Genomic DNA, 65,459 nt, shown 5'->3' with positions numbered 1-65,459 from the left:
TTAATCCCAAGAGGAGATATTCTGATTTCCGCATATTCCCCCAATTGGGGGGTCAGAGCGCAGGGTCAGCCACGGTACAGCGCCCCCTAGAGCAGGAAGGGTTAAGGGCCTCGCTCAGGGGCCAAACAGTGGCCACATCAGGGTTTGAACCTCTGGCCTTCTGATCAGTTTCAGTGACACACTTAAAATGACAAACACATATTCTTTTGAAGAGTTTTTACAGTAAGAATTAAAAACAAATCTTGAACAAAACTTGTTTTGTTACACTACTTACAGATCCTCTCAAATATCAACCACACAAGACAAAAAACCACTTCAAATACATCAGTTGGCCCTAATTAGACTTAAAAATCACCTCTATTTCCATTCCACACATACAATATGAGGTATATTAGATGTTTACTCTCTCACTCTACTGTACAACGCTCAGTGGACCCTCCACACACACCTCTCCTGCTCTTTCACCTCACCTTGCTGCCATGGCGACGCAGGGCTCAGGTGATCTCAATATCTGAAAGCAGGAAGGCCTCGACAAACCGGTTCTGCTGGCCGAGACACAAAAGATTGACATCCATAGAGCAGCCGAGGAGAAGGAGTGACTAAATACCTCCTCATCTGCTCAGAAAAAAACAAAAATCCCTCTGATATTAGCGAGTCCTTCAGGGATTTATGGTGTTTGTAGAACTCTGGGTGTGTTCTTGTGTGCTGCGGAATATCAACATCACATGAAGCAGGATTAGTGTGTGTAATTTAGCCGTCACAGTATTTGTTTTAGTATTATATTCTCATAAAAAGATGAATGTTTTGAGATGAATATGAATAATAATGACAAGAATAAAGTCTCCAAAACGACACAGCATGAATCTGTTTAAAGAAGGAGGCAGGAAGCTGGAAAATTTAATCACAAAATTAAAAATAATTCGATTAAAAGTGTGAGTCTGTGATTTCACTGCAGCTCACCTGAAACAAGAAGCAGCAGAGACTCGAAATTTTATCCTCACAGATTCACTCCACAGTTAAACCACACGGAGTGAAACACAGGCAGCTTCCGGTTCAGGCTTTTCAAAGTTAGGCTGCTTTCTGTTTCATAAAGAGCAAAGAATACTAGTTTCAGAGATCCAGATTTAAGATTAATTTAAAGTTTACAGTGCCACCACCAACTGAAGAATCGTTTTAGTTAGGTGGTGCTTCTTCACAAACTTCACGTGTTTCTAGAGGATTTTTATTTTAATTTGAATTATTTGGTTCGGTGGCAGGTAGAAACATGAACATAGAGCAGGAAATAATGATTATTGTCATTACTGTTCAATCATTCTGTCTCTAAAACATGAGAAAACAGTGAGAAATTTCCCAAATCCCAACTTTGTGTCCTGTAACATGATGTTCTGCCTGATCAAAAGCCCAGATTCCAGAATATCAGGTGTGTTTTTTTTTGGAAGTGGTCCAGAAATGCTTCCTTTTTCATTTCATTTCATTTCATTTCATTTCATTTCATTTTATTTCATTTCATTTTATTTTATTTTATTTTATTTTATTTTATTTTATTTTATTTTATTTTATTTTATTTTGGTATTAGGGTTAGGGTTATGGTCAGGATTATGTTATTTTATTATATTTGATTTTATTGTATTTTAAAGTTATTCGGGGCACCTTTTATGGTACTGAAAGAATTGTTTTTGATGGTTCTTCATGGAACTTTTGGGGGTTATTTAACAACAGTTAAAAAAAAAAGTGGTTCTTAAAAGGATCTCCAGCTAAAAGTTGAACTTCATCCTCCTCTTTTTCAGGTATCACTTGAGGATTTGGTTTGGTTTTGTTTGTTTTTGCGTACTTATTTTCTCTTTTGCCTTTATGATACTGTGGCATGTCTGGATTAAATCAGATAAATACAATTACTAACAAGATGACTAAAATTACTGTAAAGAGCCAACCTTGGTTCCAGTTAGTACCCTTATTGTTCAGAGTGTCTGTTTTTCACAAATAATCCAAACCTGGAGACAAAATTTTACAATTTAAACCCAAATTTTTGCATCCATCTTCTCATTATTTCTCTGTTTTCTTTCTTTCTTTCATGTGGCTCTGAATGATGCCAGTAAAGAAGCAAACTGCATGTTTATTTTTCACAAACAATAAAATAAATAATATCAAACAAGCCTGAGGTGACGTATTATTTCATTAAATTTTCCTTTAATGCATGCATCGGTTCTGCAGCTCTTATAGTGATGTTTACTGTCATGTATGAAGCAGCTGTAAGACTCGTGGCCTTATTATTTACTCTGGATAAAATAATAAAGGCGCGGTTGGTATCGGTGATGAATCACATACTGTGGGCTGAAAACTGTTGCAGGTCTTTATGGATTTGACTTCTTAAGCCAGTTGCACCTTTAATCACAGTATAATCAGAGATGTCGCAGCAAAACCAGAGCTGTTGATAACCACACGAATAAAAGTACTATACTGACAGTGGTAAATGAGTTTTAAATGCCAGGGGGCTGAAATTATTAGTTTGATAAAAATGGGAAGTGATTTGTCAACTCCTTGTTTCATTTTTAGAATGGTTTTAATCCACATTAGACAGAAAAAATCCTGATGATCTTGGTATCAAAATGATCCTTTCATTGTCTTTAAGTTTTTCTGACCACCCACCTATCACACATACTGATATGAGCCTTGAAAGTTTACCAGAAATGCACCTTTTAAAGGTTTTATCTGATAAATAATCACAAATCAGAAAGCACATCCAGGATACCAGTGCTTGTTTCAATGACTCTGTGTCATAGACGTCAAACTCTGATACATCCCTTAACTTTGATGTTGATCTTGTGTTTAGATTTTGTAAAATTGGTTTAGTTGTAATTTTTAACAGAGTTTAAATGTGTGTATTAGACTTCAAAAATACAAAAAAATAATAAAATTGCAAAAGCTATTCATTTACATGTTAAAAAAAATAAGCAAAACCCCCAGAACAACAACAAAAACAGGCCAAAACTGTAATGTCTACATGAAAAGTCTTTATTGTTATAAATGGTTTTAAAACTGTATTTAAATCAGCAAAAATATGATTATCTTACAGATTTTTATCATTATTAAAAAAATATACACTACCAGTCAAAAGTTATAGAACACCCCAGTTTTCCAGTTTTTTATTGGAATTTATGCATGTTAATGTCTCATTGTTCTCTGAAATGAAAGCATAGAACAAATAATTAAAAGAATTTTTAAAAATCTATTTGGAAACCAAAAGGTATTCTAAATGTTTAAATCATCAAAGTAGCACCTTTGGCAGATATAACAGCTGAACACACTCATTCTTTCCACAATGAAAGTCAAACTTCTTCAGAAAGTTCTTCCAGCTCTGCAGCAGAGGTTCCCATAGATGTGTGGTTCTTGAACGTTCTTTGCTTTCATTCTTCTGTCCAGTTCATCCAAACCAGCTCCATGGGGTTTAAGTCTGGAGACTGTGCTGCCACTCCATGTTCTCAACCATCTGGTTCTTTGTTCCTAAGGTGGTTCTGGCAGAGCTTGGACTGATGTTCTGGATCATTATCTGCTGTAGGATGAACCCCTGACCAACTAGAACATACCAGAGGGTTCTGCATGGAGCTGCAGAATGCTGTGGTAGCCGTTTAGGTTCAGGGTTCCTCTCACTCTGTACAAGAACCGACCCTGGATCCAGCAGAACATCCCCAGACCATCATACTTCCTCCTCCATGTTGGACAGTTGATGTTCCACACTGAGGAACCATCCTGTCTCCTACTGGACGGCTACAAAAATCCTGCTGATGAACCACAGATTTCAAATGTTGATCCATCAGCCCATGATACCTTCTCACAGTCTTCAGTGGTCCATTGGTGGTGTTTCATGGTCCAGGAAGCCTCTTTTTCTGATTCTGACATCTAACAACGGCTTTCTGCTGCAGCTCCACCTGTCAAACCTGCAGCTCCAAGTCTTCTCTTCACAGTTAAACTGAGACTTCTTCCTACCACCACTATGAAGCTGATTGAAGCTGTTGACTGTCAGAAACTTGTCTTCTGGTTCTGTTGTGGCTTTGGTTCTTCCAGACCTCTTCCTGTCAGAGTTTCCTCCAGTTTCTGAGCCTTTTGATAGTGAAGAAAACTGGACTCGCTGACACCTTGACTTTCTTCGTAATTTTTCCTGTGGGAAAGACCTCCATGTTTAAGTGTTCTGATGGTCTGTCTCTCTTCTATTGTTCATTGCCTTTTCCTCTCCATTTTTATAGCAACACGCTACTTGCTGCAGTACAATACTGTTCAAATAATGCTCTGGAGGGTCTGGTGCCACGGTGTGTTCTAACACTACTTTTATGCAGACAGAGGGGCTTGGAAGGAATCTAGAAAAGTGGGGACACCTGTAGGATTTGGTAGCTCCAACTTTCAAGGCTTGATCATCCTCCATTCCTGCAGAACAGCTTTAAGTTGTTAACCCATTTCTGTTCCCTGAAAAAGGCCTTTTTGTATCATTCTGAAATATACATTACTTTTCAGTTTTGAGCAACCTTACCTTATTTTAACCTCTGGCAGTTCAACATTTACCTCTGTGCTTTTTTTAGTTATTCATTGGACTTGAACAACTTGAATTTCAGTGAAAAAATGCAAATATTGGGGCGTTCTAAAACTTTTGACAGTGTATATAAGGACAATATGCATCATCAGTAATTGTAGATTTTTACATAAAGCTGACCCCAGTGCAAACTTTATGCTTTTATTTTCCAGACAGAAGCGCCTCACTTCCGGCGCGGCTGCGGTTTTTGCCGCTGTCTTGCCGCGGCGGCGCCCTGAGCGCATTCCAGATGCGGGGAGCTGTGAGCGGATCACGGACACATTCCTGAGTAGGCGGTGGACTTTCCCGAGCGGCAGGTTGGTTCGCGTGAGCTGGAAGTCTGCTTAAAGTGCGCCTCGGTGTGCGCTAATGACGCTGTTCATGCGCTCCGGAGACAGTAGCTGGTAGTGGCCCGCAGGTGTGGAGGAGGATCCGGGAACCGGAGCAGGAACATGGACCGAGCAGAGCAGCCAGAGGTACCTGCTGGTCCCCGGAGAGTCTGACAGCGAGATCGGAGGTGAGAACTGATTTCTGTTTCTGTCCTTTTGTGTCCACTCAGCAGCAGAGCTGTGCCAAACAGTGCGTAATTGTGCCAAAACAGTGCGTAATTGTGCCAAAACAGTGCGTAACTGTGCCAAAATATAACCAAACTTGATGTTTTTATGCAGGAGGAACAGATTTAAACGACAAATTCAACCCTTAAATTAAGTTCGACACATTTGGGACATACTACAAGAAAAAAAATCACAGTATCTCTTCCCAGATAAACAGCTGTTACTCAGGATTTCAAATTTATTGAGTATTTCACTGGGAAACACTAGTTTCACGCTTCACAATTAGGTTTGTGATTCATCCACAGTAATATTTTGTGAAAATTTCTGCTGTTGGGTATTTTTTTTGACACTTTGAGGCCTATACACACAGTCTGATGAGCAATTTGTGAGCGTTTCTTGCACTTTTTTCTTCACTATTAGCTCATTTTACACAATCATGAAAAAACGATATCCGGATAATAAACAGACTGCACTTTAATAGTCTTTTGTTAAAGTATTTCACTGGTGAAAACAAGTTTCATGTTTCAAAATGAGCTTTATGGTTCACTGCTTGTGAAATTACTGCAGCTTAGTTTTTAAATGTCGCTTTTAAACACTTTGAGTCCCACAAACACAGTCCATCTAGCAGTTTTTGAGCATTTCTTAGCCATTTTTACTCACTGTAGGCCCATTTTTCACAGTCAGATGGCACCTTAATATACTCTCCTTGAAGTATTTCACTGGTGAAAAAATAAAACAAAACAAAAACAGTTTTATGTTTCAAAATGAGGTTTGTGATTCACCTTTAGTTATATTTTGTGAAATTTCTGCTGTGGAGTGTTTAAATGTCAGTTTTGAATACTTTAAGGCCCACAAACACAGTTAAATTTGCAATTTTTGAGCATTTTTTTTTGCACATTTTTCCTCACCGTTGGCTCATTTTTCAGGTTTTACTTTGAAATGACATTTTATTGAAGTATTTCACTGGTTAAAAACAAGTTTCATGCTTCAAAATGAGATTGGCAATTCACATGCAGTAATATTTTGTGACATTTCTGCTGTTGAGTTTTTAAATGTCACTTTTCAGCGCTTTAATGCCCATAAATACAATCTGATGAGCAGTTTTAGACTCTTTCTTGAATATTTTTCCTTACTGTAAACCCATTTTTCACAGCCATGAAGAATCAGTATCTCTTCCCAGATAAATCACTGTTACTCAGGATTTTATTTTGAAATTGCATCTTATTGAAGTATTTCACTGAAAAAACTAGTTTCACTCTTCACATTTAGGTTTGCAACTGCTATTGAGTTTTTAAAAGTCACTTTGAGGTCCCAAAAACACAATTGGAAGGATGATTTTAGCCTCATTTTACACTTCAGAAATCCTGCAATTCTATGGAAACATTTAAAAGTTTAGCTTCCACTCGCTAAAAGTGACTGGATTATTTTTAACGCATCAAAATGACTTGAGTTCAATGTTTAAGGTTATATTTGAATAAATACATCCCATTTGTTTACGTTATATTGATAAAATTCATCCATAAACATGCTAATTACAGTCTAATTTCCAAATATAAATAAATATATTAGACATGATCAACACATGCAGCCTGAAAATCAGAAACAGTACTTTAATTCTGCCTGTAATGGAAATATCAAACCTGACTGCACTATAAACTGCAAACATTTCTTTGGTCTTAGTGTGCCTTCTACCACAAACTAATGTATATTTGCACATTATGACTGTTTGATCCAGATTAATGCAGGTGGAGACGAAGATATTTATTCATTGATCTGTTACAGACATGTGAGAATACCGTAACGGCCAAAAAAATAAAAATAATCACACAAAATTTTTAAGAAAGAAACCAAAAACCTTTAAAGAATGTCTGAAAATGAGCACGATGAAGTTTGGTACATGAACTTCTATCTGCTAACATGTCAGTCTATCTCATATCTTACTGCTTCCTATTTGTTATACATCTTTAGAAAACTCATATTTCTATTTCTCACTTTTCTTTCTACGTTTTTATGAAATTGTTTTATAGCTGTACTCATTTTTTACCCTTGTCACCCAGACCTTATATAATAAATAGTAATTTTTTTTGGCACAACACCGGAGCTTTTGGCACAAATTACTCACTTAATTAAACAAACTGAAGACTGTTGGCTGCATACTGAGCTGTAAAACTATGAAACACTGTTTAACCCTCCTGTTGTTCTCATTTACGGGCACCAAAAAATATTGTTTCCTTGTCTGAAAAAAATCCAAAGAAATCAGCAAAAAAAATTCCCCAAATTTATGAAAATTTGCAAAACCTTCAGGAAGAAAATGCCAATAATTCCTTAAAAGTTTCCCTTAAAATTTTTATTTTAAAAAAATCCCCGAAATTTGACAAGAAAATTCTTCCAAAAAAAAAGTCCTAAAAATATCTAGTGATTCCATATATATCAGTAAAACTTGTAATATTTTCTTTAAGAACATTCACAAAAATATCAACCAAAATCCAGCAAAATTCGCTGGATTTTGGTTGATTTTTTTTATGAATGTTCTTAAGAAACATTTTTAACATTTCTTTTTTTCCACCAAAAAATGTTCAAAAATTTCCCAAAAATGTTGAAAATGCGGACATCAGAAGTTTCACTGCGAAAATATATTTTTTTTCCACATTTTCAAACTTTAAAACAGGTCAATTTGACCCACAGGACGACATGAGGGTTAAAGTTAACACCTGATGTGTCAGAATAAATTCCAACAGGCCTACTATGAAGTAAATCCTAATCAGATAGATTCTCGGTGAGTTTCCTGTCGGTCCAGATCACAGCTGATTGTCCGTCTACAGTCTGATTCCAGAGTTTTTCAGCGATGGCCGGCTGCTGGCTGTGGTGTCGACGCACATGTGTGTGCTGCCTGTCGGAGGAGGACAAGACGACCATCAGCGTGCACAAAGAGATCGAGGACATCCTGAGGCGTGAGAGGAAGAAAAAGAGGCGGGAGATTAAAATCCTGCTGCTGGGTCAGTACCTGCACATCACACTGCTGCACAGGGAAGCTACGGAGCAAATAAAACCGATCAGATAGACATTAGGCGACACCTAAAATCTGACAAGACAGTAGCAGGAACACCTAGTATTCAGATGCAAACTGCCCGGCCTGTTTGGTGGCCTGCAGACAGCTTACAGAACTATGTGAAGCATGTGTCACCAGATGAGTATGTGAAGAATGGTCCAGAGTGGGATCGGTTTGACCTCAAAACTGCAGATCACAGACCTAAAGGCCTGTTTAACAGCTGGTTAGACTACTTGGCAGCGCTTTGCTCTTATTGTTTTGTCATTTCCTTCATTTATTCTGTCATTCCACCTCAATTTACCACATTTTTAAACAAGAAAAGCACTCAGAGAGCCCAGTACTCTGCTAAGGCTGTTCAGACGTATCATTTCCGACGGCTGAAATCTTGAAAAAAAAACGTGGCAGAAATCACAACAACATAGAATGTGTCCAATTAGTATAGATGTATCCACAAACTAAATGACCTGCGCTGAGCATAGGCGTGTGTTCTGCACGTGTACATTATGTAGGGGTACTGAATCACGTGACCTAAATATGTAGTGGGCGTCTGGAATTGATGGAACTCGGAAACACCCCCACAATTTAATCAGTTGTTCCTTGGATCATTTCCAATGAATAAATCCCGATTAGTCTGCAAAGGTGAGTAGAATCGTAATCATGTGATCGTCAGCAGGCAGCTGAGGTAGTGTTCATTTGTAGTCATAGCTACAGTGCCACTATCTTGCAATGATACAGAAATCTTTAACTAATCCGTGGATCCAGACTATGAGCTGCATCACTGACAAAATCTAATCAGGTGGTCCTTGAGTCATTTCTAATCTTTCCTGAAAATTTCATCCCAATCCATCAGTCCATTTTTGAGTAATGTTGCACACAGACAGACGGACAGACGGACAAATGTACGCTGATTGTCACATAAAAAAGTGCACACCTGATCATCTCATATTTACTAGATTTTTTCTCTGCATTTGTATGTTGTTACACATGTGTCATCAGTGACAGTTTTGATATTCAAAATTCTTAAAAAATGTCAATTTTTGCACTATTTTCTTCGTAGCAATCTGTGGAGCAATGTTTAAAGTGCTATAACTTGAGAAATAATGTAGTTAGAGTCCAGACATATTACAGTTTCATTGATATGTACACCTGGTCTTTAATGGTACAACCCTGCTGTGATGGACTAATACAATCCAGTTATATGATGGTGCAAATTTGGTCAAAAAATGTCAAAGTTTCTGTCTACTCCAATATTCCACCAGTGATTAAACCTTTATTTTTCATCCTAATAGTGTGTACTAGATTTCAAACATGCAAAAAAAATTCTAAAATCACAAAAAAGTAATAATTTAGATGTGGAAAAAGGAAACAAACAAACCAAAACTATGGAATAAGGTTGCAACTATGAATTTTTATTCATTGTTTAATAATCTATTGAATATTTCATGTTTTTGGTCCAAGACTGAAAGATATTTAAGTTACAACAAAGTAACGCAAAGAAAAAAGACAAGCTAATTTCCACTTTTTAAAAGATGGTACATTACTTAAACATTCAAAAATTCAGCAGTAGTGCAGCTGATTTGTTTCCTTTTGGCAACTAATCAGTTCCTTGCAGTGTTTTATTGTTTTATTGTGGAAAAACCCCGGTTGTAAATTCAGCTGAAACATTAGAGGAAGTGTTTCACAAAATAAATGTCACATAGTGACTCCACGTTCAGTCCGTTTTCAGTAGACTAAATACAGATGAGTTGTTTCAGGTTTGGAGAGGAAATCCTGCAACGATGCACAGCTCCAGTAAACAATAATATTGAATTATTGCTGTTCTTATTTCCTGTGTCGCTGCATGGAGTTATAGAAAATTACTGTCAGTCTGCGGGAACAGGACTGTCACACTGGAAAAAAATGACCCTCTCAAAACAAGAACTTGTACCTTGAAATAAGTCAAAAATCTGCCAATAGAACAAGTGAAAAATGGCTTGGTAAGATTTCTGGAAATAAGATATGATATTTAGAATCTTGAGATCTTAAAATTATCTGGGAAAACTTATTTTAAGCTCTATTTTACCAGGATTGTCAAGCTTAGGTGTCTTAAAATAAGCCGCACATGCTAAAAAAATAGCAGTTTTTCACTCAAAAACAGATTTTTGCTTTCATGTAATCTTCTAATTTGAGATGTATTAACCCTCCTGCTGTCCTCATTTACAGGCACCAAAATCATTTCCTTGTCTGAAAAAAATCCAAAAAAATCAGCAAAAAAATCCCCCAAATTTCTAAAAATTTGCAAAACATTTAGGAAGAAAATTCCAGTAATTCTTTAAAAATTTCCCTTAAAGGTTTTATTATTATTTTTTTTTAAATCCCCCAAATTTGGCAAGAAATTCTTGTAAATATTTTCAAAAATGAGTTAACATCTTCCAAAAAAAATCCTAAAAATATCTAACGTGATTCCATATATATCAGTAAAACTTCTAATATTTTCTTTAAGAACATTCACAAAAAAAAAAATCAACCAAAATGCAGTGGATTTCACTTAAACTTTTGTCTTGGTTCATTGTAGTTGTCAAATGAACATCCACAGGAATGCTAACATCTCAGGTATCGCAGCAGATAATCAACACTTTCCCTGTCAGTGGTTTTAATGTTGTGGCAGATCACTCAACTTTTTCCTCTTTTGTTTCATCTCCGGCAGAAGCATTTCCCCTCCGTTGACTCTGAAACTGAAGCGCTCAGACAGTCTCAGAGCTCCATCCAGTCGAACAGGATCTGTCAGTTTCTTTGTTCTTGTGCTACGGTTTACCGAATTGCCTTTAAGGGCTTCAAGCTTTTCATCTATATAACAACATAAGTAGCTGAGAAAGGATGCTGTAGCTTCCTGATCCTCTTCGCTAATCACTGAAAGGAATTATTTAGCAGCTCAGTGGAAACAGTTTATTCTGCTGACAGCCGTGGATGTACACTGCAAAAACTCAAAATCCTAGCAAGTCTATTTGTCTTATTTTTAGTCAAAATGTCTCATCCCACTTGATTTAAGATAAATTCATTTAACAAAAGACATTTCAGCAGATGGAGGGACTTGTTTAAAGACAATGCATCTTAAATATCTTGTTAAGTCAAACAATCTTGAAATTATCTTGTTTTGAGTTGAATTTTACAAGAAATTTCGAAATAAGTTTAACCCTTGTGTCGTCCTGTGGGGTAAAATTGACCCATTTTAAATTTTGAAAATGTGGGAAAAATATATTTTCACAGTGAAACTTCTGATGTCCACATTTTCAACATTTTTTGGAAATCTTTGAACATTTTTTGGTGGAAAAAAAGAAATGTTAAAAATGTTTCTTAAGGACATTCACAAATAAATCAACCAAAACCCAACGAATTTCACTGGATTTTGGTTGATTTTTATGTGAATGTTCTTCAGAAAATATTAAAAGTTTTACTGATATATATGGAATCACTTTAGATATTTTTAGGATTTTTTTTGGAAGATTTTTACTCATTTTTTGAAAATATTTACAAGAATTTTCTTGCCAAATTTGGGGGAATTTTTTTTTAAAAATAAAACTTTTAAGGGAAACTTTTAAAGAATTATTGGAATTTTCTTCCTGAAGGTTTTGCAAATTTTCAGAAATTTGGGGAATATTTTTGCTGATTTTTTGGATTTTTTTCAGACAAGGAAACAATATTTTTTGGTGCCCATAAATGAAGACAACAGGAGGGTTAATACATCTCAAATTAGGAGGTTACATGAAAGCAAAAATCAATTTTTGAGTGAAATCCTGCAATTTTTTTTTAGCATATGTGGCTCATTTTAAGACACCTAAGCTTGACAATCCTGGTAAAATACAGCTTAAAATAAGTTTTCCCAGCTAATTTTAAGATCTCAATATTCAAAATATCATATCTTATTTCAAGAAATCTTACCAAGCCATTTTCACTTGTTCTGTTGGCAGCTTTTTTCATTTATTTCAAGGTAAAAGTTCCTTGAAATAAGTTTTTTTTCTTGTTTTGAGAGGAGCATTTTTCCCAGTGTAGGCGTTTGGTTTTTGGGTCATCCATCCTGTTAAGTTCATTTCTCAGGAACAGTAATGATGTTCCTTGGTCACTTTGACCCGGGGCATGTTTAATTATCAAAAAAATCCCAATAAACATTTTTTCTGTCTCATTATTAGCTCCATTAGTAACCATTTCAATCAATATTTAGTGCAGTGGTGTTATTTACGTCTCACAGATCGAGGTTCAATGAGGATTATTCAGTCATTTTTCATTAAAATGCACGTTAAAACTTTATCTCATGCACATTGGAAAGGCCTACATATAAAATACAGTAGTTTTACATGAAATTGATTTTTTTTTTTTTTTTTTAATTTACATTTTGAATTTTTTTCTTTTTATGGAGTGATGTTGATGTGATGAACAGAAGAAGTGTCTTGTGTTAATTACAAGACACTTCTGTTCAGGGTGGGTTTGCAAATACATGACAAGAGCCATTTTAATTTAATATGTTGTGAACACTTACTAAGCCAAGCAGAAGTTTCATACCGAAAAAAAGACTTAACAATTTTCTAAAGATTTTTTCACTTTACAATGGGTCAGTTTGACCCACAACATAACAGGAGGGTTCATCCCATTCTGGAAAACACTTGGAGGGAATTTCCTTCAATTTGGCACCAACACCAGCTAGGACTCAAGGAAGAAGAGATTAGATTTTGGTGGTTAAAATCAAAAGTCACCATGACCCAGAAAACACATTTTTGGCCACAGCTCAAGACCACACAAATGTCCACTAGAATAAAATGAGCAGATGACACCTTCCTTCCCAAAGGTCACTGTGGGACAAATAGACTTGGTAAGATTTTGAGTTTTTGCAGTGCGATTACCTGGTCCTTGTGTCGGACAAACGTAGACCGACCGTCACATAACTGTGCCACATTCCATGGTGGAGTAATTATAATTAAAGTAAAATAAGAAAACAGTAAGACTTAATAATGCTAATGATTCTGAAGTAGTAAAACAGTCGTTTTTTGTCACTTTTCTGTTTTATAAACCTCTAATTCAGTTCACTTAACTCAACTTTCTTGTCTTTGGACTGGAAGAAACCCAAATAGAAGAAGGGTGGACATGAACAACGAAAGGAGAAAAACTGACTGATACTTTATTATTTCTCCCCTTGGTTTCTCAGGAACCGGCGAGAGCGGGAAAACCACCTTCATCCGACAGATGAGGATCATCCACGGCAAAGGTTTCTCCCCGGAGGAGAGGATGACCTTCGCCAAATGCATCTTCCAGAACATCTTCACTGCCATCAAGGCCCTGACAGGAGCCATGAGGATGCTCAGGATCCCCTATTCCAATGCCGAGAACGAGGTAGACGCACAAATCCACCAGCAGAACCTCACCTGATCACACATGACACTCATTCATGAACAGATCAGATTTGTGGGATTACAGTCAAACCCAGCAGAGACAGAGCTCTATAAATATCTGAACCATCTTTCACCATCAACACACACAGGATGAATCTTTGAGCCAAGCAAAACAAAAAATACCCAATAAAAGCTGTAAGGATGGTACATAATGTTGGATATAATGAGCACACTAATATGTTGTTTGCTAAAGCAAATACTTTGAAATGTATTGATTTAGTTAAATTTAACTGCAAACTGACTGTTGACTGTGCAAAGCAAAGAACAAGTTACCTCCTGATAACAGATGTCAACCGTTGAGAAGCAACACTGGAAACTAGGAATTAAGAGGAAATTTTAAAAGCTGTTTAGCTCCTAGCAGCATGAAGAGAAGAATCAGTTTAACTTACTGAATGGTCTGCATGATCATCTCAAAATGAGCAGTAAAAAAAATGTCAAAAAGTCCTTTATCTTTGTCCTTTTGTATAAATGTAGATGGATAAATTGGTGTACATTTATTTTAAAAGATGTTCACGTTTATTATTGTTGTTATTGTTGTTATTATTTGGAAATGGTATTTTGAAGAATCATGAAGAATAGATTTACAATCATTTGTGTAAAGAGAAGTTTTGACTTCTTTGATCGAAAGTTATTTATTGTTGTTTTCTTTCTTTTTTTGAAATGTTCAAAATAAACTTTCAAAAATGAATTTAAAAAAAGTTAAATTTCATCCTACTTCGTTTTCGGACATTATTTTAGGTTTTGGATTAGATTCGGTCGTTTTGTTCTTGTGGCATGTCTGAAATAAATAAATTTTAAAAAGCCACATAGAGGAGGACTAATCACACAGAGAACTTTCTTCTATTTTAACTTTTTAATAATTGTAGCAATAAACTCTCACCGTCTCTCGCTGCCCTGCAGGTCTACGCCAACTGGCTGCAGGACGTGAACACAGTGCAGGTCACTCAGCTGGATCGAGGATACGTCGACGCCATCCGCCGCCTCTGGGCCGATTCGGGGATCCGGGTGTGTTATAGCCGCCGCTGCGAGTACCAGCTGCTGGACTCCACAGAGTAGTGAGTACCGCCGCTTCACCACACCTTCATCAGACTCTGTCACATGATTAAACATCACAACGCAGGAATCAATGTGTAAATCTAAAAAAATTTATCTAATTAATTACAGGCTTTGTAATTAATTAATCACAATTAATCACATTGTCAAAAAGTAATATTTGACACAATAAGTAATTATTTTCAATTCAAATAAATTTTGGTTGACAGTTGAATCAATGAACAGACATATACGTGTTTATAATTTAAAATTTATAAAATTAATACAATTTTAAAATGGGACATATAGAAAAAAAAGCGATTTGGATGATTTAAAGCCTGGATTTAGTTTGTTTTTTTCCACTGTATGGCACATAACAAAAGCATACGAAGTTCAAGGAGCTTCAAAAAATTGAAAATCCACAGATTCATTCTGTTTTCATAGTCTCTGGGTCGATAAATGGTGTCATTTTGATGGTTGTTTTCATTTTTTATTTATAAACAAAAACATTTTTTCGTAAACTAAACGTTTCTAATTAAGTTATTAAAAGGCAGATATTTTTGTGGTTTAACTTATTACTCCGTCGAAGCTCCGCCTCTTTGGCAGAGTAAAAACTTAAACCACAAAAATGTTAGTTTCATTTCTATTTATCTGCATTTTTCATCTGTCTGCTACATTCACATATTACTGCAAACTCATATGCAGTTATAGTGATTATATTCAACATTTTATGACTTTTTGTAAACTAAAGCACTTTCAGTGTCTTCTAAAGTGGTCTATTATGGGATGGCTACACTGTTAGCAGGACTGTCATAGCTAACGTTAGCTCTGGTGCTAACAGCAACATGTTTTACATTGAGGTGATCAGAAAACTCGTTGTTGCACAATTTGCAAACAACCTTTTATCCAAGCTGCCATCAGGAAGATTTTTAAAAGAAAACTTTCCTCCCAACAAGCTCAATGTGTTCTCACCTTCCTTCTCTGTTCACCAAACCTCCTTCCACGTTGACATCACTCCTGTGTATCTTCTTCACTGCAGACCATAGACCGTATGCTGCAGACAGACTTTAGGTTCATTAGCGCCACCTACTGGGCTGGAGTGTTTATCAGTGTTACCGGTGTGCCACAAATAAGGGAACTGAGAAAGGTGTGATTAAATGCATTAATTTATTTAACGCATTATTTTTGTTGTAATTAATTAATCGAAACTAACGCGTTAAAGTCCCAGCCCTACTAAATATCCATGAAAAAAAGAAGGAAATGCACCTTAAAAAGCAGAAATGTTTTATATTTACTTAGTGACTCCACAGAATATAACAGAATCCACTTATTTCCTCACTTGTTGGTGCCTATAAAGCTGTTTAAAAAGTTTTCTCCTTTTAGTGATTTTCAATTACTGTCAATTTTATCTGAATTTTTGACAAGAATTTACCCCCAAAAAGACTCTTTCATGTCAAAGTGAAAATAGATTTCAACACAGTAATGTCAATATTGTCAATTTGGTTCAAGCAAATGATTTAGGTGAGACATTTCGAATAAAGTGAGTACAGTAGTACAGATATGGATTTCTCACATGGCTTTCAAAGTTGCCAACAGGTACACTGCGGATATTTTAGAATATTGTGTGACTGTCAGAATGATGTTTCACTTAGGTTTTTAAACTTTTAGCCTTGTGTTAATCTGACCTTAACCAGCATTCAGGTTTTTTGTCTTCATCTGAGTTGTCAGAAAGGGAAAAACTCCACTGCCAAAGCTTCCCTGACTACCATTTACACAACACAAGACAAACATCTCTTCACCGGTTAGGGTCTTATTTCTCGTACACGAAGCGGATGGATGAAGGAGTGAGGAGGACTCTGGTCATCAACTGTCCAGCTCATTTCTGGTCCTCAGGCCCGCTGGATCGCAGATGTTTTCTGCCTCACACATTTGTTAACGCAAGATAATAAAAAGAAAACTCCTTTGTTGAAATTGATGTGTTTGACGGAGAACATTCCTAAACTTGCATCGTATTTTGTCCTTTAGCTTGAAGTAGTGAATAAGTGGCTGGCTTTACAGACAATAAAAAAAACGTTGTTTGGATGTTTTCAAGTTCTAAAGTAAGGAATGCATTTTGTAGTAATCACACAAGTCATGGGAAAATGTTAATTTGTCACGTGTAGTTTTCTTTCAGGCATATGGGTTCTGTAACGCATCTTGAGACAATCTAAACTGTAATTGGTGCTATATAAATAAAATTGAATTGAACTGAAAAATCCACAGATTATTTCAGTTTTTACTGTTCCTGGTTCTGATAAATGATGCAGTTTTGAAAACTTTTTTTAAAAAGATGCCTTTCACACCCCAGTTTTTTGGGGGGGCATCACTGGGTGAAATTTCCACATAAACCTCAAAAGAGTTCTTAATTCAAGTGGTCTGAGGAAAAAATAGGCTTCTGCAAATCCCCTGCACAGAAATGAGTCCTGTTCAAACCATGAGTTAATGAAGGAGTGTACACTGGAAAAAATGCTCCTCTCAAAACAAGAATAAAAAAAACTTATTTCAAGGAACTTTTACCTTGAAATAAGTGAAAAAAATCTGCCAAAAGAACAAGTGAAAAAAGTCTTGGTAAGATTTCTTGAAATAAGATATGATTATTAGAATACTGAGATCTTAAAATTAGCTGGGAAAACTTATTTTAAGCTCTATTTTACCAGGATTGTCAAGCTTAGGTGTCTTAAAACAAGCCGGACATGCTAAAAATTCATTTACAGGCACCAAAAATATTGTTTCCTTGTCTGAAAAAAATCCAAAAATTCAGCCAAAAAATTCCCCAAATTTCTGAAAATTTGCAAAACCTTCAGGAAGAAAATTCCAATAATTCCTTAAAAGTTTCCCTTAAAAGTTTTATTTTTAAAAATGCCCCAAATTTGGCAAGAAAATTCTTGTAAATATTTTCAAAAATGAGTAAAAATCTTCCAAAAAAATCCTAAAAATATCTAAAGTGATTCCATATATATCAGTAAAACTTCTGATATTTTCTTTAAGAACATTCACAAAAAAAATCTACCAAAATCCAGCGAATTTCGCTTGATTTTGGTTGATTTTTAAGTGAATGTTCTTAAGAAACATTTTTAACATTTCTTTTTTTCCACCAAAAAATGTTCAAAGATTTCCCAAAAATGTTGAAAATGTGGACATCAGAAGTTTCACTGTGAAAATAGATTTTTTTCCCACATTTTCAAACTTTAAAACGAGTTAATTTTGACCCGCAGGACGACACGAGGGTTAAACTTATTTGGGTTTTCTTGTAAAATTCAACTCAAAACAAGATAATTTCAAGATTGTTTGACTTAACAAGATATTTAAGATGCATTGTCTTAAAACAAGTCCCTCCATCTGCTGTAATGTCTCTTGTTAGGTGAATTTATCCTAAATCGAGTGGGATGAGACATTTTGACTAAAAATAAGACAAATAGACTTGTTAAGATTTAGAGTTTTTGCAGTGTATGAGGAAATAAAGCAACTAAAATGATCAAAATCCTTATAAGTCACAGCAGAAAGTTACCCTCTGGCTGTATTTTTTGTGTTTTTAATCAAGCTGAGCAGATTTCAGTAGGTGTGAGCCTCAGAGTGTCTCAGATGTCACAGAACAAAGCCTCGACCTGCTCCTCTTTTCTCTCCTTTCTATCTCCGTTCTGTTGTGTTTACTCGGCAGCTTGATCGCAGCGCTGCGATAAGAGACAGCCGGTCAACGTTAGCTAATGACGGCTTGTATCAACACCAGGCTGACTTCTGCACACAGTGTGGCCTCGTCCTTCTGCCCTCGTCTAGTTTTAATCACAGTTTGTTTTTTTATCATCGCTTATTCATCACACATCTTCAGTTTGTTCTCCTCGGTCCAGGCTGGTTGTAAAGCAAACAGAGGCAATATGTTTTACTGGAGGTTTCCTGGAGCGTCAGAAGCAGACTTTATCATAGTAAAACTTTCTCTGTTTTGCAGCTACATGAATAACCTGGATCGGATCTCTGCTCAGGACTACATCCCCACAGAACAGGACGTGCTGCGGGTTCGATTCCCCACCACGGGCATCCACGACTACTCCTTCACCATCAAGACCATCACGCTAAGGTGGCTCATCCTTAAATTTCCAGCCTCTTGCAGGGACAAAATCCAATACCGACACTATTCACTGCGCCGGGAAAACAAATACTATTGACTGTGGTGGCGGCCTTTGTCCTGTCACACCTGTTTAGACGCAGCAGGATCAGATTTCTGGTTGAATCAGTGCAGAGCTCCTGCTGGGAGGAGAGGTGACGCTCTGTGGGTTTTATCCTGAACATGTGGACGAGGCTCAGACTGCAGACAGAGATCCAAAGTTCACTTATATAAGAGGGATGCTGTGTTCCCAAATGAAACGACACCTGCTTTTAAAACAACCAGGAGAGAAGAAAGAATAAATCTAAACCATCAAATGGCAAAATAAAGCATCTGATAATTATTTAGCAATGAATGCCCCATCCAAATTAATATATTTCTAGTTTTTTATTCAAAAAGGAGGGAAATATTTGCACGCTGATCATGTTTTTTCTTAACCCTGCTGTTGTCCTCATTTACAGTCACCAAAAATATTGTTTCCTTGTCAGAAAATAAATTTTAAAAAATTCTGCCAAAATATTCCCCAAATTTCTGAATATTTGCAAAACCTTCAGGAAGAAAATTCCAAAAAGTTTCCCTTAAAAGTTTTATTTTTAAAAAAATCCCTCAAATTTGACAAGAAAATTCTTGTAAATATTTTCAAAAAATGAGTAAAAATCTTCCAAAAAAAATCCTAAAAATATCTAAAATGATTCCATATATATCAGTAAACCTTCTAATATTTTGTTTAAGAACATTCACAAAAAATCTAACAAAATCCAGTGAAATTCGTTGGATTTTGGTAGGTTTTTTTTGTGAATGTTGTTAAGAAACATTTTTAACATTTCTTTTTTCCACCAAAAAATTTTCAAAAATTTCCCAAAAATGTTGAAAATGTGGACATCAGAAGTTTCACTGTGAAAGTTTATTTTTTTCCCACATTTACAAACTTTAAAACGAGTCAATTTTGACCTGCAGGACGACATGAGGGTTAATTCCCATTGAGTTTTAGAGACAGTGAAAGAGGTTTTTATGAGAGTTTCACTTTAGAAAAGTGACGTGTTGCATCTATGGGAGACTTTGCACCAATCATCCTCTATGAAAACCATGTAAATAGAACCGAATTTCTTTATTGCCATGGCAATATATATAACAAACAACATATGTATAACAAAAAATATTCTGCAATCCTGTCAGTGCATTTATACAGTCAGACATTTTAAAAAGTACAATAAGTAATGTGCAAATATGTGTATACACTACCGTTCAAAAGTTTGGGGTCACCCAGACAATTCCATGTTTTCTATGAAAACTCCCACTTTTATCCATGTGCTAACATAACTGCACAAGGGTTTTCTAATCATCAATGAGCCTTTCAACACCATTAGCTAACACAATGTAGCATTAGAACACAGGAGTGATGGTTGCTGGAAATGTTCCTCTGTACCTCTATGGAGATATTCCATTAAAAATCAGTTGTTTCCAGCTAGAATAGTCATTTACCACATTAACAATGTCTACACTGGATTTATCATTCATTTAATGTTATCTTCATTGGGAAAAAAAGCTTTTCTTTCAAAAATAAGGACTTTTCTAATTGAGCGCAAACTTTTGAACTGTAGTGTACATTTTGATACCAGGTACTGTGTAATCGTGTATAATCATACATAATATAATCATGTATACATATACATATATATATAACATCTGGTAGGAAAAAAATGGAATGTACAAGTACATTATGTGTGTCAATATCACATCACACATGTAGGAAGCATTTTGACTTTTATTTTTGATGTTTTGGGCTCTCCAGCTCACCAAATTTCACAAATGATTGTATAAATGAAGTTTTTAGTATTGTGTCTTGCATACAGCTCAAAGAACACACACTAAAATAAACATAACATAAAACATAAGCAGTGAAAACCAATTCCATTTCATTAATTAGCATCTGAGCTGTGTCTTCGCTAATTTGGACTAAAGGCGGCTTTCAAATCTATCAAACATATTAAAAAATGTAGTTAAAAGGTTGAGTTAAAAAACAGAGTTATTCTTTTGTCTTATGTATTCTTCCATCTCAGTCATTCGGGACCTTCTCTGATTTGCTTTAAACTTTTTTTAAAATCATAAATCCTTGATATTTAAAATGGTATCTGTGAAATTTTAGCTTAATACGAACATTTAAAAATCTATCTTGGAAAATTTTACATATATTAAACCAAAATTTTACAGATATGTTTATTTATGTCTATAGTTTATGATAAAGATTTTTCAGGCAAATCGGAGACGGTCGAGTAGAAATGTAATGATTTGAGATGGAATGACCCAGATATTTAATGCCACTAAAATTTTGTAAAACATTGATTCATTATTTTATTTGTTAAACAATGAAAGGTTTCAAGTCATAGGTTCATATTTACTTAGTGTTCTAAACACAAAGGCATGACATAGAGCTTATTTTAATGCAAACTGTCTTGTTTATACAATCTCAGGTGGCAAAATAATTAACCCTCGTGTCGTTCTGTCCAGTTTGAAAATGTAGAAAAAAATATATATTTTCACAGTGAAACTTCTGATGTTCACATTTTCAACATTTTTGGGAAATCTTTGAACATTTTTGATGGAAAAAAAGAAATGTTAAAAATGTTTCTTAAGGACATTCACAAATAAATCAACCAAAACCCAACGAATTTCACTGGATTTTGGTTGATTTTTATGTGAATGTTCTTCAGAAAATATTAGAAGTTTTACTGATATATATGGAATCACTTTAGATATTTTTAGGATTTTTTGGAAGACTTTTACTCATTTTTTGAAAATATTTACAAGAATTTTCTTGCCCAATTTGGGGGATTTTTTTAAAAAATAAAACTTTAAAGGGAAACTTTTAAGGAATTATTGGAATTTTCTTCCTGAAGGTTTTGCAAATTTTCAGAAATTTGGGGGATTTTTTTGCTGAATTTTTGGATTTTTTTCACACAAGGAGACCATATTTTTTGGTGCCTGTAAATGAGGACAACAGGAGGGTTAATAATGCTATAGGCTCATAATATTAATGTTTATTATTATAATAGGTCAAGTTCCATTATTTATAATGCTGTGGGTCTCAGCTACATTATCATATTAGTTAGGTTATTCTTTCTATGTAATAACACTGTAGATTCTCAGTTTTAATATGTTTCAGAATCAGATGACATAAAAGTAGTATTTTATATCACTTTGTAGGATTTTAATCTTCATATGTAAACTCGTCAGGTAGAATCACAGCAAAAATACCACTACAAGGTCTTAACCACAAATATCTAAACCGTGTCGGTCGATAAAAGCCAATCATATTCTTTATTAAATTTAATGTGCTGTATGAAAAATAGTAACTTAAATGGCTTGTACAGTTGGAATAAGTTAATTCTAATCAGGTTTAGATACTACAGTGCAATAATTTCTATGTTTTTGTGAATAATTACCTGCTAAGGACTTCAGAGAAACAGTAAAAAGCGAGTTTACCGTCACATTGAGTCTTTACATTTGATTGGTGAACATTGTTGTCTTTTATTCCACTGTTTCAGTCACGTTGTCTGTCATTTCTGTTCCTAATAGTGTTTTAACTCTCAAATGGTGCCATGCAGTGGTTTAAAAAAGCACCACAGTTTCATCCCTTTGCTTCTGTACTCTTTTCTTAAAATTTGAAACCTTAGTCTATGACAAGATTGAAGATTTTCTTTGTAAAACCAGAGAAATTAAAGTAAAAAGTTACTAAATAGTCAGTTTCCAGGCTTTTGAGGCTTTTTAACCAGACTTAAAGACATCAAAATTAATATCCATAAACCAAACCCCCCCCCCCCAAAAACTATGACAAAAAGCTTTGAAATTCAGTTTTGATTTGAGTGTGTTTCCTCCTATACCAAATGAATCCTGTAGAAATCATATAACTGCCACAGTCACAACGTATAAACAGTGTGCAAGTCCTTTACTGTTCATCCAACTTGGCTGTTAACAAGCTTCAATCAAATGTAAAGTAAAACACCAGATATTGTGTGTAAATTCTCACACATTTCTTCTCTATGTGGTTTCTTAAACTGTAAACGCATTACAATCCCCAGCTGTTGGGATCATCTTTAAAGGGGAATGTCATCCTAAATTGTTCCAGATTGATACCACGGGGATGAAAATGTTTACTTTGAGGAATAATTGAAGTTCTTTTCTAACTTTTGCCTCCCTCCTCTGGTCTCTGGCAGGATTGTGGACGTCGGCGGTCAGAAGTCGGAGCGTCGGAAATGGATCCACTGCTTTGAAAACGTCACGTCGCTCATCTTCCTGGCTTCGCTCAGCGAGTACGACCAGGTTCTAGAGGAGAGAGAGACCATCGTAAGAACCCTAATGTCATTAAAGAGTCTTCTTAGTCTGATGCTGCAGGAGGTGGACAAAATAATAGCAACATAGTTTACTATCTGGTCTAGGCTCCTTTTACAATTCAAAGGCTTTTATTAATAGTCATATTAAACAAGTTATCAGTGCATTGCCTTGATTAACATGTTTACAGAATACATTTATTCAGATTCACTCATGACTCAAATGCACTCAGACGTAGGTAGATCAGAGGTGCATTTAATTTCATTATTATGAATTCTATACTTGTCTCCTCTATGCTCTGTGTAAACACTGACTGCAGTTCAGCCGAGAAATCCTGAAACTTGAATTATGTGGCTGTTAATCACAGCTTAGCCATTAACAGTTTCTTAGTTGTGTGAGGAGCACCTGTTTTTGTTTTTACTCATGCAAACAGTTTATTTTTGGTCATATTTTTAAATAAAACACGTAGAGTAAACAGATTTTAATGGAACATGATTTAATCTTTAAGGAACTAACACATGATTAGTTCAAGGACTACTGGAGGTTAAAAGTCTGATGATTCTGATTTTACAGTTTCAGGCTGTGATAAATGGCATGTTTGGATGATTTTTTTTAATTTTAAGAGTTTTAGGGTTCACAAATGTTGTTGTTTTAGTGTTGTTAGATGTTTTATTTTGTATTTATTTCTGTTGTACTGTAATGTTCTCTATGTAAGCATGTTATTGCCACATCTGTTCTGTGAGCTACATGTTGTAAAGCTGCTCTTTTGCTTCAGTTTCATGAATTAATCAGATGTTTTGAATGTAAAATCCAAATATGTTGGAGTACAACCACTGAAACTTACTGGAAAAGTATAAAACAGCATAAATCTCTGTCTGTCTTTGTATTTGTATGTCTAACTGTGTTCCTACATTGTCTGTCATGTCATGGTTCTACCAGCAGGTTTCAGTCTTGTACCAGAAAGCTTCTCTGTTCTCTCTCCTCTCTCCTTCTTCCTCTTCTTCCTCCCACTAAGCTGTTTATCTCTCTCAGACACTTTTAGCTCAGCAGCACATTCATTAACCTCCACTGTGGTCTGTGAGCTCCAGACCTCCTGAAAACTTCCCTCCCGACTGCTTCCAAAACTCCTCGCCGCCTTTTAACCGAAACCTAAACTTTCCTTTCTTCATGTCCAAATCATTTCTTTTAAAAACTCATTCCTGCAGCTCTTTTATCTACAATAAAATCTCCTCTTCTGATTTGGAGCTGAAGCTCAGAGAGCTTCTGCTTCCAGGAATAACATCCGACTCTTGTTTGTTCCTCAGAACCGAATGCAGGAGAGTCTGGCTCTGTTCTTCACCACCATCCATTCCCCCTGGTTCCGCAACACCTCCATCATCCTCTTCCTCAACAAGACTGACATCCTGGCTGACAAGATCCAAACCTCCGACCTGCAGAAATACTTCCCCAGTTTCACAGGTTAGCTCCTTTTAATGTGTTCATTTAGAGAAAACTTACACTGAGCAAATGTTTGATGATCCAAATTAGTGGTGAAACATTTAGCTGATTAAAAAAAAAGAGCTGTTACGATGTTACTCGTTCTGTTGTCTAACAGCAGAAATAGAAAATCTGTGAATGAGAACATCTTCGTTGGGCTTTTGAGGAGCCTGCTGAAAAAAACAACCAAAAATCCACTGAATTTCAGTGGATTTTGGTTGATTTTTATGTGAATGTTCTTAAAGAAAATATCAGAAGTTTTACTGATATATATGTAATCACTTTAGATATTTTTAGGATTTTTTTTGAAGATTTTTACAAATTTTCAGAAAATATTTACAAGAATTTTCATCCAAATTTGGGGGATTTTTTTAAAATAAAACTTTTAAGGGAAACTTTGAAGGAATTATTGGAATTTTCTTCCTGAAGGTTTTGTAAATTTTCAGAAATTTGGGGAATTTTTTTGCTGATTTTTGGGGGTTTTTTTCAGACATGGAAACAATATATTTGGTACCTGTAAATGAGGACAACAGGAGGGTTAAATCACCCACTTTTACAGACCTGCTTTTATGTGAAGTGTGCCCTGTTTATTTTATATGTTCTCTCTTGCTTTATTTTAGTCTTAGCAGCCTAGTTCTTTGGTGTGACATCGCCTTTAATTCTCTAATTTTTAGATTTTTTCTTTCTAACTTACAATCTTCAGCCTAGTTGCTTTGTTTGATATGCGTGCTACAAGAATGCTGTTCTTACGGGGGCTATATAAATGAAGTATTATTATTATTATTATAAAAATAACTAATTAAATTTAAATTTCTTTGATTATTTATTTTTGCAAAATCACCATGTATAACGTTTCCCGAAGTCCCCCCAGATGTTACCAAAGCTTGACAAAAAGCTAATTTTACATACTGTAGATATTTCACTACTTAATTTTTTCTACTAGTTTCCATGCTTGCCTCCTCTATGCTTTGTGTAAACACTGCCTGCAGTTCAACTGAAAAGTCTCGAAATTTTTGCCACATGACTGTTTGTTGCAGCTGAGTCTGACATAGCTTCTGAACTGTGCAAAGGAGTGCAGAATTTTTAGTCTTTTAAAGAATCTAGTTAGTGTAAAGGGTTTATTTCTGCCCAATTTTTAAATGATAGAATTGTAGAATGAACACATTTTGAAAAAGAATATCACAATTTTAGGCTTATATTTAGATAATATTACTGACAGAAAGGCTTGTCACAGAGAAGTAGTCTAAGAGCTGTTGGAAAGTTGAAAATAAGACATTTTTTTTCTGTTTTTACAGTTTCTGTCTCTGATAAATGGTGTAATTTTGACGATTTTTAAAAAATAACATGGCTTTCAAACCCCGCTGGCAGATCGTGTGGTTCAGAGGGTTAAATATCTTTGTCAGTTCAACAAAACAGCCTCAGATGTGTCACTAAGAGGCGCTGAGACTTTTTGATGGACATTTATATTACGTCTGACACTAAACAGCTTCAACAATGAATTAAAGGAATTATGAACTTAATTAATCGTGAATAATTATTAGTTGTGCCTCTTATTTGGACAGCCGGCTCCTGCTGTCTTTTTGTAATAATGTTTTGATGCTTCTCATCCTGCAAACTGGATATTTTCACTGCTTCAGCGACGTCCTGATGGCTTGACGGCGGTAGTTATCAAGTAATAACTAGGTAGCAATTATTGTAATAGAAAACATTCTAAAAAAAAACGACTGTCATCATGTTTTCATTCAATTTGCACTTGTGAGCTGCAGCTGCTGTTTATCCAGTTAAATAACATCAGCTGGGAAATTATAAAGGAGCAGTTTATTCAACATGATGAGACTGCTTCATGCAGGATTATTAAAGTAAGTGCACAAATCCTGAATGTTCAATTTGCTGCTTTAACCCTCCTGTTGTCCTGCAGATCAAATTGACCCGTTTAGAGTTTGAAAATGTGGGAAAAAATATATTTTCACAGTGAAAACTTCCACATTTTCAACATTTTTGGGAAACATTTTTTGGTGGAAAAAAAGAAATGTTAAAAAAATGTTTCTTAAGAACATTCAGAAAAAAATCTACCAAAATCCAGCAAATTTCATTGGATTTTGGTAGATTTTTTTTGTGAATGTTCTTAAAGAAAATATTTGAGCTTTTACTGATAAATATGTAATGATTTTAGATATTTTTAGGGGGGGGTTTTGGAAGATTTTTAGTCATTTTTAAAAAATATTTAAAAATTTTTTTTTAAATTTTTTTTTTTTCAGACGAAGGAACAATAATTTTTCCTACCCATAAATGAAGACAACAGGAGGGTTAAGTCTCTAAAGTCACTTAGAATGATTTTTTAAGCCTGATGATTAAAAATAACATTTCCTGGTCACTATTGGTCATTTTATTCAACTGAAACTCATGTTTTGGTGTTTTTTTTGTCCACTTCCATCTCCTAACAGGTAAGAGGCAGGACCCCGAGGACGCCAAAAACTACATTCGAAAGTTGTACGAGCTGCAGGCCATAAATCACGAAAAAAGAGAGGAGTCGAAAACTTTATATCCGCACTTCACCTGTGCCACCGACACCAGCAACATCCGACGAGTTTTCCAAGACATCAAAGACACGGTGCTGCTCAAGTCGCTCAGGGACTACGGAGTCATCTGAACTTTCACTGAGTATTTTAAAAGACAGCGGAGGAAAACTGTGCTCTTTGTCTCCGTCTGGACTGTTTATTTGTATGAGTCGAGGCTTGGATTAAGGCCAACATGTGACAATCAGACCAGCAGCCCTTTTTTAATACTTCTGTCCTCCTCCTCCTCCTCATCTTTTAATGAAGATGAAAAAACAGTTTCTTTTCCTCTCGCCTCTACCACCACCTCTGCTCTTCAAAGCATGGGGATGTTTAGGGAGTAATCACCCTCATTTCTCCCCCCTCCTCCTCCACCACATTCTGATCATTTTGCTTTTTCTGGATGTACAGGTGTTTGGGACACACAGTGACCGAAGTGCTCCGTAATTGAGGCTCGCAGAGATGCTATGAAGCGCTGGAGTAATGACTTTTACAAGTGGAGACAAGGGTCACATATCGGAGCTTCACCGCCAGTCACACGGGTTTAAAATGCTTCAGGTGTTTCCATTCAGGAGCTCAGAAACACTGTCTGTGACAACAACCAATGACAGCAACCAGAGGGAAGAATGTGGGGATCAAAACTGACATTAAGAAACAATGCAAATTGTATCCAACATTACAAAAGAAAAACTGTGCAAAAACTTCAATGCAAAAATGCATCTTAAAAAAGCATTTCCTATTTCAGTGACAGAAGCTTTGGACAAATATTGACCGGACTGTCAATAATGAATACTGTTTAAGGAGGTTATCCTTCACATTGTGAATTTATTGGCACCACAGAAATCCTACCCAGGAATTTACAGCCCCAATTCCATCCAAATCTGACCATATACAGCACCTAACCTTTGTTCTAAGCCTGCAGTGCACTGGAAAAAATGCCCCTCTCAAAACAAGAAAAAAAAATTATTTCAAGGAACTTTTACCTTGAAATAAGTGAAAAAATCTGCAAATAGAACAAGTGAAAAATGGCTTGGTGAGATTTCTTGAAATAAGTTATGATATTTAGAATCTTGAGATCTTAAAATTAGCTGGGAAAACTTATGTTAAGCTCTATTTTACCAGGATTGTCAAGCTTAGGTGTCTTAAAATAAGCCAGACATGCAAAAAAAAAAGCAGTTTTTCACAGAAAAATAGATTTTTGCTTTCATGTAACCTCCTAATTTGAGATGTATTAAACTTGTTGTGAGTTTTCTTGTAAAATTCAACTCAAAACAAGATCATTTCAAGATTATTTGATTTAACAAGATATTTAAGATGCATTGTCTTAAAACAAGCCCCTCCATCTGCTGAAATGTCTCTTGTTAAGTGAATTTCTCTTAAATCAAGTGGGATGAGACATTTTGACTAAAAATAAGACAAATGGACTTGGTAAGATTTAGAGTTTTTGCAGTGTGATTGAAGCCTGTGGATTAACTTACTATGCACAATGCAACAACACAAAATACAGAAAGGCTCATTCAACAGCATGCATTTAAAAAAAATTCCTCTTGTTTTTTGTTTAAAGCCAAAGCAGCTATTATAAGTTGGAAAATGTAATATAAGAGTAAAAACTACTCCTGAATCCGTCGCTGTCAACATGCCAGACTCCCCATTGATTCCAGTTATCTCACTCCATCATATTATCTGCATTCAGCTCATCTGTTCTGCACCAAATCTCTCCGTTAACGTGCAGAAAATCTGTGCAGCTGCCACTTGTTTGAGACATGCAACTCCCCGCATTACATGTTAGGGGGAAAAATACAGGCTTTGTGTTCAGAAACTGGAGAGAACACAACAGGAGAGTGGATCTCTGTTGAAGTTGGAAATTGTTGCACAGTTGGTGAGACACAATCAGAATGAACCGACGATAGGAATTTAAGCTCATTTTTCTCCACTTATTAACTTATTTTTCCTCTCTAACTAATGAAATGTCAACTTTTTAGTCAAACGTAAATTAAAGATCATAATTTATCAGGAGGATGCGTCTGTTTTAGACTCTGAATCCTGAGCTCTGCTGTTTTTATGATGTTTAACAAGTCTGCCTTATTAATATGATGTCCAGAGTTTGTTTCTGCTTCCCGCAAGTGTCGAAAAAATGAGTTAAAGACTAAAAATAAGACAAATAGACTTGGTAGGATTTTGAGTTTTTGTAGTGTTTAAGTAATAATACTCACCAAAAATGAATGTATTCTGGGATGTAAACAGGGATGTAAACAAGTTCAATTTGTTGCTTCCGGTTGTTTGTAGGAGTTTTTCCTTTGAGTTTATTAAAATTGAAAACCTGCAGCATCAAACAGCAGCAGGATCAGTGGAACAACAGCGCCGGTAACTTCATTTAAACTGTCTTCATCTCAGACATCTCCATCAGGAACATGAAGCTCCATCACTGCTGCCGGGATATTTTTTTATTCTACTGTTGGTAAAGTTGTTGTTAAATTATCATCACACATAACAGAATTTTCAGTGTTTAGGAAATCAGAAATACACAAAGCTATGAGTCATTTTGGTCACATTGATACGCCTGCTGGTAGTTCAGTTCCAGTGTTTTATTTATTAGTGCATTTTCATGAACTATGCATCACTTGATATCTCCGTTCCTGTGGCGTCTTAATGTAGCTGTGAGGAACATGAACAGAAAACCGACCGATGTCTGAATGAATTTAACAGATTAATAAACCAGTAAAGTTACGGAACTCATGTCTGATAAGGGTTTAAAACTGTCTGATTTCAGGGGCTGCAGGATTTATTTAACTCTAAATCATGCAAAAATAAGTCAGAAAGAAAAACAATCAACCTTAAATTGTGTGTGATATGTCCCCTATAAATGTTTAGTTTCATAAATACAACTAATCACTGTAGCTATCTTTCTTTTTTAAACTCTAAAAGTTCAGTTCCTGTAAAGCAGTACAGCCAACAGGAAGTACTTGAAGATCTGTCTTTATTTATTATTCCCATCAGCTAAATACCATAAATAAGTGAAGATAAATACCATATATTCGATAGCAGCTTTAAAAGGTCACACGTCAAAAAAAGGGAGAGTTGTTTTCCTGTGAGGAAACGACTCTAAATTAAAGATGGTGGAGGAACATTTTAAAAAAACTCAACAGATGATGTGCTCTGCTGAGTAAAGGGTAAAGGATATTAAAGTGAGGCGGCAGTGAGAACTGGGAAGGAGTTTTATCATACTGAACCAAAGTTCTGCCCCCTTGTGAGTCCTTCTGACTGGAAGACGTCTTTGAAATGAACTCCTCTTGACATGGTTCCATTAACTCTACATCAACTGCTGCGTTCAATGTGGTAGCTTTAGTTTTAAACCCTTCAGACACAAACGTGTAGTTTTACTGATGACTACTACTTCTGATTGATTTGTAACTGCTGTATTTTTAATTATTTTTGACCAACTGCACATAAACTGCGACTGTGGAGAGTTTGTTTTCTAGTGAGCTGCTGTTCTTCACTGGGAAACCTCCTGTCCAGCAGTGACAGTGAGTTATTCTGTGTAGACTTGGGTGGAGGAAACACTTTTGTTTTTTCTAGTTAATATTAAAAGCAAACTTTTGAACACACTCCCCTCTGCTTGTTTTTTGTTGGTCTGTTTGGCAGATGTTTGGCTTGACAGAGTCTCTGTCGGTTTTCTGTCACCACAATAAATGAGGTCTCACAGGCGGCAATCACAAACTGGCTGCAGATAAAACGCTGCAGGATTTGCATTGAATGACACACAGACGCTGGACTCATTTCCATAAAACAGAATGTGTTTGTCCGAGGTGCAGAAATTCCTCCAGGAGAACAGATGTCGCATTGCAAAGGATGAAATTTAGACCCCATTTTTGGTCTGAAAATGCACATTTGACAGTTGATAGCTGCTTAAGCTGTCTTACTCCTTGTGGTTCCTCATTAGTGAGCAACAAATCACTTCTCTGCAGGATATTCAGTCACATTTGACTCTGAGCGCAACACGATGCATGTTTAGAGGGCAAATATCGAAGCCCAACCCTGAGGAATGTTGCTGTGATGCTCACAAATGAACATATCACACTCAAATGATTCCACACAACCAGACAGGCTGTCAGAGCAGCGATCCGGCCGACTGTCAGTTTGATCCACGTCATTTGTCAAGTGTGTGTGAGAGAGAGGCAGCGAGGTGTGTATGTGTTTATGCATTGGTGCATGTAAGAGTGTCAGCATGTGTGCAGATGTGTGCAGATGTGTGTGCAGATGTGTGCAGATGTGTGTGCATGTAAACATCCCAGACTGTGACACATCCATCCTCCTTTCTGTCTGTTGGCAGCGCAGCGTTTCATTAATAATTCCATCCAGTGTTTGCATCAACAACAGCTTTTTGGGCACACGTTATTTTTAAAATCTGACATTGTAGACACAGCTTTGAAAATGATTACTGGACCACTGTGATTAATGTTTTCTGCCTCTTTCTTTGTGGTTCTTGATGGAGTCGGTCTATGTTTTTTTTAAGGTTGGGATATATGATGTTTGCTGATTGAAAACTCTATCGCTGCATCTTTCTTCATTAAAGATGGCTGTACTCTCATCATAAGATAAGACAGCGTTTCAGTGGATAGTGCAAAAATGTAGTGACAGTCCAAAAAATTGAAATCAATACAAAATAAGTTTAATCCTCGTGTCGTCCTGCGGGTCAAATTGACCCATTTTCCAGTTTAAAAATGTGGGGAAAAAAACATATTTTCACAGTGAAAACTTCCACATTTTCAACATTTTTGGGAAATCTTTGAACATTTTTTAGTGGAAAAAAGAAATATTTAAAAGAAATGATTCTTTAAGAACATTCAGAAAAAATGGGAAACTTTTAAGAAATTCTTGAAATTTTCTTCCTGAAGATTTTGGAGTGTTTTTTTTTTTTGTTAGCTTGTTTTTTTTTTTTAAATAAATTTGGGGAATTTTTTTTGCTGAATTTTGGATTTTTTTCAGATGAAGGAACAATATTTTTTTCTGCCCATAAATGAGGACAGCAGGGGGGTTAAGTACTGTTGATATTATACAGATTCCTCTATATGTAAATGTACAGATATTGCACCGATTCCATAAAATGTGGAAAGTAACAAAATCGCAAAGGATTATTTTATGCTGGAGTACTTTAAAAAGTTCTCACCAGAAAACATCACAGAAGAAAGATTGTTTTTGCATTATTATCTACATTTAACTTTAATGGACTTGGTCCACGATGTTCAAGCTTCGGTATCCCTTTGTGGACGAAGGCCACATCTTGAGCCTCTAGATTCTCCTCAGCAGCATGCATGACCTCTTCTTCACTCTGAAAATGGCAACCATGTAAGTGAGGTTTCAGTCTGGGAAACAGATAGAAGTCAGACAGAGCAGGTCAGGGGATGAAGATGTATTAGCCCTCCTGTTGTCCTCATTTATGGGCAGCAAAAAATATTGTTCCTTCGTCTGAAAAAAATCAAAAAATTCAGCAAAAAAATTCCCCAAAAAATCTTCAGGAAGAAAATTCTAAAAATTCCTTAAAAGTTTCTCTTAAAAGTTTTGTTTAAAAAAAAAATCCCCAAACTTGGCAAGAAATAAAAAATTTTTTAAATTAAAAAATAAAAATTGTAAATATTTTCAAAAAACAAATACAAATCTTCCAAAAAAAATCCTAAAAATATCTACAGTGACTCCATATATATATATCAGTAAAACTTTTAGTTTCTTTAAAAACATTCACATAAAATCAACCAAAATCCAGTGAAATTCGCTGGACTTTGGTTGATTTTTTTGTGAATGTTCTTAAGAAACATTTTTAACATTTCTTTTTTTCCACCAAAAAATGTTCAAAGATTCCCCAAAAATGTTGAAAATGTGGACATCAGAAGTTTCATTGTGAACTTTTTTTTCTCACATTTTCAAACTTTAAAACGGGTCAGTTTGACCCGCAGGACGACACGAGGGTTAAAGTTTTGTTGATCCAACTAACACAAAGAAAGGCCGGATATGTGAAACTTGCTTTGTGGTGCAGCCTCAGACTGCAGTTCAGATTTGAAAATATATTACATTTATTGGAGGAAACCATCACGATCAGCTGACAGAAGGAACCACTTTGGGTCAGAAACAGCTCTTGCACGGCTGCAATTTAAAATTCCTTCAGGACTTTGTGTGCAAGTCTCCCTAAATCTGCCTCCAGGTGGGATGCTGGGCCTGTTTGCTGATGATCTGGGATGTGTTCATGTAAATGTCAGATGACATACTCCCTTAGTTATCTCTGCTGCTGATCCATCCCTGCATCTCAGCTGACGACGGCTCAGAGGTCCAGCAGCTTCCAGCCTCCAGATGATCCTCTGAGCAGAAGCAGAGCTGACATGTGTGGTCGCTGGTTTGCCCGTGGGCTTTTTAAAACCTATTTTGCTGCCTGGTTTGTTGCTATGGGCTGCTTGTTACTGATAAGAGCCGGTCAAAGCTTTTTCCACCAGTGTTCCTCAAAGTAGAAGCCCACCTGCTGTGCACTTCTCAAACATATGTCCCACATATACAGAGAAGCTTGCGCTGCTGCAATCACAGAAATAAGAGATTAAAAACAGCTGCGATAATGTAAACACCTGCAGAACACAAAGCAGAGTGAAACGTGCAGCGTTTACAGGAGGTGAAGCTTCAGCTGTGTGCTGATGGTGGAAGCTGTGGTTTGTCAGGTTGACCGAGCTGCACCGCTGCATGCTGTTGTTGTGGAGCTGCCCCTGTTCCTTTACACTGTGGCCAGAAAGATGCTCTTTTCAAAGCCGTTGTGGCATAAATGTAAAAAGAAGAGAAAGACGGGGGGAAAGGTGGTTATCAGCAGAAGAAATGAATCAATTTGCCAGCGTGAATCATCACTTGATGTCCCAAAAACAGCTCCAGCATTTGCAGCAGCAGCAGCAGCAGCAGCAGCAGCAGCAGCTTTCCTTTGTAGGTTGCTTCTCCCTCGCTGTGTGCAGCTTCACACACATTTCTCAGCTCATCTCAATCAATAAATCCTGCAAGAGCCTGACCCGGAGTAAAGGAGGCTCTGAGTGTCGGTCAGAACTAAAAACCATTAACAAGACGTTTCTACTCACTAGTGGAAACCAAGGCGATAATTCTGTGTATCTTTCTTTATCACTGTTAGTTTTATGGGATTACTGTTTGGTCACTTTTGTTGTTGCAGATCGTAGATTGAGACAACTGAGCATTTAGAACAGCTGAAACATCAGACGCTTAAATCTGAACAATCATCAATGCATCTGCAATATTCCTTTTCACTATAGTTTGTGCAATTTTAGTTTTAAGTGTTTCAGTATCATGTAACGTTTAAGTTTCATGTGAAGTATTTCAGTTTCATGTTCAGTATGTGTAATACTTCTACTTTATGTGCAACAGTTCAGCATTGTCCAGTTTTTATTTTTATGTCCAATAGTTCAGTTTCATGTGTAAGATTTCTTCATCATGTGTAATATTTAGATTTTATGTACAATATTTCAATTTCATGTCCAGTATTTTAGTTTAATTTGCAATATTTGAGTTTGATGTGTGATATTTCAGCTTCATCTGCAGTAGATGTGCTTTATTTCCTAATCATATGTAATATTATAATTTCATGTGCAATATTTATTTGTCATGTGCATTATTTTGTACAATGTGTAATGTTCCAGTTTCATTTGCAATATTCCTTTATTATGTGTAATATTTAGATTTTTTGTCCAATATTTCATTTTCATGTACAGTAGTTTTGTTTCATTCACAATATTTAAACTCTGTGTGCAATATTTGAGTTTGATATGCAATATTTGAACTTCATGCAAAATATTTCAGTTTCAGTTACAATATTTTTATATAGTCCAATACTCAACATCATTTGCAATGTTTTGCATCAATTTGCAGTATTTGTTGATCATGTGTAATATTTCAACTGCTTGTCCAGTTTTGCCTAATCATGTGTAATACAGGAGGTCCTCGGTTTACGGCGTCCTCGACTTATGGCATTTCGTCGGAACTGGTTACGTGGAACTAGTTTGCAAGCGGAGCGGATGAATACGTCGTCACGCAGTGAGCAGAGTGGATGAATACTGTATGTACAGTCGTCACGCGGCGCTTTAAGACAGCTTTGTTTACATTTGCTGCCACATTGGATTATGCTACATTCGCTAACTTCATTATGGCTTCTTAGCGTAAGTCAGACTTAGTTTACATTTTAGCCGGTATTTTCCTACCGAGTTGTCTTTCAGTGTGAGCTAATGACTGTTTTCTTTACTTTAGTTGTACAAATATGTAAACTGATCGATATCGTGATGCATGTAACAGCTTTGTTTACATTTCCACTGGAGTTCCAACTTATGGTGAAAATCGACTTATGTCACACCATAGGAACAGAACTCTTATGTAAGTCGAGGAACCCCTGTATTGCAGTTTCATATGCCATATTTTTGTCATGTGCAATAATTCTTCATCATGTGCGTATTTTTTTTATCATGAGTCATTTTCCAGTTTCATGTACAATATTCCTTTATTATGTGTAATATTTAGATTTTGTGTGCAATATTTCATTTGCATGTATAGTATTTTAGTATCATTTGCCATATTTCTTCATCATGGGCAATATTTCAATTTCAGTCACAATATTTTTATGTCATGTTCAGTATTCACCGTCATTATAATATTTAAGTTCAGTTTGCAGTATTTCTTTATCATGTGTAATGATTCAACTTCATGTGCAATATTTAATAATCATGTCTACTATGTCTTAATTTCTTGTTCAGTATTTCAGTACCACGTGTAATATTTTACTTTCACTTGCAGTATTTAATTTACATGTGCAATATTTCAGTTTTATTTGCTATATTTCCTAATCAAGTGTAAAATTTCAGTTTCATGAGCAATATTTCAAATTAATTTGCAGTGTTTGTCGTGCAAGATTTTAATTTCATGTATAATATTTCAGTTTCACTCAGTCCTCATTCACTACTTCAGTATCACTGCCATTGTTCTAAATCATAAACTCTTATCTTATCGTTACAGCTGCAGAAACTGAAGGGACAAGAAAAATGATGGCAGTGCTGATATTACTGATAAAAAAAAGACAAACAGACTAAATAAGAGGAGGAATATAAAAACTGTCCGTTCTGGAGTGTCCTGCTCTCAGAAACACCTGGACCACGACGCTTCTTAATGAGTTTTTGAGAAACTGCTGCAGGCCTTTGGTTTATTAATGTGGAGGAGTGAGCAACACAAAATGTTCCCAATTAAAATGAAGACAAATTGCAGCAGCGGGTCCCTGTTGTGGCTCTACTTCTGTATGTGTCTCTAAATCCTTGCCAGACAGACAGACAGACCATTAAGCTCTGAAGCCTGCTGTGGTCCTGCAGCTCAGCATCCATCTGTAGCGTAACCTCCAGGACGTCCACTGGAGACGCAGCTCATCAGGAGAATCCACTGGTTTATGGTGCTTCTCAAAAATGTGCTGCATCATAAAAACTTCTCAACTTTCTCATGTTTAACTTGCAGTGTAATAAATAGCTGTAAAAACACAGCCAGCAGTGTACAGTTATGGTTAAAAAAATGGTAAAAATGTGAATCTCTGCTGTTGTTCTGATAAAAAATCATCAACAGAAGGCCACTGTGGAAAAATGGCATCAAAATTAAGGCAGGTTAAGTTAAAAGTAAAAATTTAGTGAAATATTTGGTCTTTGCTTCCTAAAATATATTTAATACATTTTTCATATGTTGCTGCTTTTAAAGAAATGCAACCTGCCTTATCCTTCAGTGTTTCAGGTGTTCATGCATTTTTAAATGTTAAACAGAGTCGGCAGATCTTAAATATGTATCATAAACAATAAATAAACTTTTTATGGGGTATGTAAATTTACAGTTTTTACATTTTAGAAGAAGAAATTGTTGTAATTTAAAGGCAGCTAGAGTTAATATTAATTACAGTGGAAACACTATGTAAATACAGAATATTACTGATGTATTAGAATTACTGGTGTATTTTCAATGATATAGTGCTGGAATCAATTATATGGTAATTTATTAAGTAAATCACAACTGTAACACGGTAAAAAAAAAAAAACAATAAAACACCTGCCTAAAAAAATTACAGGACAGTTTGTGGCAATGTTTGAAGGAGGAAATCCTACACCCATTTTATTTAGAGAACCTTAATTAAACTGATTCGGTTCCATTCTAGACAACAATACGATCAATGTATGTAGGCTGCTGCTGTGATTCTGAATAGGAAAAGAAACTAAATAAACAAAAAGCAGAACCCAACCAAAAATGATCTCAGTCAGTGAATCAAGCTTGAAGATGAAGACACACTATACCAAGATAGAAATATACAAAGCGTGTGCTCTGAACAAAAATACCATTTGGAAAATATTGGATACAGAGAGTTTGATGTTGCCTGTACTTCAGAAAAAAATCTGTGGTCGCATAGATGCCATAGAGCCAGTCAGGTCTTTCTTTCTCTTGATTTCCAAAGGAATAAAACCAGCCATCCATTCAGAATTCCAGCTGGAAAATTGTGATATCATGCTTGGAAGATGGGGATGTTATTCCAAAGAGCGTTGGTTGGAATGAATCAGCTTACACTGTGGAAAAGGTCATGACTTGTGGGGTGCAAAGGGGATGTATTGTGTATATTTTTTTCCATTTTTCAGAGTTTGGTCTCAGTTTATTTAGCTTCAGACATCCCTCTGCTCAGAAATGTTCCTGAGGTGTTCCCAGGCCAGATGTAATCTCTTCGGTGGATGTGAAAAATAATTCTAATTTTACACGAGTCCTCTCCTGTTAACTTCCTTGTGACCTCCCAAATTCATCTGTGGTGTTTTAGATGATATTTGACGTCATTTTTATCACAGAAACTCTGTTGTGATTATCTGATATTTAACTTATCAAACTGTAATCACTCTGGTACCAGTTGGTTCCCAACAGATCAAACATTTCTGATGTATTTTCGTAAAAAGGGAACAACAGAGTTTTGTTCTGCTGCTGTGATATCTTCGTCCATCAGAGCAGCCTTTTGTGTCTTTTCCTTCCTCTTTTCTTTGTGGCTCAGCGTGGTGTCACTCTGATGGCTTCATCTAATGGAACATGAATCAGAGAGAGCGATCATCTGCTCTTTCCTCCCTACAGCATCACACACACACATTTATCAATTATGTACATAGAAATGCAGCTTCAGTCCGTCTCACCTCCTCTTTCCATGGAAATACTTACAGCAAAGTTCCCAAAAGTTTTTTTTTCCAGTCAGCCAGACGCTCAATGAGCTGTTTACCCCGTTATCGTCTCTGACCGCCGACACCAAATCAAATGGAAAAGCACACACACATATATATGAGTGGCCTGAGGGGGAGACACTGGAAAGATACGAGATCCACATCTGCTCAGCAGCTTGCAGCTTCTAAATGGAGAGTTTGTGCTTCTGTGGCCGGCTGCTGCCCCCGAGGGAACGTTGTCTGGTCGGGTTTAGAGGAGCAGCTCAGTCTGTAAAAGGCTTTATAAGCTCTGAGTTCTAGTAATCTGGAGGAGCAACCAGGTTAGTCTGGAGTGATGCTGGAGGAGGGAAGGAGCATTTGAAAATGCGTGTTTATCACACTGCAAAAACTCTAAATCCTACCAAGTCTATTTGTCTTAGTTTTAGTCAAAATGTCTCATCCCACTTGATTTAAGATAAATTCACTCAACAAGTGACATTTCAGCAGATGGAGGGACTTGTTTTAAGACAATGAATCTTAAATTTCTTGGTAAGTCAAAAAATCTTGAGATTATCTTGTTTTGAGTTGAATTTTACAAGAAAACTTGTCCTGTCGTCCTGCAGGTCAAACTGACCCGTTTTAAAGTTTGAAAATGTGGGGAAAAAAATATTTTGACAGTGAAATTTCTGATGTCCACATTTTCAAAATTTTGGGGAAATTTTTGAACATTTTTGGTGAAAAAAACAAATGTTAAAAATATTTCTTAAGAGCATTCACAAAAAAAAATCAGACAATACTCATTTTTAAAAATTAGCCACCATTTAGATGTTATTTTTACAGTTACAGCTGAAAATTAGCAATGATTTTCCTGAAAACAGTGTGTGGACGATTTCATGAGAGTAGCCGTTTAGAAAAGGAGAAAAATACGACTTCAGCTGCCTGTAGTGGAATAATTATCCACAAGGGGCAGAATACATGGATCAAGTTATACACAACAGGTATTTAATGAAACTAATTATCATATTGATGAGATAGAGGTCTTAGAAACTCATGTATCAAATATGATGCAAATGGTTATGCAGGTTTAATATAAATCCTAATAAAACCCACCAACCGATGTGGTTAAGAAGTCGGCCTTTGGTCTCAGAAGTAACTGTGAGCAGGAACCTTGGTAGCTCTGTTGACACACAACTGAAGCTCATCAAACTGTAAAGCAGATAAACAGTGTTTGCTCTTCGTTCATTATTTACTCAATCCAAGGATTCACCTGCTGTTCCTGGTTACAGTTGCTAAGTTATCGTTACTTCTTACCGTTCAGGAGAATCATTTAGTCAGCTGATTACATGAAACTATTGTAATTATTGCTGGCGTTCCCTCAGCGTGAAGCGACCTTTCAGCTTCTCAGGCATACAAATCAGTTTTCATACTGCAGTGTCATGAAGTGAAATTAGGAAATGTGTGGCTGCTTAAGAACTTGATATTTGAAAAAGATGCACTTGCACAGAAGGCTTTGAATTAGAATAGCAGTAAACCAACTCTAAACTAGCAATAATTCCATGAAAAATCAGTCAGTTCCTCCTGTCTGACCTCCTCAGGATCAGCTGATTCATTTTATATACAGCAGCTTTAATATATTTTTTGAAGCCTTGCAAAGTTTTACCTTCATATGATAAAGATTTTTACAGTTACAGGTCCTTGAAGTTGAAACTTAGGTTTTAGTACAGAAGATAAACACTAGAATTTTTTAAGGATGAAAAACACATTTGAGTTCTGTTAGAAATTGCAACGGAATCAGTTTCACATTCATTCAAGATGTCACAATGTAAAGTCAAACTCTCAGTTTTATTCTCTTTTTGTTTCTATTTCTATTTTTTCTTCTATAACCAGCTTTGAGCATCAATATTATGATATATGTTACAGTTTTAACAGCAAAACCGCAGCAGTTTAATGTCTCTGACAGAGAGTCATTGGAGCAATCATTAGTACCCTGGATGTGTTTGTTTTCTGATAGTTCTCTGGATGAAGCCTTTTTAAAAAGTGCATTTTGAGTCAACTTTAGGCTCATATCAGCACATGTGATAGGTGGTTAGAACAAATGAAAAGTCTCATTTTCACCAACACTGCCATTCTAAAGTTTGGGGTGTTGTGTTCAATGTTATCTACATTGAAAATTTTAATTTCCCCCGGGATTAATAAAGTCTGTCTGTCTGTCTGTCTGTCTGTCTGTCTGTCTGTCTGTCTGTCTGTCTGTCTGTCTGTCTGTCTGTCTGTCTGTCTGTCTGTCTCCAAACTTTCCAACGGTTGTGTACATTTTGATACCAGATGATGATTTCTTTCTTGTTGAAACTATTTTCTAATACAGAGATATTTGGAAAATAATACAAATTAAAAAGTCCAAAATTGTGTCCCTTCATTATGTATTTTGAGAAATTTTAAGTCTGAAAATATTCATAGTAGGAAGGTAAAACTTTACGTCTTCATCAGATATGCTAAAATTGTTGTATATAAAAATTTGCTGGTGGGAACCTTTTCCAGATATTAAGAATGTATACATGCATGTGTTCTTGTGCAGTATATTAGGACTTAAAATGAACACGTCTGTGTGAGAGCTGCTGTATGTGAGTGACTGAACGGATCTGTGGAGAAATGAAGCCTCTCCTCATGTGGAGCTGCTCAGGCTCCTGAAACGTGATAGAAGTAATTACAGCGTTCAGCCGTGCATGTAGAAAACGCTGATAACACCTTTGCTCTGAGAGCTCATCAACAATGATTCTGCCTGTCTGTCCCGGACAATTACAGGCTGCGTAGAATGTGACTCCTCTTGAGTGAAGACTTAATGTAAAAAAAAACAAAAAAAACTAAGTGTAGCTCTTCACAGACGTCTACTGTACCCTGGCATGCATGCTTTACCTGCATAAATAGAAGAAATAATACATTTTACACAGAAACAGCAGCCAGTACCTCGACATTTTCACATTTTACTTTTACCGTAATGCTTCAGTTCCACTATTTTCATAAATTAATTACTCCTCAAAGCTTAACAAGTCTGTAATTACTCATAATGTTGCATGCAGACAGTTTGCAATCTCTCTGTAGATACATGGCATCACACTCATTTCTAGTAATTAGCGCAAATTAAGCCACAGCCACGGGGCTTTTAGCTGATGTTCTTTTCTAAAAGTCGATTAGGTTTAAATTCTTTTATTACCAACCTCAAAAGCACCCAGTGCAGCAACAGCAGGATCTGTTTTTTTAATACTCTGGGGGTCCAGTGGTCACGTATTTCCTGATAAGAATGATCAGGCTGCTCTTTGTGTCCGCAGTAGATAGCTGTTCGTCTGGTGCTTTAATTCGGAGTATTTTTTATTAGTGACGCTTATCACAGTTGCACAACTTCTGGCATTCAAAGTAGCAGCGTTATTTTTTCCTTTCTTTTCCCAGCTCCCAGGGAAAACCTGTCAACTTAAAAACGAAAAGCCTAATAGTTCTGGGAAAGTCACTAATTCGATTGAAAAATAAAAAAATAAAAATTATAAATATTTTCAAAAAATTAATAAAAATCTTGAGAAAAAAATCTTAAAAATATCTAAATTGATTACATATTTATCAGTAAAACTTCTAATATTTTCTTTATGAACATTCTTTAAGAACAATCGAGTGAATTTTGCTGGATTTTGGTTGATTTTTTTCCGAATGTTCTTAAAGAAACATTATTTTTTTAACATTTCTTTTTTCCACCAAAAAAATGTTCAAAGATTTCCCAAAAATGTTGAAAATGTGGAAGTTTTCACTGTGAAAATTTTTTTTCCCCCACATTTTCAAACTTTGAAATGGGTCAATTTGACCCGCAGGACAACATGAGGGTTAAACTTAGCAAGACATTAAACAAGCACTTTTTGTCTGAAGTTATAGTTTTGGCCTTTATTGTATAGGACAGTGTAGAGAGACAGGAAACGTGTACTGTAGAAGAGTGGAGGACTGACATGCAGTAAATGGCCATGGGCTGGGTATTTATGGGTCGTCCAATCAGCCAGCTGAGCTATCGTTTTTAAAACAAGCACCTTTTAAAAAGCTTTTTTTTTTCTTGTAATCGTATATTGTTAAATTTGGATACAAACACATGGAAGGTGTCTGAAGTTTAAAAGGCAGCATCTTACAGTTTTTCTCAGTGGCTTTGGTTCATTTCTCAGATCAGAATTGAAATTCTCCAAACTACTTGTTCAATCTTCAAATCATCGTGTCACTTGTTCTCATCAAAAAGCAGTTTCTCATTTCTCTGAACCAGCTGTAAATGCTTTGGTTCATCCATGAAATGATTCTGTCCAGTTCTCTGCTGTTTCCTCCATTATCAGCTGCTTCTGTCCTGTTGATCTAAATGTATTCTAATGGGTCTCTGTTGAATATTCTCACCTCCCACAACATTTAGGCATCAGTTCTTTAAACAAGTTGTCAGAATATATCAGGATGTTTCTATATATTTCCATTAGAGTTTTTCTAAATCTGTCCTGAATTGGTAAATTGCTCCCAGGTGAATCTTGACTTTCTCTAACGAAGGGAAATGTGTGAAGGGTTCAGGTTTTCTGAAATCACTCAAAGACACAGGAGAAGATATGCATGATGTGGATGAGAATTTGTGTCCCAACAGACAGGAACGTCAGGAGGTGTAGGAAGACTGAACTGGAATTCCTACAGCTGCATGGACAGTTTTCCCTCAGGAGATTGTCCTCTGTTCACATTTCTACTGTAGATTTTTCCTTTCTGTATCACAATGATGTGGTCTGTCAATAAATTACAGCACAAACAGTCAAAGCCTAAATGTGAATCTTGTCCAGTCTCTTGGAATCAATCTCCCACATGCACTAAGGAGGAACTTACAGTTTACAATAACTGTCATCAGAACTTTATCCATAGTTTAATCAGAGCATCCCTCCAGAGAACAGTTAGAATGACAACATGACAGTCAGCAATTTGACTGTCTGATCCACACCATGACACCAGGACTGGTCATTCTGATCCACTGACATGTTCACTGACACAGATTTACCTTTGAGAGATGAACTAAGGATTTGGAGCCAGATACTGGCTTTTGCAGGTAATCCGTGGTGTTTTACTATTTGTAAGAATTGTTTTGAGAAATGACCTTCCTGTTCTGCAAATGTGGAGGATAATTGGAGAAATGAATCAAAGCAACTGAGAAAAACTGTAATACTATATAAACATGTGAAGGCCTTTGCTGTGTCAAACATGTTTTCCAACTTTTCTGAAAAAAGTCACACAGTGGAAATGTGTGCTTCAGTGATTTCACCTGAGCTGCGACATCTACCTCTAACCATGACCGCTTCCAACCGCAATCAGCTCCAACTGCTGCACAAGCAATGCATCACTTTCCTCAAATTCAGTTAAATTCAAAAGGAAGCTTTGGATTGTGTAAACAGTGTGTGTCCAGGTTATTTACTGTCCCTCAGCTTGTAGCATGTTGATATGTGTTGGACAGTAAGATAAGTGCTGTTTCCTTCTCCTTGGAGCATTTTTCATTTTGAAGGGTCATTCGCCTCTTTGGAATCTGGAATTACGGAGTTTAACTTGTGAAAGTAGATGCTCCATATTCCACACAAGGTTTTATTTTGTAGGAAGAGGTGAATCTCCACCTGTCACCCTGTAAAAGGAAGCAGAAATTCATGTTTTTTTGAAGAACAGCGTGAAATCTGAGTTAGTCTGTATAATATTCTAAGATTTTTATGAGACTGTCGTATCGCTACGTGTTCACTTCTTGTCCGATTATTGCAAAAAATGTCTTGGAACTGCTGATGTTAGACCATAAAAGCAAACACAGGTTGGCCTAAGATGTACACTCTAAAAAGTAATGTTTCGACTGAACACAAAAGTAACAATCTGCATCCATTTTGTTTGAGTTCTGATAACTTTTAATGAAATAATATTTAACCAACATACTGCACTGAGTTAAAGGACCTAGTTTTCCCTCTATAATCAAGAGTGCACTGCAAATGCTGTGCACACCCTGCCCTTGAAAGTAATCAGTCACCACAGCACAAAATAACAGTGATACTGTAAGTCTGGTGTAATTGTCTGGTGTAAGACTGGTGTAGTCTACATTCTTAATCACCACTTGCTATATAATTCGCTGTGTAAACACATTTTTCCATCTAGTAGAGAAATAAATTTTTATGCGTTATTAACTTGATTACAATAATTATGAACACAAGTTTTAAGTTGCTCTAATCTGAATTTCTGACTTCAAAGTGTAGAAAAACTTAGTTAAAAAAGCCAATTTCATTTATTTATCTCAACTTGAATTTAGTTTAAAATCAACTAATGCAGAAATTTTTGTTTAAATGGCAACATTATTATGTTAACTCAACTCACTGAATTAATGTTTGCAACCAAAAAAAGTTCATCTAAATCAGGAAATTATAATTAAATTAAATGGTGTGAATGAATTCAGTTGAATTAATTTTTACACTGTAGGCAAGTTGCTATGATGGAGTTTTGTATTAATTTGGACAAAATTAAGTGCTTTTCTTGTCACACAAACAAGTAAATTAATTGAATCTGTCAAGTTTATTTCATGAGCGGAAACCTCGTCCGACACAAAACTCTTCGTATCTGGACGATTCACACAAGTTACCCAAACTCAAGTTTCAAAACTGACTAAAAATGTCAAATTATTCTCAGCCTGGTTTAAAGAAGCCAAACTGTGAAGCTTTCCTAGTTGTTCCCTCAAGTTACACAACATGCCGAGACCTTACAGAAAAAAAACCTGCACTTTGATGACTTTATTAATCCCTGGAGGGAAATTAAATTGTTACAGCAGCATAGATATCCAATAAATGGGGTAAATGATAAGACGACACAGAATATTAGGGTATAAAATGAAGGTAAAATAAAGTAAAATAAAATAGAATGAAATAAAATAAAATAAGATAAAATAAAATGTAATTAAATCAAATTAGATTAAAAAATTAAATTAAATTAAATTAAAAATAAAATTTAATAAAGTGAAAACATTAATATCTGAAATATAATATAGAAAAAAATCAAGAGTATATAAGAGTGATAGCATTTTTTTTTTGTTTAGAGTATACAAAAATGTGAAAATGAGAATGTTCTTGGATATGCATATGAAATGACTTTCTCAGATATGAAATGAAATGAGCAACAGGTTGTGTGTTATGTGTGTTTTGTGTTATTTCTAGCCCCAGCATGCGACCTTGTTTTTAGCCTCCAAGCTGCTGAGAAGATGTAGGAGTTCTGCAGTTTGTTGCTGAGGAGAGGAACACTGGAAAAAATGCCCCTCTCAAAACAAGGAAAAAAACGTACTTTAAGGAACTTCTACCAATAAAACAAGTGAAAAATGGCTTGGTCAGATTTCTAGAAATAAGATATGATATTTAGAATCTTGAGATCTTTAAATTAGCTGAGAAAACTTATTTTAAGCTCTATTTTACCAGGATTGTCAAGCTTAGGTGTCTTAAAATAAGCCAGACGCTAAAAAAATTAATAAAAAAAGAAGCAGTGTTTCACTCAAAAATAGATTTTTGCTTTCATGTAACGTCCTAATTTGAGATGTATTAACCCTCCCTTTGGCACAAATTACTCACTTAATTAAACAAACTGAAGACTGTTGGCTGCATACTGAGCTGTAAAAGTATGAAACACTGTTTAACCCTCCTGTTGTTCTCATTTACAGGCACCAAAAAATATTGTTTCCTTGTCTGAAAAAAATCCAAAAATTCAACAAAAAAACTCCCCAAATTTCTGAAAATTTGCAAAACCTTCAGAAAGAAAATTCCAATAATTCCTTAAAAGTTTCCCTTAAAAGTTTTATTTTCAAAAATCCCCCAATTTTGGCAAGAAAATTCTTGTAAATATTTTCAAAAAATGAGTAAAAATCTTCCGAAAAAAATCCTAAAAATATCTAAAGTGATTACATATATATCAGTAAAACTTCTAATATAATTTTGCTGGATTTTGGTTGATTTTTTGTGAATATTCTTAAAGAAACACTTTTTTTAACATTTCTTTTTTTCACCAAAAAATGTTCAAAAATTTCCCAAAAATGTTGAAAATGTGGACATCAGAAGTTTCACTGTGAAAATATATTTTTTTCCACATTTTCGAACTTTAAAACGGGTCAATTTGACCCGCAGGACGACATGAGGGTTAAACTTATTTTGAGTTTTCTTGTAAATTTCAACTCAAAACAAGATAATTTCAAGATTGTTCCACTGAGCAAGATATTTAAGATGCATTGTCTTAAAACAAGTCCCTCCATCTGCTGAAATGTGACTTGTTAAGTGAATTTAAATTTAAATCAAGTGGGATGAGACATTTGACTAAGAATAAGACCAATAGACTTGGTGAGATTTTGAGTTTTTGCAGTGAATGGCAATCACTGAGACAGATGGTGTGTTTTCAGTGGCCGATGTTTCTACCAGAGCATCCACCAACCTATTAGCCGGAAAGAGCCCGAGAGCCACAAACTTTGGATCCCCGGGTGACGATGTTCCTGAGGATTGTGTTATTGCACTGAGCTGAGGCACCGTGTTTGACTCCAAGTGCAGCAGCAGGAAATAAAGACGTCTGCTGGATGTGCACCAGCAGCATCAGGGAAGCAGAGCTGAGGGTTTTATTGTTTAATGAGCACCAGCTGGCCACAGCGTTTAATACTGTGATAATGTTCCAGTTTGACTTCTTTCTGCTTTCTTTGTTTCCTCAGATTCCAGTCGGATTTTGTCATTTCACCCTTGGAAAATTCAGCTGAAGACAACTCGTACACAACTTGTAATTTTGCACGTATAATAATATGTAGCTTTCTGTCCAGTTTTTGTCGTCTTACGAATATGTCACCATTTTAACATGTCAAAATAGCAAAAACCGAAACCTTGGCTTGCTGCATACCAGATTTTACTGATGTTACAGGCCTCAAAAGTTGGTGTAATGCCAACTAAAGACTGTGTTTTAGTAGGAAATATGAATATATCCATGTATATATACACTTACAGATACTTTCTAGGGTCCCCAATTCCAACATCTTTTGAAAACTGCACTTTTTTCCATTTTCAAGTTCCAATATTTAACAGTCTGGCCTCTGTTGGAGCCATTCAGTCATATTTTTCTGCTGGAACCAATTTCATCTGTGTCCTCACCAAATGTCTCGGCTATGAGGGTTGTATTTGTGGAGATATTGAAACTGAAATATGGATGTTCTTTTTTTTAATTTTAAATAGAGAATTTTCCAGGTTTGAACAAACATGAAATTCTGACTATTCACCCAAAATGTTTTAGTTTTTGGCTCCAATGAACACATTTATGCAGAGAATCTCAAACCTGCCCTATAGGTCCAATTAACAGGTTGACTGAAGGGAAAATTAGGTCTTTAACCCTTCGATGCACGAGTGATTGGACCCTACACTCTTCCATAAGTATAAGAATCAGTGTGTTTTTATGCCATTTTTTTTTGTCATTTTGGTGAAGAATAATACTTTGTTTTATCGTTTGTATTATATTTTTGTCTACATGAGAATGATTTCATGTTTGAAATATGCTGATTTTTCACTTTATAACAGATTTGAACATTTTGATCATTGAAAAAGAAGAATATCACACAGAACAGCAGTAGAAGAATGTCAACATCCATTCTGTCGACATTTTTCTGCTTAGTTCCTCCAGCTGTTGCTGCTCTTCGTCCCTCCAAGTCTGTGTCCTTCATCACCTCCTGTATGACATTATCAGTGATAAAGAGCTTGGGGCAGTAATACAGATATTACACTTTCTTTAAAAGTATAAAAGGTAACTTAAAAATGTAAATGCAATGATATCAAAAACATGCAGGAATAACTGGAATATGAAAGGATACATTACAAAGATATTGCAAGAAAACAGACCTCAACAGGTAATTTTTGAACCACTTATGCATGTTTGTTTTATTCATCTTACAAATAAAGGCTATGATGCAAATTCCAGGTGGTAAAATTTGAATTCTCTTCAAGTAACAGCTGTGTTTGCATGCTTTTGCACACACAGTATCAGTTTGTCTTCATAACTTACAAAGGAAATGACTCATACTAACCATATAGATCTCTGCACAGAAGCTGTGGTGAAATTATCGGCCTCGTATCACCAGTTATTTTCCTGGTCCTGAGGGCGGACTCCTAATCTTAGCTGCACGATGGCCTTCAGAATAATAAGTCGCACCCACACACCGCCTTTGTTCTGCTTCTTTGTCTGGGTCCACCGCCGCAGGAGGAAATGGGGATAATGGCGCTTTGGACTGGTGTGACTTCAGCAGTCAGAGCAGTGCAGAGCGCTAAATGATGCGTCATTACAGCGATTCCATAATGGCGTTCTAATTGGGCCCAGGCGGCACGACGGCAGCCTTTCATGTCAATCATTTCTCTTTCTGGCACTCTCCGTCCTTTCCTGGGTTTCACTACCTGCTCATCTCCCTCCCAGTTTTCCATCTTTTTAGTCTGTTTTTGTCACCCTCCCTCTCTCTGTCTTTTATCTTCTCCTCTTTTTCTGCCTGCAAGAATGAGGAAGATGGAGGACAATGAAGGTGTTTCTCATTGCAGGAGAGGCAGGGGAACTATTGTGTTGGTAATCAATCACAGAATCTGCAGCTGGAAATTCCCCTGGCAAAGTGAAGAAAGGATTAGTAGGAGGTTAGAATATGTGCACAAAGACAAAGGTTTGCAAAGGTTCATTTGGACTGGCCACCTACACAGAGTGATGCATGCACTGTCTGGGGTGAGTCAAAGGCGGGAAAAAAAACAGCTCTGGATTACATAAACACCTCTTAGCACTGAATCAAACTTTTGTCTGCTGTGTGTCAGTGAGGAGAAGAGTTTGGAAAAGAGAAGCATATAGATTTTAAACCATACGATGTATTGGAAATCACTGATGACACACAGGTTTCTCTTTTGTGCAGAAGAGTATTTTCATGGTCACAAAATGTAGTAAAAGGTTTTAAGATATATGAAATCAAAATGAAAATGATATTGTTAGCTAAGCAGTGGAGAGAGCTTTCTGCTTCATGCCTTTTATCAGCTGTTTAAATAAAGAAACAAGAAAAGCACTCAGAGCGCGCAGTATTCCACCAAGGCTGTTCAGTCAGATCATTTCCAACAGCTGAAATCTTGAAAAAAATCGTGGCAGAGATCACGGCAACATAGAATGTGGTCATTTAAAATAGATGTACCCACAAACACAATGACCTGCTCTGAGCACAGACGTGTGTTCTGCATGTGTACGTTATGTACGGATACAGAATCACGTGACCTAAATATGTAGCAGGTGGTGGGAATTGATGGGACTCAGAAACACCCCCACAATTTAATCAGCTGTTCCTTGGATCATTTCTGACTGATAAGTCCTGATAAGTCCTCAGCGGTGGATTTTTAATAGGATCGCTATCATGTGATCGTCAGCAGGCAGCTGACGTAGCGTTCACTTGTTGTCATGGTTACAGTGACACCGTGTCGCTATCTGGCAATGATACAGAAATTTTTAACAAATCTGTGGATCCAGACTATAAGCTGCATCACTGCCAAAATGTAATGACTTTGTCCTTGTGTCATTTCTGAGCTTCCCTGAAAATTTCATCCAAATCCATTTATCCGTTTTTGAGTAACGTTGCTCGCAGACAGACAGACAGACAGACAGACAGACAGACAGACAGACAGACCAACGCAGATCGTCACAAAACTCCACTGAGACTTCGCCTCCATGGCTGAGTAATCAGTGTTTATTGGAAAGGTGGTGTTGTTTTTCAGAAATGGAGGATGTGTAGATGTTGAAGAAAACGTCCGTTGACATCGACTTGCTTGCCTAAAATTAAGTTTATTACAAAGAAGACCAGGATCGATCAGGCGCTATGGATACCCGGAAGCATTCTCAGCTGATATGAATAATTCAGCTTGAAACACAGAGATAGCTCACTATATAGGTTTGTGGATGAGAACTTAACATACGGTTTCCGTCAGTACTGGGACCAAACTGTCCAAACACAGGTGCACCAGTTGCATCAGTTCCCATGCACCTCTCTTCCATACACATTCCTAAAACTTAGATCACGATCCCAGATTTACTGTAGACAAAACATATATCTCATGTCAGATACTAATACCTGCAGTATGACATGATGTTTATATGTACAATATCCTCTACAGATTCCTGGACAATTGTTAGTACATTACTAATTCCTTATAGAGTTCGTATTTATCTATCATGTTTTTGTATTTTATCTTTTATTGCTCTTATGGAGTGTTTTATTTTGGAAATTTTTGTGTGATTGGTGTTTATTTTATTTCTTTTTTTTTTTAAACTTATTTATTTTATTTGACTCCAAGAGAGCCTTGCACAAGAATCCTTATGTGCCTAGAATGTCTGTTTGAGCACAAATGGAAAAAAAAAAAATCTTGAATCAATAGGAAATGTTTTAGAGACATTGAACAACATGGTTAAGTATTGTATTCAGTTACAATTTCACTATTCTCCTTATCATCTAATATTTTAAAAAACTGAATTTTGGGGGATTCAGTGTGTTTGACAAAGGTTTTTTTTGGTTTTTATATGAATAAAGTAATTAAAGTAGGGATGCTAGCTGCAATAAAACTGGACCTGAAAGTGGAAATTAAAAGTAGAAAATGGATGGATGGCTATATATCTGAAATTACAAAATGTGATGCAGTTAGAAGTCAAATTACATCCCGAGTCCTTTATGTGAGAGACAGCTATTAGAGGACATGGGCCATTTAGATGTCTGCGCTGCTTCTGCCTCTCATTACACTGACAAAGAAAAAGTTGCTGCACCTAATTTAAAAGCTCTAACTGTGTTTTCAGACCTCACCAGCTCAGACTTGAATGTTCTGTCTGGTTGAAGTTGGCTAATGTGAGGACATTCCCTCATCCTCAAGTCAAACAAAGTTTACTGATGTTGTCAAATACTGCAGTTCTACACAAAAATGACAAGATCACACATGTGCAAGGATTAGACAACACAAGACACCAAGATTCAGTTTTTAAAAAGTCCAAAGCAATGATACAACATTTTAAATGAGAAGATACCAGCATCCAGTTGGTTGGTTTATAATATGTCCAATATCAGCTCTATGACTGTCTGAAACTGGCTCTGACATGCTTTTCTAATCATTTAGCATCAATCAGGAAGGGTTTTGGAATGAAATAGCCATTTTAGCATTCGTGTTAGAGTTTAATTACTTGCATGCAAATGTTTCTCCAGAACTATTTTTCTGATACTGTTTTGAGGGGACGTCATCGCTGCATCCTTTACATACACCCAATACAATTGTGATTGGTTTAAAGAAATCAACACAAACCAGGTGTTTTTCCTCATATAATCAAATAAATAAGTGCAAACAGATCATTCTGTGCTGCAGAATGGACTTTTGGGACTCTGGCATCTTTTCTATCTTCACCAGAGTCAAAATAACTGTTGGACTTTATGTCATATAAGACAGTTTGTCGTCGTTTATCAATCCTGACCTCAACCATGAGGCTAATTCTGCAGATCCACTGTTTGCTTTCAACTAGATGTCCCAAAAACTACGCAGCTAGGATTATATCTTGATTTATTGTTGACTTCCTTGGCGATGTAGTAACTAAACAGAGTGTTACAACCAATCCGGGTACAGAGAAGCAACTTTAAACCAGCTGCTTTTAGTTCAGCAACTTATTTATTGCTTTTTTTAGCTTTATTGTCAGGGAAAAAAAGGTAAAATTAGAAAGAAAAAGATGTTGCGAGATGAACAGAACACATAGAATCCAAAGACAGCTAGTGTTCTAACTTGCTAAGTAAAAAACAAAACAAAAGACTGGAAGACATGGCAGAGACACTCCTACTCTGAGTGTCTCTAACAAAGAAGATCTGATGAAGCGTTTGCAGGTGGGTGAAAAATAGTTTAGCCTGGACCAGTTTTCACCCAGAGTGTCAATGCACCAAAGAAATGAGTCACCACACTCTTAACCCTCCTGTTGTCCTCATTTACGGGCACCAAAAAATATTGTTCCTTCGTCTGAAAAAAATTCAAAAATTCAACTAAAAAATTCCCCAATTTCTGAAAATTTGCAAAACCTTCAGGAACACAATTCCAATATTTCCTTAAAAGTTTCCCTTAAAAGTTTTGTTTTAAAAAAAATCCCCCAAATTTGGCAAGAAAATTCTTGTAAATATTTTCAAAAAATAAATAAAAATCTTTAAAAAAATCCTAAAAATATCTAAAGTGATTCGATATATATCAGTGGAACTTCTGATATTTTCTTTAAGAACATTCACAAAAAAAAAACAAAATCCAGCAAAATTCACTGGATTTTGGTTGATTTTTATCTGAATGTTCTTAAGAAACATTTTTAACATTTCTTTTTTCCATCAAAAAATGTTCAAAGATTTCCCAAAAGTGTTGAAAATGTGGACATCAGAAGTTTCACTGTGGAAATATATTTTTTTCCACATTTTCAAACTTTAAACCAGGTCAAACACAAGGGTTAAGAAAAATTAATACAGCAGTTTGCATCAGCCTTTTTAAGTCTTGGAAAGTTCAAATGAAATTCAACCAACAAACTATAATGAATTCAGAGGATTCGCTTTTCTACCACAATCAGTGGTACTTTTAATTAACTGTCTTAGATGGTTCAGTCATGGAAAGACAGAACAGACAACTTGAATTTCTGAAATTCAAGGTGAAGAAAAATGAAGCCAATTTCATTAAGCGTCCTCAACCTGAATTTAGTTTAAATGCAGGAATTACAGTTTGCACACAATATTAAGCTGCAGATTATTTCCTTTGCAACCATGCACTTAAAGTAGTGGGAACAAACACCTTGAATTTCTTTTTGTGTACAGGTTTCACACAAATTTGCTTTCTTGTCTAGAGTCGGAGGAGAAAATCAATACCACTCAGATATCGGTCGATCAGACATGAAGCCATGTCTGCACAGAAAGATTAAAATTCACCTACGAGTGTCTCTGAAGCTCCCTAATTAACACATTACAGCATATTTGTCAGATTCACACACACAAAAAAATGTAAAAATGACAACCTCTGGTATTACAGGACATTGTGTGCTTGACGTTTTCCACAATCGTCAGTGCCGTGCCATGTCTCCCTACTGTCAGTGGTGGGAGTGTGTGTGTGTGTGTGTGTGTGTGTGTGTGTGTGTGTGTGTGTGTGTGTGTGTGTGTGTGTGTGTGTGTACTTCTGCAGTTGTGTGCATATATGTATATATGGAGGGATGGGTTTTCTTGTTTTTAATGTTTTTAATGTTGTAAAGCACTTTGCGCTGCATTTTTTAACTGTATGAAAAGTGCTCTATAAATAAAGTTTGATTGATTGATTGATTGACTGTTCCTAACTTTCTTGAAACAGTGATTTGCCAGACTGTCCACAAATGGTTATTTTTAACAGCCATTATCAGTCTTTGTGCTAACCTGAGCTAATTACCAGTTGCTTAAAGAGCCCATGTTCTGCACATTTACAGGTTGATGATTTTTTGGATCTACTAAAATATTTTTATGTGCTTTCATGTAAAAAAAAAAATAGAAGAACACAATATTTGTTTGCACAGGGCTAAGAGAAGCCATTAACAAGAGATGATTTACAAAAAACCCCCAACCAGCGGATTCATGGAATGCAACGTTGCTAGCAAGTGTGTCAGAATTACACAGAAAACACAACAGAGCCTCAGACATGAACTGCCCACAATAAATCACAGGGATTTGGTGCACTAATTGCTGCAGTTTGATTGGTGCACAGAAGTGGGCAACGTTCCAATCAGTCAATTCGGAGGAGGAGCAGTCAGGAAAACATCTGAAAATCTGCAAACAAAACCAAGAACATGAGCAGAAAAACACACAAAACTCCACAAATGGCTTCAGCAAAGGTGTCATACTGTCTGTCTATTACAGCATTTTATCAATTGTGAATGAGCTCAATCATAAGGAAAGACAATAAGGTGAAAGAAATGAGCTCTGGCTGCAGTCTGCTGTCAATAATGGCTTGATTTCCAACACATCATTTCTCAGCAGGCGTCACTGTAGAAGCGTCATGCCGGTTTGTGGAGCTCAGTCTGACAGCGGCATGCGAGAACACAAACACAACACAAACAGCAGCAAGGACCAACAACAACCAAGCTGTGAAGCAATTTAGAGAACGCAAAGAGAACGAACAAATTAAAGCAATGTGAAAGTTACGGCATTTTAAAAAAATCATTGTAAAAGCAAATGGCTACGTAGAGGAATCACGTTCTTTGCATCTATACTGACGCCCAGCAGTGATTTCAGGGATTACACCTGCACATTACTTCAGAAGTGCTTTGAAGTTAAACCGCTGGAAGTTGGCAACAAATGTGTTTTTTAGGGGTTTACTCTTAAAATGACTCTTTAAAGGTCTCTTGTGGCGAAAAAAAACTTTTTCATTGTGTTTTGTGGTTAAAAACTTTGAGGTATAAAGCCAACATGATCAGATATGAAGACATTTACTGTTCTACAAGCCCCCCAGCAACTGGATAGATTCTCAGCCTTACAAGTCCCTAAGAATTTCACTGGATTTACATGTTACTGAGGAAATTCTGAAGCAAAACACACCAAATGTTCTGCTGTTGGCTGCAAGAGTGAACACAACAGTCTTCAAGCACTCCCAGCATTTGAGGAACTGAACACTCAGTGGATTACTTTTATTACTGATGACAATGCCGCCACAACAATAGAGAAATTCTTATCAGGTTTGTGTGGCTAATGTTACAATTAGCTTTGATGCTATGCTCACAGGTCAGAGCTTTGGAGAAACTGTAAAGCTGATGGATATTCAGAGATGATGGACATTTTAATTTGAAAGCAGAAACCAAGCATTGAGCGGGTTACTGTGTTTTCATGTCATCTGTTGTGCTTCAGTTTAAGCTAAACTCAGCTCGTGTTTCTATTAGCTTCTTTCCTGCTCTCTGTGCTCACTACATTTTAATAGAGTTGAGTTCTCAATAAAGCTGTTGTCATTAATATATTTTTCAGTTTTTATTGTCAGACAATAGAACGAGTATGAAATAGTGACTGAAACACACCCCATTAAGACTACAGATTAACCCACAGTCACTTTTCATTTCCAAGTCGCAGCTGTGAACCACTAAACTAATTTTACAACTACAAACTCACCAAACACAAGTTAAAAATAATGGCTGTTCTGCCAAGTAAGTGATATATCCACGTTAAATGATCCCTCAGAAAGAGAGAGCATTCTGTGCTGTCAATCATATGTTCAGAAAGTTTTCTTCCTGAAGGGGGCGGGGGCAGCAGTAGCAGCTCAGCTCAATTTTAAAAAGACAGACACTGAAAAAGTTAAAACAGGGCTAAAACCAGGAGTTCTACATGAGTTTGTGGGATTTTGAGCTGAAAATTTGAAAGATACATTCAAGGGATGTGTTAGAGTTGTATTATTTAGCTGAAAATGCTCAAAATATTGGATCTTTAAATCTAAAATTATTCAGACTCACAGGGGGGAAGTGGGGTACATTTGTCTGCTAATAAAAATGCAACATTCAATATGTTATTGTGTTATTAAATACAGCATAAAGATCTGCAGTGTAAAATGCAAAAAAATTACATTTGTATTAGTTTGCATTATTTGTCGTTTGGCTTGTCTCAGTGGAAGTAGTTCTGGGACATTTTGACAACCTTTTTTTTAATTTGAGAAACTACCCTGTTGTACAACTGTTTACTTATTTTAAATATACTAGTACAAGTTTCAGAATTTCAAATGATTATGTTGATGCAGGAAATGAAAACTTAATAAGTCATCATCGTGACTTTAGAAGTTTGTACAATAGTTTGGACTTCTGTAAAGATAATGTGTCTCAGGGAGCATTTACATTCAAACTTTTCTGAATTAATCGTCTGCAGAAGTTTACCATGAATAAGTCCTTTTGTAATACATAAACAACCTGTGATACTCCCTCTTGATGCCCCCTATAAAAATAAAAAGGTTTGATGATCGCTGCTTTACAGGGAAACATTTCATTCAGTGATTCAGTGGTTCTCTGCTCAGCAGTGCGGTGCAGGGTGGCAGATAAGGGTATAATTACAGAGATAGATGAATATAAAGGTGTAATTACCTCCAGAGAAAGTTCACTGTTACTGAGCACCACCAAAGTGTGGGTATGTGTGGCTGAATTAAAGGGTTGTGACAGAGGGGCTGTAACCTGTATGCACTGGTGTACGCGCACAGCTGGGCAGCAGATTTACATATTCTACACTAATGGATGTTTGATTAGACGAGGTGGAGGAGTCTGACCTTTGCTTTTTGTGTGAGAACTGCAATGACTGATGTAAACACACAATCAAACGCTATGCAGTTCAAGCTAATTGTTCTGTGTGATCGTATTTTATATATATATAAACGCCACAGGAAAGCAATAAAGGATGGAGAATCTTCGTGAGTCTAGAGTTCAGTCAGAGGCTGAGCTGGAAACGTGTTCAGTATGTATATTGGTGCCTAACAAAAGCTAATGTGTGTACAGTTTGGAAAAAGCGGTCAAATTAATACAAAAACCAAGAAAGAAAAATGGAACTCCTATCTAAACACCTTTCAGTTTGAAAAGAAGCATTCTAGCTATTTCTTTTTGCCTCCAGTCTTCCACCTTAACCAACCTAACTAACCCCAACTCGATTCATTCTTAATACAGACAAGACAGATTAATAACAGTTCTCTAATCTCACACAAGAAAAGCGAGTAATGTGTTCCTTTGAGAAGTATGCCTCAGTAAACACAAGCCCAATGTTATAGAGTGGCATCACTCCACTTCATGGACATGCTAATTCCATGCCATAACCAGCAGAAAACATGCATTAAGAGACAAGATGAGTAAAGACAGACAGAAAAGTGATGTTGGGAGGAACGCTGAGATTTCTGATGAGTGGGGGGATAAAGGAGGGTGGGTATTTAAATGCGCTCTCGACCTTTCACAACAAGACATTATAGAGCACTTACCAGCGCCAAACACCACCGTAATAACATTTTCCAGGCAGCTCTGGCCTGCAGGGATGCGTTCGTTGCCTTGATGTCTATTTGAGTGTATTTTCTGTGAACTCAACATAACGGACATTATAACAGCTCCAGCTATAGAGGCTGACTGACGTTATCCTCATCTTGGAAACAGCATGTTTTCTGTGCAATGCCAAGTGATGCATCTCAACCGATATATTTGTCGTCCCATATCGTAATATCACAGCTATGTTGGTGTCATGTATAGGTTAACTTATAACTATGTGCCAGTTGAATTAGGCCATTTGAAGAAGAATTTATAAAAAAGACTTTCATGTCAAAGGGAAAACAGATTTTTTACAAAATTATGTTGATTAATCTTTACAAGTCTTTCAGGGCCTGCTGCCAAGAAGCATCACGATGCTGCCAAGAAGCATCACGATGCTGCCACCACCATGTTTCAGATGATGATGCTGCCACCACCATGCTTCGCATGATGATGCTGCCACCACCATGCTGCACATGATGATGCTGCCACCACCATGCTGCATATGATTATGCTGCCACCACCATGCTTCTCAAGACGATGCTGCCACCACCATGCTTCACATGATGATGCTGCCACCACCGTGCTTCACATCATGATGCTGCCACCACCATGCTTCACACCATGATGCTGCCACCACCATGCTTCACATCATGCTGCCACCACCATGCTGCATATGATGATGCTGCCACCACCATGCTTCACATCATGATGCTGCCACCACCATGCTTCTCAAGACGATGCTGCCACCACCATGCTGCATATGATGATGCTGCCACCACCATGCTTCACATCATGATGCTGTCACCACCATGCTTCACATGATGATGCTGCCACCACCATGCTTCACGTCATGATGCTGCTACCACCATGCTTCACATCATGATGCTGCCACCACCATGCTTCACATCATGATGCTGTCACCACCATGCTTCACATGATGATGCTGCCACCACCGTGCTTCACATCATGATGCTGCCACCACCATGCTTCACATCATGATGCTGTCACCACCGTGCTTCACATCATGATGCTGCCACCACCATGCTTCACATCATGATGCTGTCACCACCATGCTTCACATCATGATGCTGCCACCACCCTGCTTCACACCATGATGCTGCCACCACCATGCTTCACATCATGATGCTGCCACCACCATGCCTCATGGTGAGGATAGTGTGTTTGTGATGTTCTTGTGTGGTAAATACATGGGCCAGATGTGGCCATTGAACAGGTTGGAGGGGTCTGGCACCACATAGTCCCTAGAGCACCTCCTCTTTTTGCATTCTTCATATCGGATGGAAATAAAGTAGCGTTGGTTCAGCACATCTATCAAAGGTCTGTAGGTGTGAAGCAGGAAGCCCTCCACAATAAGGATGGAGTCTCCTCTTCCTTGTGGTTGGACTTTGGGTTCTTAACAGTGTGTTCTCCAGCCATGTGTAGATCGTTACTCATCATGGCGTCCAGAGCAGTAATGACATCGTATTGCTTAAAGCCATCTTCACCAACTTCAATCTGTTCTTGGGGCTTGAATAAGTCATCCTGATGGACCACACGGCAGTTGGGCAGAAAAAGCTCAATTTTAGTGTCATCAGACTAAAGTATTAATTAATTTCAGAGTCTCCTAAATGCCCTCTGGTGAACTCTGTATCTATCACTGTTTAGATTTAATGAACTTTTCTCAACAGTGTCTTTCTCTTTGCCACTCTCACAGTAAGCTTTGACTGGTGAAGAACGGACAGTTTGTGCATGTACAGTCCCTCCCATCTCAGCTGCTGAAGCTTATAACTCCTTCAGAGGAGTCATAGTTGTCTTGCTGGCCTCCCTCACTAGTCTCTTTCTTGCTCGGTCACTCAGATGTTGAGGACGACCTGTTCTAAGCAGACATTCAGAGACTTGAAGATGACCTTGTATCCATCTCCTGCCTTATGCTTTTCAATAGCATTTTTATAGAGTTGCTTGAAGTATTTTTGTCTTTATGGTGTCGTTATAGAGAGAAAAAGACATTTTCTTTTTATATGTAGTCATAGAAAAGCAGGTAAAGGGAAAGCTTCCAACAGGGGTAAACAATTTCTATAGGCACAATGTCTGATATGATATACTTTTTTAAAAGCTCCCAAAAAGGATGTTTTATGTAGTTTAGAAGTGGAATCATCACAGAATTTGTCCATCAAAGGAGCTCAGACTCCACTGTTCACAGTACTCTCAGTGCTGTCTGCAGCACATGTAGCAGAGAAAGCATCACAGCTGAGCAGACGGTGGTTCGGAGTCCGGCTGGGTGTTGACGGTAATTTACTGACCAGTTTGCGACATGCATTGCTGGAAGGTTAATAAACAATGAGCCCAACCTTTTCCCTCAATGAAATTCCAGCGCATTGTTTGTGTAGATAAGAACTTTGAAGTGAGAGTTTTTTAAATCTCTAAAAATCGATAAAAAGTACTGAAAAGTATCTTCACATTATTGCACACATATTTCACAATTCATCTCATTATTATGCTCATAAAACAACTCGACTCGACTTTCTCACCGTGTGTCCTCTCAGGCTTCCTCGGCGCTGCCAGCCAAACTAACAATGACACATTTTAATTAACTGAGCGTAACCTGAGTCCTCGGCTGATAAACTATGACATCGTGGATCCTCTTAATTTTACAAGAGTTGGATAATGAGCTTCTGGTCATGTTTCTGCTGCCACTGAATATCAAGTGTTTTTGGTGGTACAGCTGTCAACTCGTCTGCAGACTGAATCTCTCTGCAGCAACAAGAGAAATCCTGGCCTGAGTTCAAATGAACCCAGGCATATGTACACGGAGACAGAAATGAGACTGAAAACTCAGAAGCAGAGGCACTGCAGGCTAAAATGTAATCCCTAAAGTCAATGAGCAACTGAAGCAGTATCTCACTATCTTATATATTATTTTCTCTTTAACTTTGCCAGAGGCAGATGAGTTCATCTGACAGCAGAGCATCAGATACACTCCTCTGTTTCCTGTGCAGCTCCATATCAGCACCATAACAAACCTCTGTAGGCCAGTTAAGGCAGATATCATGACTCTGATTTGATCACTGAGCTTTAATGTGACAAGAGGAGACACATGTCAAAGCACATCCATGAGTAAAATCCATTTTTTAGATTAGATTCATATTTTAAACTCTGAAACCATCCATCCATTATCTATACATCGCTTAGTCCTCATTAGGGTCGTTGAGGGGCTGGAGTCTATCTCAGGTGACTTAGAGTGAAGGCAGGGTTCACCTGGACAGGTCACCAGTCTGTCACAGGGCTACATACAGAGACAAACAATCACACTCACATCCACACTTACGGACAATTTAGAGTTACCAATTAACCTCAGCATGTTTTTGGACTGTGGGAGGAAGCTGGAGAACCTGGAGGAAACCCACGCATGCACAGGGAGAACATGCAAACTCCATGCCCAGGCAAGGATGCAAATCAGGGATCTTCTAGCTGCAAGGCGATAGCGCTAACCACCAATCCACTGTGCAGCCCATCTCTGAGACCTTACTACTAATTTAAAATGTGATATTATATTTTTCAGAAGTGTTTTTGTTGTGGATGCCAAATAGTTTTTTTTTCTAGTGTTGTCCTCTTCGTTACCTCTCGGTCCTGGGGGGATGTGATATTTAAGAAGCTGATGATACTGGGGAATGGGCAATTTCAGCCGAGCAGCTGATTCCACCGCTTGATAAGTTTTACCGTCACCAAAACACTGCAACCACTGCAGCTGTCGGGTTCTGAAAAGTTGTGGACCGAGAACCTCAGCTGGGAGAAATTTCCCAGCAGAGGGAAGCTTTGATTATCAATCTCAACAGTGTTTGTCCTCAGCTTGTACTCTTGTGAGTCATCATTCTCACACATAAATGTCATTAAAACTAAGAGTAAAGTTTTGCGGAGGTGACCAACACTATTATTAAAGAGTCAGATGGTGCCAGAGAAGTGTTTCTCATATATTTATTTGCTGTTGCTGTTCACCACAATATCAATATTCATACTATTTTTTTTATTTTTTTGTCATTTGGAATGGGTTAAATCATTCGAAAACAAATGATTGTTGTGGGCTTCTCTCCCCAGAGAGTTAACCCCAATAACTTAGTCTATCAGCGCTTAACACAGCAAGACTCAACTCTGTTTTACCTTTCCAGATTCGTCGATACTAACTTTTCCAGGCAGACATCTGCCTCAGTCAAGCTGCTAAATAGCCTTTATGTAGCCAGTAATAGGAAGAGGCAAAGATACACCGTTGTAGCGCAACATAAATCAGGCTTTTATTTCCCTTTTCTGGGGCAGGAAATAGGTGCACAACAACTGGATAACCATTACCCTACAATTTGGGCCTTTATACACACTATGGCTGATTACTGTACTTCTGCCAGCATGAACTTTATAGTCGCTGCAGCTATGTGATGGTAACAGTTTGTCACACAAAGACGACAGAGACAGAGCCGCTCACTAAGCAGAACTGCCAATTCCAATTAAACTTTTTAATTTGTGTTTTACAGGTTAATTAATTAGAGAATTGGAATCTCAAGGTGATGGATTAAATTAGCAACATTAATGGAGGCAGCAGGTAAGCAGGTCTTTCCAGATGTTTCTCTCCCCAGCAACATTTTTCAATTCCTCCTGGAGGATCTAGAGGCATTCCCAGGCCAGATGAGATATATAATGCCACCAACAAGTTCTGAGTCAACCCAGCAAAAAGTCAAAGGAAGTCACTACTGGCTACCTTTTTTAATCATATATAATGAAAGTCTTCAGTTCCATGAGCTCCAAGCTTGTGGCCTCTCTGGCTCATATAAATCCTAGTATATGTCTTGATAATGGAAGCCTCTTTGTGGCTCCTGTGCAGGTCTCCCAAGGCTTGCTAGTCTACAGCCACGTTAGTCTTTTGTCAACTCTGTCTCCAGAATTTCCTGGTAGAGGTTGCTGCCAGGGGTCTAAAAACACCCCAAACTTTCTCTTCCACCATCTCCATCTAAACAACACACTTTGGGCAGCAGGCTTCGAGTGCTGACAGAGTTTATGATAAAATATAATATATGGATGCCGGTGCAGGTTCCCTACCCCTCAGTCTGCACCTTGGAGTTTTCCTTGCTTTATTTTATATGTATGAAGGAGAGATCATTCTTTTATCTTGATCTGTATTGGTGTGTATAACTTAATCTTTCTGATCCTTCAGAAGCCATTTCAAAATGCTGCTTTTCTAAGTTCCACTGGGGGATAACTGTAAAAGGAAGTGTTCGATATTTTGGGAAATATTCTTAGAGAGTTGCATGACTGTGGTTTTTTGTGTGCTTCACTATTTCTTAGAACTGCTCAACTATATACTCATAAACAAACTGTCAGCAGTATCCATCTGTCAGTTGCAATATAAGAAAGTGCATGTCCCAAAATGTTGAACTACTTTTTTTGTTTTCATGCACAACATCTAATTATAGGTGGATGATAACAACACATATGGATATGATCCTAAATTATGTGGCAACAAGGCCGATGTTATTAATACAAATACTACTACATACAGCTAATTATCAAATTGATGGAAGATTATTTATATGATGTGATGAGACAGATCTTTTTTTAAATGTATTTTATTGAATCAATACTTAGCCTGGATTAAAGCCGCCCTCTAGATTTTGGTTCTAAATAAAAAAATTCATTTGGTGACATTATTATTTATTACTATTATGTTATGGTTAATATTTTATTGTGTCGTTATTCTTTTTTGAATTGCGTCGCTGAAAACCAACACTTTCCCGGTCTCCTCCTCACAGCCAGCAGCAGCTGCTCCACACCAGAATGACATTAGGCTTTTAGAGATAACAAGGTTTCGCCTGCTCTCCTTCATCATCGGAGGTATAATTAGACAGGTAATGGAGAGAAGAGCAGCTCGGAGCCGATCCTTCTTAATCAAGAGAGCCATAACAATGCAAATACTGACCCTTTGTTGACTTGGATGCCTAAAAGACTGACATCATTTTAATGTTCAAAGTGGGAGAGAGACACCAGAGCCCAGCAGAGCCTGTGAATTCGGATGATGTTATGCACTTGTTAATTCAGAGGGGGAGGAAAGTTATGAGCGGCTCCGGATGAATAAAATGGGTAATAAAACTGGGAATGATGAAGCCTCAGCCTCCTTCCCTCCACCTCCTTCCATCAAAGAGCACCGACTATCTGCCTTGTCCATTGTCCTCTTCTCTCCATCTTCCCCTTTCATTTTCCTCCACACTGACTCCACCTTCATCTTTTCCTACCTTTGTGCTCCTCCTCCCCCCCTCATCCCTGTCAGTCTCCCTCTTATCAGCCAGCCAGTGAAGCATGTGGAAGCTGTCTGCAGAAGACAACAGCGGGGAAGCGCAGGGCCGTGAAATATGGGAAACCGAGACTTCAGAGACTAGAGAGCCGAAGCTGACTGACTGAATTTAGAGCTTCAGGCTGTAATAAAGAGGAATCTTTAGACTTAACCCTGGTGTCGTCCTGCAGATCAAATTGAACTGCAAGACGAAGTTTGAAAACGTGGAAAAAATATATTTTCCCAGTGAACACTTTTACATTTTCAACATTTTTGGGAAATTTTTGAACATTTTTTGGTGCAAAAAAAGAAATGCTAAAAAAAATGTTTCTTTAAGAACATTTAAAAAAAAAAAAAATCAACCAAAATCCAGCAAATTTCGCTGGATTTTGGTTGATTTTTTTCTGAATGTGCTTAAAGAAAATATTAGAACTTTTACTGATATATATGGAATCACTTTAGATATTTTTTAGGATTTTTGTTGGAACATTTTTATTCATTTTTTGAAAATATTTACTTTTTTAAATTTCTTGCCAAATTTGGGGATTTAAAAAAAAACTTTTAAGGGAAACTTTTAAGGAATTTCGGGATTTTTCTTCCTGAAGATTTTGCAAATTTTTTATAAATTTGGGGAATTTTTTGCTGAGTTTTTAAATTTTTTTCAGACAAGCAAACAATTTTTTTGGTGCCTGTAAATGAAGACAACAGGAAGGTTAAGGTGTTAGGACGGATGCTGCAACCTGAACTCTGAGACAGTGAATTTGTTTTAAAACTCAGAGAAAGAAAAGTGAGCTATAAAGCCAGTGTGAATAAATAAATCAAGGTGATGCTGTATGAAGCTGGGGATATTTCACTGAAAACAATAAAACACTGTTGATGAATGTATGTAATCAGAGTCGGAGCACTTTGCATGATTAAAAAAACCAGCTTGTTCACGTGCAACAAGACATTTAAAAGACATTAATTAAATCTTTACAATCAGTGCAAATGAACAATCAACACAGTTCATAACTGTGCTAATCTGGGGCTATAAATTTGAAGGACTTGTACACAGACAGGCGGGAGACACCACAGAAGAAGATTAGCTTATTAAAAAGGTTAAATATGGAACCCAGGACTCAAAGTCAAATAAAAGATACAATATTATGTTTGTACAGGAACAGAACTATTTTTAGGTTTAGGGATTATTTGAACTGAATTTATCGGTGTGCTTGCACTATTAATTTAGATTTAGTGCATTATTACTTAATGCTTTTGTCGTTGCCCCGTTGTTGTTATTTACTCTGCCACTACTACACTAAAAGTAGCTTCAATACAAGTGCTTTGCAAATTTGTCATATAAATAAATATACTTAAGTAGTTTGATTTATAGTTAATTCATTCATAGTTGATACAACACAGTCCAAAACAGACTTATTTTCTATGTCTCATCTATGACTGTTTTACATTAATCCCAATGACAGGTACACACAAGATTAAGTCGACAGTATTTAGACTTTTAAAAAGCTTAACTTTAATAGTTCTGTGCAATTTGAATTGTCCACTACCTAAAGTGCAAATCCCAGTTGCACATGGCCAAGTGTTAGAACTGTTTGAGTAGCAGGTCACTTGCCATTGTTACTATCAAAAAATGTTTTTTCCCCCACAAGCCAATAAGATGTTAGAAATAACTCCTTCCACTTCATAACTGCAGGTGCCTTTAAAAATGAGTAGGTAATGCATGTGAAGAGTTCTTCTGGGTGTCTAAGCTTTTGGGAATAAAAGTG

The 65,459-nt window shown here is 36.7% G+C and overlaps 1 protein-coding gene and 1 pseudogene across 1 annotated transcript; one reads left to right on the top strand and one right to left on the bottom strand.

Moving 5' to 3' along the window:
* The first annotated feature begins 4,822 nt into the window (after positions 1-4,822).
* On the top strand, positions 4,823-30,719 carry LOC111564932 (guanine nucleotide-binding protein subunit alpha-11-like). The gene is made up of 8 exons (XM_023264813.3): positions 4,823-5,078; positions 7,938-8,111; positions 13,341-13,525; positions 14,485-14,639; positions 18,599-18,727; positions 22,969-23,098; positions 24,388-24,541; positions 27,004-30,719. The coding sequence occupies exons 2-8, from the start codon at positions 7,961-7,963 to the stop codon at positions 27,207-27,209; spliced, it is 1,110 nt and encodes a 369-aa protein (XP_023120581.1). The 5' UTR covers positions 4,823-5,078; positions 7,938-7,960; the 3' UTR covers positions 27,210-30,719.
* A 27,826-nt stretch (positions 30,720-58,545) lies between these two features.
* Positions 58,546-63,721, bottom strand: LOC129350637 (nicotinamide riboside kinase 2-like; annotated as a pseudogene).
* Between the last annotated feature and the right edge of the window lie 1,738 nt (positions 63,722-65,459).

The sequence above is a fragment of the Amphiprion ocellaris genome, chromosome 2 (assembly GCF_022539595.1).
Source record: "Amphiprion ocellaris isolate individual 3 ecotype Okinawa chromosome 2, ASM2253959v1, whole genome shotgun sequence".
NCBI classification, from domain to species: domain Eukaryota; kingdom Metazoa; phylum Chordata; class Actinopteri; family Pomacentridae; genus Amphiprion; species Amphiprion ocellaris.
Note: the sequence above shows the minus strand (reverse complement) of the source record. Positions and strands in the feature narration are given on the sequence as shown.

What these genes read in the sequence shown, in the direction of transcription:
- LOC111564932 (XM_023264813.3), top strand. Translation starts at nt 7,961, where the DNA reads ATGGCCGGCTGCTGGCTGTGGTGTCGACGCACATGTGTGTGCTGCCTG. An exon ending in ATTCCAATGCCGAGAACGAG is followed by an intron (nt 13,526 to 14,484) that starts GTAGACGCACAA and finishes GCTGCCCTGCAG; the next exon opens with GTCTACGCCAACTGGCTGCA. An exon ending in ATACTTCCCCAGTTTCACAG is followed by an intron (nt 24,542 to 27,003) that starts GTTAGCTCCTTT and finishes ATCTCCTAACAG; the next exon opens with GTAAGAGGCAGGACCCCGAG.